Genomic DNA, 68065 nt, shown 5'->3' on the forward strand with positions numbered 1-68065 from the left:
CTCACCAGGAACAAGTCCAACTTACTGCCGGCAACGCAGACCAGACTCTCACTCCTCCGGTAGAAAGACTGAACGGCCCTTTGTGAGGAGCCATTAACCCCATACTCCCGGACTACCCCCCATTGCTTCTGGGAACACGGTCATAAGCCTTTTCCAGATCCACAAAACTCATATGGACTGGTTGGGCAAACTCCCATGCCCCCTCCAGCACCCTAGCGAGGGTGAAGAGCTGATCCACAGTTCCACGGCCGGGACGAAAACCGCACTGCTCCTCCTCAATCTGAGGTTCGACCATTGCCCTGACCCTCCTCTCCAGGACCCTGGCGTAGACCTTTCCTGGGAGGCTGAGGAGTGTGACCCCCTGATAATTGGAACACACCCTCTGGTCCCCTTTCTTAAAGATAGTATTCCTTCTTCAGCCCAATTATCTCCCCATTTGACATCAGCAGCCTCCCGTCCCCACTGTAAACAGTGTGGGCAAGTTAGAAGTTGGAGTCCCATTCGGACTCAATGTCCCCCATTGCCCCTGGGTTGTGGTCAAAGCTCTGCTGGAGGTGGGAGTTGATGATCATTCTGACAGGTTCTTCCGCCAGGCATTCCCAAAAAAAACCCTCACTACTTGTTTGGGCCTGCCAGGTCTGTGTGGCGTCTTCCCCTGCCACCTGATCCAACTCACCACCAGATGGTGATCAGTTGACAGGTCAGCTCCTCTCTTCACCCAAGTGTCCAGAACATGCGGTCGCAGGTCAGATGATACGACTATAAAATCGATCACAGTCCAGCGACCTACGATGTCCTGGTGCCACGTGCACCTGTGGGTATCCTCATGTTCGAACATGGTGTAAGTCATGGACAGACTGCGACTTGCACAGAAGTCCAATCACTGCCAACCACTTGCTTTCAGGTCAGGCCTGCCATTCCTCCCAATCACACCCTTCCATACTAAAAGTTTACGTATGCCGAAAAGCTGAAAAGTGCCTAAGCAAAAAAAACAACAACAAAAAAAAAAGAGTCAGATTTATACAACCGTGCGTATGCACACCTGCACGCACTTTCCCTTTATAAATCACAGTCCAGCCGGAAAGCAGGATTTGATTCATGTCCCTCCCTCTCCACACTTACAATTCACCATGTATGGTCATGCAAATTACCTCATGATTGTTTTTTGCATATAAATAGGCATTCATGCTCAATCATGGCATCAACCAGACGAAAGAGGAACTTTTCACAGACGGAGATGGAGGTGCTTGTTGATGAGGTGGCGGCGAGACAGGAAACTTTATTCGGCGGCCATTCAAGTGGAATTACCAACAAACGAAAAGCCACTGAAAGCCACGGCGGTAAGCGCAGCTGACACGGAGCGCAGCTGACACGGAGCGCAGCATCCCCGAAATAAAAAAGAAGTGGTCCGATCTGAAGGAGGAGGCAAAAAAAGGGGGGGCTTTGCACCGCCGGAGAGTGGCGGCCACAGGTGGGGAGCAGAAAACACACGTGTGACACTAGTGTTTTAACAAACGGATCTGTTATCCACCGCCGCTTATAGGGTGGAAGTTAGTAAATCAACATTGTAAAAACACAAACAAAAAAGGATCTAGTCACATTTATCTTTTAACAAAATATGATAAATGCATGTGGAATTTGTTCTCTTGCACATGTAGTCTACATTTGTAAACTAGGCTATAAAAAATCTGAATCTGCTAAATCGAAATATTCAAAGTGAAAACTATTGGTTACATTTCAAATTAAATGTTGTGAATAGAAATCCTAAGTATAACTACATCGAAATGTTAAATCTAAGGGCACCCAATAGCTGCGATGTGGTTTAATGAATGAAAAGTGTAGCACTTCTTAATCATGCTTGCAAGGTTCATTTTCTGTGATGTTGCCGGTACCCTTTGTGACTTTTGACTGAGCAGAAAAAGTATTATTTTTACATTTTTATATGCGCTCTTTCCATTAACCAGTTGTTCTCACCTTGTCACAATTTTCTCCAAAATGTGCATAAGCAAAGTCTGTAGTTTGCTTAAAGTCACGCACATTCCTACGCTTTTTTTTTTTTTTTAATAAATCCCAACTCTTGCGTAAAGTTGCGTACGCCCTTCCAAGCCCGGTTTTGTGCGAAAAGCAAGCTTTATAAATGAGGCACCAGGTCAGAGAGGGCGAGTGGAATAAAGGAGGGTTCATGATCAGTATGACTCAAAACACGATTTAGACAGATTTATGCCATACTGTTTGTATATCATGTTTCTTTTGTAAAATTAAAAAAGAGAGAAATCAGGCAGCGCCTACCTCTCCTTTAATGGTTCATCTGTAATTGAAGTCCTGCAATTGTAGACCCATGACACTGCATTTTAAAGTGTAGTTTTGTTTTCACATGACAATGCAATGTCAGTGCACTTAAAATAATTTTAATGGCATCCGAATTTTAAAATATAACCAACTGATATGCTTATTTGAAAGTTGACAAGCATGATTATGAATGTATTTGTATTGGATTACTACCTCGTAAGTTAATTCATTGAGCAGATGTTTTATCATATTTTTTTGTATGTTTAAATGTTTGTCACCTTTCACCTCACTTGTGGAGATGACTGCAACACCCTTTCTTGTGAAAGTTAGCACTGTTTTGTTGACGAAGAAACTTGCCCAACTCTCTATCTGCATAACAATGAGTGGTTGACTGCCACCCATCCATTTTCTGCTGCTTATCCTGTTAAGGGTCACAGGGGGGCTGGAGCCTATCCCAGCAGCTTTCGTGTGAGAGGCGGGGTACACCCTGGACAGGTTGCCAGTCCATCACATGGCTAACACGTATAGACCATATGACAGTTCACAGTCACAGCCACATCTACGGTCAATTAAGAGAATCCAATTAGCCTAGTCCCCTCTTGCATGTCTTTGGACTGTGGGAGGAAGCTGGAGTACCTGGAACCTTCTCGTCTCACAGCGATAACGGTTTTTCTGTGTGGAGTTTGCATGTTCTCCCTGTGTGCGTGGGTTCTCTCAGGTACACTGGCTTCCTCCCACAGACCAAAGACATGCAAGAAGGGACTAGGCTATTTGAATACTCTAAATTGACTGAAGGTGTGGCTGTGAGAGTGAATGATGGTCTGTTTATACAGTATGTGTTGCCCCTGCGATGGACTGGTGGCCTGTCCAGGGTGTGCACCACCCCTCGCCCCAATGCTGCTGGGATAGGCTCCAGCCCCCCATGACCCTTAACAGGATAAGCTGTAGAAAATGGAGGGATGGATGGATGGTTGACTGCATTTTTATATTTTGGTGAATTTTCTTTTTTAGGCTTAACCTGGATACGTTCAAGTTGGGATAGGCATAGATTAATAATGTACAGCACTTGTGTAACATTTGAGGATCCAGTTTGACTTGGCTGAGAGTCTGACTGTGACAGTGCTTATGCACCAAAAAGCACTTCAGAATATTCAGCTTTCATACAGACCCTGAGAGGAGTCCAGCATAGGGTTCATGCAGAGGACCTTATTGTCCTATTGGGATATGTGGACAATGACAAAAAATTGGAGGGATGTGAGAGGGAGAAATTGCCTCCCTGATCCGGACTTGAGTGGTGTTTTGTTATTGGAAATTATCGACATGATCTTTCGTATACTTTGTTGGAATCACTCATGTCAAACAACTCATCTGTGTGAGTGTCAGAAGACTCCCTGCCAGTATCCTCTGATTCATCAAATGCAATAGTCATTGTTCCAACAAATGGAGGGAAGAGAACCCATGCTGAACGAGAATAAGCAAAAGAGTTGTTTAGTTATCAAATATCACACACAAATATATGGTGCAGTTAAACTGGTTTTGTTGTAGGACGTAATGATGATGATGGATGTAATTGCTAATTTGCTTTCTTTTAGATGGTTAGAGATGCTCTCTCGGCTAAACTGGGTGGACAGATTACTTTGGATGAACATGATAAAATGAGAAAATTGATGGATAGTATAAGGAGACAGCTGGTAAACCTTCTTGTGGCCGACATGGTTTAAATTCATGGGTAAGACTTCAGTGTTCATAGTTATACTTTAAACAGCACACTTATTTTAGGACATTGCATATTAGAAAAGCAACTTAGTTTTTTATCATGTTTTAGCCATTTAACATTTCTTTCTTTCTTAGGAGAAAATAAATAACTCTTTCAGGAGGAGCCCACCTGTCTCTGTGTGAAGTAAATGTGCTTTGGGAATCATCTCGCTATTTTCCAACCTCGGAGATCCATACTCAGACAATGGATATCTAAGTTTGAAAATGAAAAGCTTGTATATCAATTTATGGAGTAGTAATATGGTCTGAACTTACTCTACAATTTAATGTTTTTCATATTACAGGAACATTTCTATGACCCACAGTGTGGATCTGGGTACTTAGCCTTGAGGATAAAGACTGCTCAGTCCCGGAGATCTTCTTCAGCACACCCTAGCAGGATAGTCCAAAGAGAAAGAGGGAAGTTCTCTGCACGGATAAGCAACTGCTTGATGAGTACTGTCATGAAGCAATATCCTTTATGAAGCATTCAACTGATGAATCTGCAATCAAAGCGAACATGAGGGCTACTTTTCACTACTGCCAAACACTGGTTCAGGATCAGCTGTGCTTTTTGACAGTCTTGAATGTCTTCCCACGATTCCTCAACATCACTGTCTTGGTAAGAAAGACAACTTATTTTTATTAAGTGCATTGTCACTCAAACTATTGACTTTTAAGTTGCATAAGTATAAAGATGTGTTTTCTTCTGTAGATTGACCAAGACTTCATCATGATGTTTGGAGAGGAAGTGTTGGGCAGATTTTTGGCAAATTGCCTACTTTTTTCAAACCTAGGATCCTGACAGACAGCAAAATACCGAGTTTTAATGAACACATTGAAGACCTCTGTGCAGCAAGACTCAGGTGGGTCTGGTTAATTTGGCGCATTTTCATTAAGGTATATCAATTATGTACGTTGTGAATGTGTCTGATATTTCTCCTATTTTTCCCTTTGGCTGGGACAGTTACCTGTCAAGCATTCTACTGTTGGTTCACTTGCTTCCCCCTACCTCCGAAGGCCACGAGTGGTAAAATCAGCACATGCCAAGTTGAAGACCATATTGTGAGATATTTGCAGGTATGCAAATAGTAATGTATTTATGCAGTTATTGATCCTAGTTCTTGCATTGGAGCACAATCTTTTATTGGCTTAGTTACTTGAATGGAGAGGTGCTAAATTTCATGATTCTTATTTACTTTTTTTTTTTTTTGAAGATGGCAGCCACTGTTGAAACTTTCCTTGCTGTTGTTGTGCCGGGACAGCCCTTCCTCCTGTGTGTCATTGGAAAGAAGAACAGCATCCAAAGATATTACGTCATCATTGACCACAAGGCCATTCCTTGCGGGGCACAGACATCCTTGGCAGCTTTTGATGAGCTCTTTAAAACACACTTTATCTTCAGTGTCAACTACCATGAATCCCTCTATACATTCATCCAAACCACCGGTTTGATGTTTGCAGGGATGAAACAACACAAATTTACAGTGAGGTCCCTGTAATGGATAAATTTGTGTATACACTCATTCTGGGAAATCTTAAATCTGTTCAAGAACACTGAATTGTGTGAAAGTTTCTTGCAAGCCAAGAATCATGAAGAAGGAGTTTATAAAGACATATGTGATGGCTCATACTTCAAGAGTAATGTTTTTTTTTTCCCAGAACAAACATGCTCTACAGATACAACTCTATTTTGAGACAGTAAATACCTTAGATTCAAAAACTTGCATTTACTTTATATTGAGGAACCCTCCCCCAAAATATAACTCTGTGTTGATGAATATACATGTTGTGGCACTCTTTCACTCACAAGACCTGAAGACTTATGGATTTCCTGACATCCTAAAGCCTCTTGTGGATGATTTCAAAATACTTGAAACACAAGGAATTGAGGTATCTTACTCAGACTTGCCTTTGCTTGGTTCAGTTATACAAGTAACAGGTGACAACCTATGTTTACATGGGCTATTTGGTTTTGTCAAGTCCTTCAGTGCTACATATTTTTGTAGATTTTGTTTGACAAGTAAGGTTGAGTCACAGTCTGTTTACTGAAGACCTTGGCATAATTTTTCATGCAAAAGAATTGCATGCAGAATACTGTACAGCTCTACAAGAAAATCCAATGTTGGACTCAATATTTGGTGACAAAATGACATGCTTGCTCAACACATTGCATTTTTTCCATACCTGAGAACTATGCAGTTTACATAACCATATCACCAGGAGACTATAACCCAATACAAACACTTAGTAAGTGCACTGAACAAATCAATGATTGAATGTGCCAGAATTTTCTTCAACTGAACAAAGATAAAACTGAAGTAATCATTTAGATTAGTAGAAGAAGAGTGATTAAAAGTCTGTGCTCAGCTTCAATCGGTTATGTTAAAAAGGACAAACCAAACCAGAAATCTTGGTGTAGTCATGGACGCAGACCTGAATCTTAACAGCCACATAAAGACAATTACAAAGTCAGCCTACTATCACCTGAAGAACATATCAAGGGTTAAAGGACTGATGTCCCCACAGGATATGGAAAAGCTTGTCCATGCGTTTATCTTCAGTCGACTCAACTACTGTAACGGTGTCTTCACAGGTCTCCCTAAAAAATCCATCAGACGGCTCCAACTGATTCAGAATGCTGCTGCTCGAATCCTCACTAAGACCAGGAAAGTAGATCATATCACTCCAGTTCTCAGGTCTTTACACTGGCTTCCTGACTGCCAAAGAATTGATTTTAAAATACTACTGCTGGTTTATAAAGCACTGAATGGTTTAGGACCAAAATACATTTCTGATCTGCTGGTACCTTATGAACCATCCAGACCTCTCAGGTCATCAGGAACAGGTCTGCTCTCTGTCCCCAGAGTCAGAACCAAATGCGGAGAAGCAGCATTTAGTTTCTACGCTCCACATATCTGAAACAAACTCCCAGAAAACTGTAGGTCTGCTGAAACTCTCAGTTCTTTTAAATCACAGCTGAAAACCCATATGTTTGCCGTGGCCTATTATTAAATCAAACTAGAGGCCTCTGATCAGTATCTCACACTGCAACGTATATCTGCCTGTTTAGCTTTCTATCTCTAACTTTACTTTAGCTGCAATGTAACTCTTCTATTGTGTTGAATGTCTTTCTCTGTCTTTACTTTCTCTAATTATGTTGAATGTCTTTTTATGCTTGTTTTATGTAAAGCACTTTGAATTGCCCTGTTACTGAAATGTGCTATACAAATAAACTTGCCTTGCCTTGCCTTACAGTTGATATAATGCACAATTAACTTGAAGGTGTTGTACAGTATGAACTCAAACTTATCTTTCAATACCTTGTCAACTATAAGTATCTGTCTTTGGAATCATCGTCACAGAGGATCCAAAGTTTCAACTATGGTGATATTGAGAGAAAAATCGGCCAAATGGGTTGAAAATGGATGACGTTAGCAAGGATCTTGGACTAAATGCAATTCAGTCATGGTATCTTGTGAGAAATGCTCCTTATTTTTGGTGATGTATTGGAAAGAAATAACCGTTACTGGAATCTGCTCCTCCTCTTTATTCAATATTGTGTTTTCACCTATTGTAACTAACGGTATGACACACTATTTGAAGCACTTGATTAAGGCCTACCACAAGCTATTTAAATTTGTTTTCATAGAAAAGATTGATTCCAAAGCATCATTTCATGCTACTTTATGACAAACAATTTTCTAATGAGATGTGTGAAAAAACATACATTGCGCCACATTGTCATATTGTGTGACTTGAGTTTTGGTTATTGCAAAGCCAATGCTGTTTTTAATGTGATGTGCTTGTTAGAAATACAGGTTGATTCAAAACTGCAACTTGTGTGGTTTTCTTTGGCTGGGTGTGCTCTATTTTATAATATCTAAATATATATATTATCTGTTCCCACCGTCACATATGTGCTTGCTCATGGGAATTGTTGGGTCTCTTCTAGCTAAATTAATTTAAATATTGTCCAACCATACTCTACTTGTAAAGAGCCATGAGATAACTTGAACTACTGTGATTTGGTGCTATACAAATAAAACTGACTTGACGCGAATTCAAAAGTAATACAGCATAGAGCTAAGAATAAGATTCACACATGAATCATACATGCTTACTGAACTCTTGAATCACCTCCTTTTCAATCCATTCTTTCTTTTCCTTTTTATGTGTCATGACAATCCCAGCCACCCCTCCGTTGTCTGCTTTATACTCTGTCAAGCCCGAGCCTCGTCTTCCCTTTGTTGCCATAGAAACCAGCTGCCATGGAAATGTACAAGTGAGTGGATTTTCTGGGCACTTCCATGCTGCACTGTGAGACAGCTGCCAAAAACAAAGAAAAATGGAAAGACGTGGGTGCGAGGATGTGTGAACTGAGACTGAAGCCAAGTTGTTTTACCCTGATGAGGTATGAGTGGGTGTCAGACCCTAATAAATCGGCTGTTGAAACATAAGTAATAGCAATGGATTTTTTCATCATGCCACCACAGTGACAAAGTCAGAGAGTAATGTAAACATTGTACATTAAAAAAGTGTTTCAGTATGTCAGTGAGACACTTGGACTTTTTCTCCCAACTTTATTTAAAAAAAAAAAAAACACAAGAAAATGGGGGAACATCAGAGCACTAAATCCAGTGGGGCATTAAATGTGACCAGGAAACTTGCACCATTCAAAGAAAAATTTAATATATTTGTCTTGATTAGACTTTGACTGCTGAAACTGACTTACCTTCTTTAAGTAAAGCAAGCTTCCTATACTCATACCTGTCATCCTAACAAGTCTAATTAAAACAATGACTTTGATAAACTTTACATTGCTTTCATTTTGTACTCATTAAACATCAACCAGCTGTTTTTTTCCCTGAAGATGTGAATGTACCATGATGAAATAAGGTGTAGAGGACAGGCCAAGAGAGAAGACTTGATCAATGGCACAGCCCTCAATTGGCAAACACAGGTGTTTGTTTAGATGAAAGAGCCTTCACTAGTGTGCTGAATGTGCAACTTTCAAAAATGGCAGCACTTGTTAGAGGATGTGGCAAACAGTGCAATGAGACGGGAGCGACATTTCAGAGAGCAGGAGGACTTGCTCCACAATTCTGACGAGTGGCTGATGAGCCGGTTCCGGCTACCGTGGGCCATTCTCCTGCAAATTTGTGAGGAACTGCGACCAGCGCTCCAGCACAGAACCACTTCTTGGCCACTGGCTCCTTCCAGCGGGAGATACCTCCTTCCGGGGTGAGCCAGTCGACCCTCAGCCGGGCCATGCCCTGGGTGGTGGACCTGATCATCTACATTAAATTCCCTTACGGTGCAGTTGAACAGGCCAATAATTAAAGCACAATTTGCAGCAATAGGTGGATTCTCTTATGTAATCGGAGCCAATGACTGCACTCATGTTGCCATAGAGCCGTCCCATGAGGAATATGCTTACATTCATCTTAAGGGTTCCCTCTCCATCAATGTGCAGATCAGCGATGCACAGAGGCTGGAGAGATGGACACCAATCCCGGCCAGGCAGCCGTCCTCGCACACCAGAATTTCATTTCCACAATGTGAATGGGTAAGAAGCAATTATACAATTCATGAAGCCAGATTAATTTATTTTGTCCACCAAACGTTCCAGAACATCAGGTGGTCGAGCCGCTCATTGATCCCCGTTATTCCCCTAATGTCGTCCTGCGATTGCAGGACTGCCTGTGTGAGGCCTCTTCACCTGGTGGGCTCGAGGACCGCTGCTTGTTGGCCTGGAGCTGGGGGACGGGCTGGCCCAAATGCCACTGGTCCTGGCTGATGACTGAGCCCGCGGACGGGCTGGTGTGGAAGCTGGCAGGGGTGCTGCACGTTGGCAGCATGGCTGATGGATACATTTCTATTAAACATATTGGTTTATTTAAATGGCTGATTCTGTGTATTTGTTGCATTTCCATCTGTGGCAAAGCATGTTGAAATGTTGTGTAAGAAATGGAGTTGCCACTTACCCTCCAGGCTCTCGGAGTCAGCAAGGGTGGCGGTGACAATCCCATCCCACAGAGGTGCCACCCATGACTACCACCACCCGCTGCTCAAATTCCCAAATGCCCCTCTGCACCTGTCTGGCCGGCACTCATCCGGAGGGCAGCTGTACGCTACTTGACCTCCACCTTGAGGTCCTGTTAGTGCCATTTTCCATAGTGTTTAAATTTAGATTTAAGCCAATTGATTGTAGTCATTACATTTAGTGATTGCGCAGTGTTGAATTTATTCATATGTTCAGCTTGTATTGTTTAGGAAGTTAGAATTGCAGACATGCATTAGAAATGGAGAGGAAATCTTTCAGAGCACTAGCAGTAGTGCAAGGTTATGATGTAGTGATGCTCGCGCAGGTTTAGTGAGGGAAACTATGCTTTGTATCAGAAGGGATTAGAAGGCAACTTTAGCTAATAGGTCCGACCACTTTTTTTTTAAATCTCCGCAGGGGTGCGTTGCTCCAAATCCACCGCGTTAACACTCTTGCACCCCTTATCCCACTCAAGTTTTTTTTTTTTTTTTTGTACTGACACCACTGGACAGGCTGACAAACAAAATCTGCTGTCTCTCCTCCACCGCAGTGAACCTCTTTTTCTTTGGCATTGTTTTGCGAGTGCGGACAGCGGAGACCCGATTTAAATAAATTAGCATATTTATAGGTGGGCGTTACGGGGGAGGGTCCGGTCACTCCGACATCTGCGCTCAATTCCACGCTGATTGGGATGTATCAAGGAAACGTGCGTGGATTCCGGCGCTTGCACAGATTGATACATCCAGTTTTTTTTCCTGCATGCGCAACTTTCGGGATTCTTGCGTCTGCCGTTTTTTATGAGATCCAGGGAGTATTGATACATGAGACCCCTGGTGAAGACTCCAGTCAATTTGTCAGCGCACACACTTTGAGTACCTTACCAGGTACTCTGTCAGGGCCAGCCACTTTCCTGGGGTTTGCTGTCCTCAGCACACATCTCACTTCATGCTCCTGGAGCATCAGTGTGTCTGTGCTGAAGGGAGGTGGGAGTGGAGTGGCTGCTGAGGGCCTGTCCATCGCAAAGAAGCAGTTGAGTTCAACCAGCAAGGCATCAGTCCCAGCCTAGTCCTAGTCCTATGTTATATTGACTGTTTATATAACTGTCTCACCTATTGCTTAGTCAGAAAGCCTGAAAATGTTTCTACACTTTTCAACCACTGTGTGGGGGATGAAATGAACTTGTACTGTCAAATTTCACTGGCCTGACGGCCTTCATACATTGGTTCTTGCACTGCAGGCTGCTGTTTTTTTTATGAAGAAATGTGTTTAAACCGATCCAAATGTGTTAAGTACTTGACAGTGATCTTAGGACTGAACCACTAAGAAGATTTTCTCTCACAGAAATGAAAAAAGTGTAGTATTTACAAAGCAAGCAGGAAGAGCTAAAATGGATTTTTCCTTTCATAAATTTAGTCTTTCATCCTTGTTGTTCATCCTTTATGTTCTTTTTGAGAGTTTCAGACACCTTCAAGCTGTCCTTTCAAATCATATAAATCATCTAGATGACTGTTATGGCTCCCTGTTTAAACATGTAAGAAGATTTGCTGTTAGAACTACACTCGCCCTATTTGCTAATGGTCTCTCATTCGTGAAATCCAGAAATGACAGAAAGCCTCATCAGCAGCTCACAAGCTTCAGTACACATTATGCAATCTTACGCGTCTATTTAGGGCATCTTCAGAGGGACCAGATCATCAATAATGAACGCCTTTCCCCTATTTCACAGTAGGTTTGTTTAATCTTAAACACATGATATAAAGGAGGAGAGTGGCACCATGTATACTGAGAACTGTTGTATCATCCACAGTTACCTCATTGATTCACACATTGGTAAACACAGCTGCACATGACAGATGCAACTTGTCCCACTTTTTATATCTCTATCATATCAGAGAGATAAAAAAACAAAAGTGTTGACATGGGAAATGTAGCTTGATCTGATTGCTAACACCTTATTTCCACATAAAGATGACTGGAATATGTAATTTCATATAATAAACAGTGCTGGGCAATATTACTTAGTAGAGTAATAAGTTACTGATTACTTAGAATCAAGAATAATAATATTACTTTACTTTTACATATTACTCCCCCCCCCCACCTGCGAAAAGATAGACAACACCACAATAGATTTAGTCAGCTCCTTTTTGAACTGAATCCAATTTAATGGAATAATAAAGTCAATAATGATAAAGTGAATAATTGCAACCTGAACAACTGCAACAAAAAAAAAAATTGCAAGCCACGGAGAAAAACATTTTCTCCGTGGCTTTCATAAATGCATTCCAAGTGTATAACAGCATTTGCAGGCCCCAAACATCTGTACGTGGCAAAGAAGAGTGGGTCATCCCAGCTAAAGAAGTCATTACTGACAATATAACATCACAGATTTCCAACATCAGAATAAAGCTACACCAGATAAAGTTGTCCTTTCACACATGCAGTCCACAACAGAGTCAGATGTGTTTTCAACTTTTTTAACATCAACATTTTCATTTTAAAGGAACACACACATACACCCAAGTTTTGAGAAACACAATTCTAATCCTGTCCGACAGCACACACCTGCATGCACAATTTTTTTTTTAGATAGGAGTAAACCCAAGTTCCACTGCGAGAAGAGGAGGAGTAACATTTCTATTTTATTTTTCCCGTGTCATATTCATTGTCAAACACTTTTATAAGGAAGTGAAAGGTCAAAACACCCCCAGAGTGTAGTATATTGGGCTGAATCTTTGGTAGTTGTAGTAACAACATCATGGACAGTGACAGTTTCTCTTTTGAATTTTAGTTGCAGTCTGTTTTTCAAACTCATCAAAAACTTAATGCATCCATTTGTTGCTGAAATGACATTTGTGTATGTTATGCAGAGGCTGATCCATGGTTCCACGGCCAGAATGAAAACCACATTGCTCCTACTCAATCTGAGGTAGGACTATCGCCCTGATCCTCCTCTCCAGTACCCTGGCATAGACCTTCGGGGGAGGCTGAGGAGTGTGTTCCTCCGATAGTTTGGAACAACACCTTCTGATCCCCTTTCTTAAAGATCGGGGCAGACCCTCACTATTTGTTTGGGTCAGTGCAGCATCTTCCTTTGCAACCTGATCCAACTCACCATCAACCTGATCAGTTGACAGTTCAGCTCCTCTCTATAAAATCAATCACAGACCTAAGACCTAGGTTGTCAAGGTGCCACAAACACTGATGATAATCCTTATATTTGAACATGGTGTTAGTTATGGACAAACTGCGACTCACACAGAAGTCCAATAACTGAACACCATTCAGTGTGACCTGGAGGGGCCTGAACTGAACCTGTCATTGCCCACGTGAATGTTGAATTCCCCCAGGAGGACAATAGAGTCCCCAGGAGGGCCGCCATCCAGCACCCTTCCCAGGGACTCCAAAAAGGTTGGGTTCTCTGAACTGTGCATACACACCAACAACAGTCAGGACACATTCCCTGACCCGAAGGCGCAGGGAAGCAACCCTTTTGTCCACAGGGGTGAACCCCAACGTACAGGCAGAGAGTCTGGGGGCTATGAAAAAGCCCACCCCGGCACTCCACCTCTAACCTGGAGCAACTCCAGCAAAGGAGGGAGTCCAGCCCCTCTTGAGGACTCTGGTTCTAGAACCGCAGCTATGTGTTGAGGTGAGACTGACTGCATCTAGCAGATAACACTCAACCTCTTCCACCAACTGCAGCTCCTTCCCTGCCAGAGAGGTGACATTCCATGCCCCAAAAGCCAGCTTCCTTCCAAATGCAATTATCACATTTATGTTATATTCCTATCAATACCAAGCCAATAAATACAGCCGTCTACTGATTAAAATTTATTAAAGCATGAACTGTGGTGGGTAGGAAGAGTTCATATAACTCAGGATCAAAGCTGGAACAATTATTTTCCAAGTTCTGGGGACCCATTAATTAATAAGAAACAGGAGGCCTGTGAGAGTTCTGGCAGTCAAATCCTGATTTTGTCGCTGTGCCACCTGTAAGGCTTCGCCTGTAGCTTCTTCGGCTCCCTTCCAGTCTAGCCAAAAACTCCATCCTCCTTCACTGCATTAGCACTCGGACATTTTCCAATCTGTGCCGAGTTTGTATGCTTTGCAAAAGAGACATCATTGCAATGCACACGCTAACGTTCGACTCAGCAACATCCGTGTTGTCATTTGTTTACATCTCAGTGTTCCAGTGCACCTTTTTAACTGAAATGATGATGTTGTCAGCGCGATGACGTATGAGAGAGAAAAACATAGGCACACAGCCCTCACAGCGGGAGTTCAGACCCGGGTCTTCTGGAAGCTTGAATGCGCCCTAATGCCAAGCAAACGCAGGTCCAAAAACCTGCGTTGTCATGTGTTTTTCATTGTGAAAAGGGTATTAGTGTATCTCTGCTGTCCCACTCAATCAGATTTGGTGTACCCTCACTTATCACAACTCTAAGCAAACATGAAAGGCAGTTCAGGTCAGGGCGCTGTCTCCCCCATTTATTACTAATTGAGCCTATGATCTCTGCAATTCTCTGAGCAAAGTTGTCTTCCAAAGCAGTCCAGGTGCATGCTCTAGGGATAAATTCTTAAAGTTTTTAAATTGTAATTTCAGGTGAGTTTTGAAAAACATAATTTGTTATTGTTTCAATGCACAGGATTGTGATCAATCGTTAACACCTGCAGTTTGAATCCACGCACGTTATTATTTGTTTTGATGAATATTCTTCTGAATGCTTCTCTTAAATGGATGAGCTGTCATTGGTTGTAAGACATGTTGCATAGACATACACGCTAAAAAATATAATGATGGATTATGCATGTTAAATGTTTGTGCCAAATGTGCTACAGAATACATCTGAATTTATGACTGACTCCTGAATGACTCAGATTTAGTGAGAGAAATGCTTTTATCATTCAGAGGTCCTAGCTGTTTTAAAAGGCTACAAGACTGCCTAGTGGTTGTATAAACATTCAGAAAAGGGGATTTGCAAATTATCACAGTAAAAATGACATTTGACCTTTTGATAGAAAATATCATTTTCACTTCATTTTAAACTTATTGGGTATTTGTCTGACATTGTGTCATCATCAGGGAGTGAACGATTGAGTTATAGCCCATATGGCCAGGCCCAGAGCATCCCCATGAATTTTACTTAGTAGGGAGAGCTTGATTTTGGGATGATTTGGCAATGGGGCTACAAGCTTGGTGGCCCTGTTGGGCCCTTGGTCTGTTGTCACTGGGGATGGTGAGCATGAACTCTCCGGTAATCAGAAGCTGGGAGCGGATACAGCATTCTTCTAATCTCCAGTGGCAGGGAATGAGTTACAAAGAAATGTCCCTGTAGCGGTTAAACTTAAGATGTTGTCAGAGATGTGATCCCCTGCAAGCATGAACAGCTAAGCCAATTAGCAATTGTAAGTGTCATTAAAATAAAATGACCATTAGATGTGGAAACAAAACAAACACAGTCATTGCATACTTAAAAGAAATAACTCTTGCTAATGTGATTTATTTTACAACTGGAATTTAACTTGCCATTTAAGCATTAATGCCATCATTTCACCTCCATTGCCATCAGACAAAATATCTGTGGAGCCCACAGTCACAGTGCCTTTAGAATTTGGAGGTCAAAGGTCAGTCAGATCTTGCTTGAGGGAAAGTGTATGTTCGTGCCAAATGTAATGAAAAATGCTTTTTTTAATGAATCAGAGGTGCCTGTCTTAAAAAAGCACCACTCTTGTCAAAAATGTAAACAGGCATTTCTTGGACGAAAAAAGAAACATACAGACAACATATTGGGAGTCCATGAAGAGAATTTTTTTGCTTCAGTTCTTTTAAAATCATGCATTATTATACAATACATATGCAGAATGTCACAACACAGGCTTTACATACTGTGCAATAGGAATCACTAAATATAAAATTTGACATCATACATTTTATGAATAGTATAGTCATAGGGAACTTCTGGTACTACTTCCATTACTTGAGCCCAAGTGGATATTTGTGTCAAATGTAAAAAATATCCTCTTGAGGTGTTTATCAGATATCAAATCCCATATATAAGATGGATGTACAGACAAATAAGCAGCTGTCATGGATGTGACGACATAAAAATGAGTGCATGGTGTCAGGGTTTGTTATTCATTCAGCAATGTAAATTGAGACCTGCTGTTCTGCTGGATAATTGAGTCTAAAACCAACAAAATTGATTTTTTTTGCAAAAAAGTTGTTAACTGGGGAGGGCCCTAGCTGAGAGGACTGTTCTTGAATTGTCAGCAATGATAAGTTATGTTTAAATGCTTTCACTCTTTCAAAAAATGCCTTCCATTCCTTCCATATATCCTCCTTTGCCTTCCAAAACAGAAGATTACCCACTTTATAAAGAAAAGAAAAATGTCAGTTTGTCAATCTCTACAATATCTCATTTACATTTCCCATTGTCATCAACAAATGGACACCTCTGAATGAAAATCTTTTCTTTAGTCCCATTATCATTGTTAAACATTGCTGAAAGTATACTGACTGCGGTTGGCATACCAGATTTCATATTTATCTCTTTGCAGTGAAGATAACTTCAGCATACTACCCAACTTTTCAGTGACATGAAAGGATCAATGACACAGAAATTTCTTCAGCCAGTGGCTACAATTCTACAATTTCATTTAGCAGATGCTTTTGTCCAAAGCGACGTACAACACAAGCAGGCTAAATCCTTAAATCAACCAATTAACCAAAGGAAGAGTTTACTGAGCAAAATTCCCTCTAAGCTGTCAGTTACCCCCGAATAGACTATCACAACATTTAAAGTAGCCACATTTCTATTCTCATGCCCTTCTGCAAAGTGTCCCTGGAAGAAAAAAAATCCACCTGTCTGAGAGACAGATTATTAACGGACAGTGAAAAGGAAAGAGGAAATAGTGGAAGGCACATGATGACAAGACGAGATGGCGTGTGTTGGATTGCAGGGTAACATTGAAAGAACCCTTGAACCACCCCTCACTACAACATTTCACCCTGCTCTTCACTTCCCACTTATCTTCCCACTCTCATGTCCACCATCCCCCAATCCTCTGTGTGACTCCTGGCTGATTTGAGGCATTGCATGAGCACCCACTAGCAGTCCCAAGAGTCACAAACATTATCCCAAGGTGACATGAATGATATCCTTGTCCTTCACCCGAGGATACAAGAGGAGAGGGACAGGGAAAGAGGAGGGAGAAGACAGGAGAGGAAATGAAAGTAGAGAGGAAACAAGGAGAGAGGGGGAAATTACATGGTTGACGAATAGAACAGGGGCACAGAGAAAGATAAAACATTGGGTACAGGTGAGAGTGAAACATTGGATTAATGAGGGTGAGGGGAAATAAAACAAGAACAGGGAGTGAGGGAGAAGGAGATAAAAGGTAGTTCTCTAAATGTGTTGTGAGGTGTCACTGTTGTGTTATGTGTTCCCTTGGGTAATCCTGTATCCCTGTTGTTTAACCCAGGAAGGACAAAGTAGTTAGACTTTTTTTCTTGCACACTGTGCATGTAACATCTTTGTTTTATAGTGAAAAATGTGTCTCTTTCACTGTTTTTGGTCGGAAGACTGAATAAGGACCCCGCAGCAGCTGTGCAGTGGTAATTTTTATATTTTCAAAAGCAATAGAGCCCGCCAGCCTCAACCACAATCCGAACTCCAGTGTCCCATGTGACTCCAACATGGGTCGGGTTACATCTTGGGTGCCGTGACCCCAACAGTGGCACTTCAAGACCTCGAAGATGAGCAAACCTGGTGGCAGCACCCACCGACCATGCCCCTGTAGTAAACTGTGCCATCATCTGAGTGTACCTTGTATTGAACTGAGTTACTACTCCCTGTACAGCGATGTAACCTGAATATTCACCTTCCCAGAAATATCCTTTAAAAGTGAAAATTATTTTGTTGTTTTCATTTGAGAACTTTTAATTCTAGAAAAAAAGAGAAAAATCTTACAGCTATTTTGATGATAAATGAGTATCTTTGATGTGAAACATTTCCATTAGGATCATCTGTTAGGCATGAAATGTGGCCAGTTTATCTCACTCATACTCTGGGTTGAACATAAGGCTATGTAGTGACGATTTTGTCAAACCGGGACTCTAGATAGGACTCAGACGCAGAGAATGGGTGAACAATAAGTTTTATTGGAGTCACCGGTGACCTCAGGGGGCTCAGGGGTAGAGTGGCCGTCTAGCAACCAAAGGGTCGCTGGTTCGATTCCCGACCCTGGTGACCATGTCAAAGTGTCCTTGAGCAAGATACTGAACCCATAATTGCTCCTGATGAGTAGGTTGGCTGCCTTGCATGGCAGCCTCCAACATCAATGGGTGAATGAGATGACACTGTAAAGCACTTTGAGGACCGCTAAGGTAGAAAAGCGCTATATAAAATTGAGTCCATTTACCATTCAGACAGAGTGACAAACAAATGGCTGTGAAAAGACCAGACACTTAACTCTGAAACCTACGAAAGAGAACACTCCAGGAGGAGAAAAAAGCTCTAAACAGAAACAAACAAGGAAACACAAAATGCTCCGTAAGGAGGAAAACCTGACTAAATAAAGGATAATCTATAAATTCGTGAATCACTACAAACTAAGTATGAATATCAACTAGGGCAAGAATTACATAACAAAAATTCACTCTTTACAAGGGAAAGCAAAAGGACTATTAACCCTAAACTAATGCAAAAACTACAAACAAAAAAATCACTCTTCTCGAGGTACTTACGGCTTACTACAATGGACACTATGGCTATGGGCATGAACAAGGGGCTCGGATGCAGGTCAATGACGAAGACACTCTGGCACAAGACAAGGGGAACATAGACTTAGGGCAATCAGACAGACACATGAGGAAGGGCAAATGACCTGAAACTAGAGGAGAGTTATTTTTCAAAATAAAATAGGAAATGACAGGACAAAACAACCTCACCCCCATGAGATTTGAGTTTAATGCAAGTTTGATGATGTGATTTGGGGTTATGAGGTGATAATTGCATCACACATTTTGTTTTGGCTATTACATTCTCCCAGAAATAACAGCTATACTTACTCACATTTGAGCTTATGACAAGTAATTTACACATACACACTCAAATACATTTTATTCTGCTGTAAATCAAAGATAGAATAGTGACAATGATGAATGACTATGAAGACTCTTCATTTAAACAGAGCCCCTCTGCAGCAACATCAAGTCCCCAACCTTGGGCCTGTAACAAGTCACAGCTATGACTCTCCAAAAGAGGACACAAGCTCACCTCTCATATGAAGGAGCAACGGCCAGCACAAAGCTAGCCACTCAGCCCTTCAGTTTCACTTGCCCACAGCTGCAGTACCACACTGCGGTCCAGCTGTGTACGACCTCAGGACTAGGCTCACAGCACAACCCACCGCCCCCAGTGCTATCCCCCTATTCTGATCTCCATGATGCTTCACCTCAAGTGTCCACACTACCAGCCTCTGTAACCCCTGTACAGATGACCATGGCATCTACCCTTTAAATCCAGGCAAGCATGTACAGGCCCACAGGCATCCTGCCACCTCAAAGTCTCTATGCTGCCTCTAGAATATGTACTGCTATACACTTTAGCAGACAGATAAACTCCTTCTGAACATCACCACTCTGAAGACAGTTGCCTATTGTCCACAGGTTTATTGATGTAGAGAAGAGTAAAACTATAACACACAAAACGCATAATGAATACAAATGGAATTGCTTTCTTTCTTATGATTGCACCAACACACAGTGTAAATATACTCCTAATAAAGTCCTAATGAACGAAAGTGACTGTTCTCCACCATCACCTTATTACTTAGCTGCTTAAGTCCCTTTATTCATTTTAACCACTGTATTTTAACATATTATCACCATCAATAGGAATTTCAACAACAATCATAGAGAAATGATCGACAGCAGAAATAGAGTCCTAAACTCTCCCCACAAAGTAAGCAAAAATAAACGTCATCATAAAAATAATCATCTGCGCTCATTTCCAACATAAATGTGCTTTAATACATACCCACGATGCTATCAAAGGGTGTAAGATGCAAACAAATTCAACAGGACGAAGCTGCCAGAAAAAAACGACATCTCTGACGAATGTTTTCCTTCACTTCCAGTCCATGAGCAGAAAGCTGAGATCGCTAAACTTAGGTGTACGTCCTTTCAAAATAAACTTTTCAAAATAAAAGTCAGCACAATGATTCATTGTGGTAATGTAACAGTCTCCCATGTCTCAGCCTAGAGACACACATCGTGCAGCAGCCATGAACTATCAAGTTATCTCCCCTTATCCAATGCAAGTTAATCAGCCAAGCCCCCTGGTCTCCAACAGCTATTCCAATCCCTCACCTGTGTCCCAACCCTCCATGCCAAGTTTCCCAACACCACAAACCACTGGCATTATGGATAACACCTCTGCAGCCATACAGACCTCCCAAGGTTCAGACTATGAACACGCACCCCTATTGTATGTGTCACAAGCTGTGCCCACCTCTCTGAATATGACACATATAGCTTTTGACTACACATCTGTTTACCACATCCATGCTCCACTACATCTGCACACACCCGCTTCAGGCCCCCAAATCAGCATGTATCCCAATCCTCTCCCGCAACCAACACACTCGCCTCCATCTTCCAACCAGCACATTCATGCACCACTAAATGCCCCAGTCAAATTCACAGTCACCTCAAGCCTCCCACTGGCTAGACTAGCTGTCTGCCTGCTCTTATGCTATAGCACTGGAGGCAACATTGCACTGTGGAGAAGAAAGCCAGAGAGGTGGCAAACCTTTCCCTGACAGTAAACCCATCCAGCAGTTTTTAAGAGTTCTTAATGATATATAGGTGTATATAAGGATTGCACCAATGAAACCCCGGGTTCTGAGCTTCTGTGAGCTGCAAGCTGAGCTCAGAAATCTGACAAAAGAAACAGAAGTTCAACTCTGTGTCCTCGAAAAAAGCTTTGGCTAAGACACAATCAGACAAATCGATCTCCTTACAAAAAGGTGGGTATGCACTATATGTGATATTTAGGGGCACCACACGGGGGAGGGGGGCCAAAGTGATGGTAAAAAATTAATAAAATAAAATTTGTATTTTCTTTATGTATCTGCTGTTGTGCGTTTTTGAATAGTTTCTGCATTTCTTGGAGGACTAACATGCTAAAGAAGGGCGCCCCATCTCATAAGATTCCATCATAGAATTTTGACATCGTGAGCACTGAGGTTGCATCCATGATGCCAAGATGGATAAAGGAAAAAAGTTGTCGGGGGCACAAAACAGAAAAAGGAGAGAAAAGGAGATGGCTTGTGAAGGGATGCGACAAAAGCTGAACAAGTGGATAGGGAAAGGCAACACGTAGGTTTGACGTCTATGTTTGGAGGCTTGCAAATGTTCATGTTAACAGACGGTTCTCAGATTAGCTAGTGTTTGCTAACACTAACAACTGAAGTGGGGTTTACGGCTAACATGAATGCAAACCAATGTTGCTGAAAGCTACTTTTAGATTTTGATTAAACCCTATGTTACCAATCACACCAAAATGCTCGACACGTTCAAATTTTATTAAGATAAAACAACTGGTAAACATATAAGGTAGCATGCACAATAAATTGGAAAACTTAGTTTACCATGGAATTAATAGATATTGTACTGCCATTTGTGTTCATGTCAGCTGTGCTGTGCTGTCAGACCGACCGAGGCTATTGTTACTGTTGGTGACATGGAAGCTGTAATTAGACTACAGGGTCACATCTCTTTAAAAGGTCTGTGCTAAGTGACTCTCAATATTTGTACTTTCTAAATCCAAAATTTGACTGTAATTTAAACAGCAGCACAGCCTTACACTGCATACTAATTTTTGTTTTTGTTTGTTGTCTACCTGATGCTGTCAGTAGGCTGATTTAAGAATTGAATTCTGCTGCTATATTTAACAGTTAGTTCATTTTATTCAGGTGTGATTAATATAATAAGGATTATATAATAAGGAAAAACTAATATGGAAGATCTATTACATTATCTATGTTTGACAATATGTAGAAGTGGGGAAGAACACAGGCAAGGAGTGTCAGAGAGAGACATAAGGTCAGCAATGGCATCAAGTAGAAATGAAACCAGTGATGGCATCAGGTCGGAGTTCTATTAGTTAGACCACAAAAAATAAATGTCCAGTATTGTTTGAACTAAAGTTCTGTTGACCAGCCTATTCACTGTTTCCTTTTTGGGGAAAATAGTGCAGACAAAGATGGAGAGCCACCTATCACTACGGAGAAATTGGAAGATCAGAGAGGTGAAGGCTTTTATCAACTTTAGCAAGGTGGCGGCAAGATGGCAACGCACACAGTTGCAGCAGCTAAGTGCTCATTCATTTGGTGTATGGTATGGTTCTCTGGATGGGTGTTGCTTTGTATCCTGAGTTATTCTTGTCAGGCAAATAACATCTATGGCCAGCACGAGCACCTCAAACTCTGAGTTTGCCACCAGCAGCAAACTGTTACAGCCGAGTTCATCCGCCTAAACAAAATACCGGAGGACATTGCACGGTGCCCGAGCTGCCCATCGATTACTATCCCCACCGGGTGAAGATGAAGGTGGCGCAGGGAGAGCAAGCAAAAGCAGGGCTGCAGGACCGCCGCACTGACGAGGCTATGGAGGCAGCCATTATAACCTCCGCTTCCCAGCCTGTTCCTCACAAATGCCACATCCCTCATCAACAAGATGTATGAGCTGAGGTTACTGATCGCAGTGAAACGGAAACCTGGCTTCACCCACGGATACCGGACACCGCCATTGAGCTAACTGGCTACAACGCACAGCGACACGACAGGACAGAGAACTCCGGTAAGAGCAGAGGAGGGGGGGCGTGTGTGTACGTGAATAACAGCTGGTGCACTAACACAGTGACTGTAGATAGCCACTGCTCCCCAAACCTGGAGTTTGTGACTGTTAAATGCCGGCCGCACTACCTCCCCTGAGAGTTCACTGTTGTCATGTTTACATACTGCCCGAAGCAGATGCTAAAGCAGCTAACAGCCAACTCCACAGCAGCATTAGCAATAAACAGAGCAGATACCCTGAGGCAGTACACATCCTAGCTGGGGACTTCAATCATGCGGACCTTAAAGCAGTACTCCCCAAATTTCACCAGCACGTTAAGTGTGCCACAAGAGGAGATACACTGGACAAGGTCTACTCCAGCATTAAACTGGATTACAGGGCTAAACAATCACCCCACCTGGCCCAGTCTGACCACATGTCCATGCTTCGACAAAACCAACTGGGATGTTTTTGCACATAAAGACATTGAGATGTGCACTGACAGTGTACTGTGTTATATCAAACACAGCACAGACACTTTGACTGTGGACAAACAGTTCCGTGTACACCCAAAGAGGAAGCCCTGGATGACGGGTGGAGGAACCCCGCGTTCAAGTCTTGGGACCAGGCCCTGTACTGCACAGTGCGGGCCGACCTCACGAGAGGCATCTGGGAAGCCAAGACAGCATACAGGAAGAGGATTGAGCAGCATCTGGAGAGTCGCAATAGGAGGACAGACAGACAGACTACTTTATTAATCCCTTTTGGACGTTCTGCCAGGAAAATTGCACTCTCCTCAACATACATTCACAGCACTGTTACCATAGAATAGGCAAGTGTGGCATGGAGTTCAACAACTTACCAACTACAGGGCCAACTTGGGTGTTGCTGAGAGCTCAACATTCTATTTGCCCGCCTTGAGGTGGAACTACCTGAGGTGACCTCACTACAAACCACGGTCCACGGCAGCTTCTCCCTCACAGAGCATGAGGTGAGAGGCACACTGCGGGCTGTGAACCCAAGGAAGGCAGCGGGACCTGATGGCATCTCTGAACATGTGCTGAGGGAATGCGCAGACCAGCTGGCTGGAATCTTCACAAGGATTTTCAACCAGTCCCTCGCCCAATCAGCTGTCCCACCCTGCCTAAAGGCCTCCATCACTGTCCCTCTGCCCAACAAAGCTCACATCTTGAGCCTCAGTGACTACCAGCCAGTCGCTCTCACCCAAGTGGTGATGAAATGCTTTGAAAAGCTGGTCAGGGGTCTCATCTCATCACTCTTGCCAAAAAGGTTTGACCCCCACCAGTTTACTTACAGGGCTAATAGATCAATAGAGGATGCCATGGCCATAGCCCTACATGCTGCATTTTCCCACCTGGAGCAGCAGGTAAGCTATGCACACATTCTCTTTGTTGACTATAGCTCTCCCTTTAACACCATCCTCCCCCACAAACTGTTCAACAAACTCCTGGTCCTGGTCATTAAACAACCCACCTGCATGTGGATTAACAGCTTTCTGACTGGTCGCTCACAGATGGTGAGAGTGGGCCATCATATATCTACAGCTATCAGCATCAACACCGGCTCCCCCCCAGGGATGCGTGCTGAGTTCCCTGAGCTACACCCTCTATACACAAAACTGCACTCCTGTTCACAACAGGAATATCTACATGAAGTTTGCAGATGACACCACGGTGGTTTGGCTCATCACCACAGTTTTATGTATGGCGCTTTTTAATTTCGTTGTGCATTTTACGTGTCACAATAACAATAAATTGTATCTAAGATGAGATGGAAGAGAATGCAGAGGAACAAAGAGGTGAAGAGGAGAGAACTGAGACCAGGCCTTACTCAGAAGATCCATCTGACTGGTCACCACCACATCAGATTGGGGACTCATTTAGGCAGTGTTGAGAATAGCCCACAGAGAAAAAGATCAGACAAGAGCAGAAGACGTTTTTGTAAAGCACACTGTTTTCGCTTAATGTCCAATGGAGAAAAAGTGTAGTGTACTCTATTCCAAAAGTGTGAATAAGATGTATTACTTTCCATGTAAGCTCTTTGGTGGAGCTAGAGTTGCTGACACACACTTTGTGGTGTGATACAATAACTGGCAGAGTCTTTAAAAAATGATTACGCACCATGGAACCAGTTGTTATCACTGTGACCGCTCATCTTTTGTGGAAAGAATTAGCATCTTGCTTACACCTTTGTCAAACTATTGACAGTACCTTGCAAAAAGCCATAGAGGCTGAAAAGACACACTGGAGAAGTGTGTTAAACAAGAGTGATCAACAGCATAGTCTTCCTTGCAGAGAAGAAATTGCCACTAAGGGGGAAGAATGCTAAGTTGAGAGATCCTAAAAATGGAAATTTTCTGTATGTCCTTGAGATCATAGCATGATATGACGTCACACGAGCAAAAAGGTAGCCTCTAAAGAAATGACAGGAAATCTGTCCTGGTGCACTTAAAATGAATGTTTAGATTCAATGTCAGACTGTGTACTTGGTCAAATTTGTGCCCTGGTCAAAGCCTCCAAGTAGGAGGAGGATTATACACCTGACATTTCAAAGCAGGAGCAGGCATCAATGAAAATCCATTATGTTCATACTGTTGTGCGCTGAAGAGCGAATTGGTCAAAAATAATGACAATTAAATAAATGACTAATTAATATTAAATATTAATTATTCGGGGCACCACCCTGATGAGTTCAGGGAAACTAAAATACGCCCAAACTTGTAACAGTTATCAGTCTCGAACAGAGTTTATCTACTAAACAGTCATATTCTGTAACATTAAGTACCTAGGGACAGCTCTGATGTTTGAAGGATGAGATCCGAGCACTGGCTATTGCTTAGACACGTGACCACAAGTTCGTACACAAAAGACACTACAACTTCTCTTACAATAAAAATATATTTATTAACACAATGCATCAATCAGTAACACGTTGGTATAACGGTTTATCTAACGAAAAGACACAAGTGATGAAATGTGTGTGTGTGTTTAAACGTGTGAGTGAGGGAGTGTGTGTGTGTATATGGAGTCTGGTTGCCTAGCAACCAGTTAGCGTCGCAGCGGGGCTAGCAGCTAGGCTAGTTAGCTGAGGCTAGCTAGCCGCTAGTTAGCACCGTGGAGGTATAAGCGTGGAGTGTTAATTACTAAGCTGAGCGACGGTTATTAATAACTAACACCAATAAATACCGTATAATGTTATGTAATATCTGCTAATTACAGGACTTCCGTCACATAAACAGAACATTCGTCGACGTTATACAAACACAACTAAGCTATTTCTCTGCCCAGAAAATGCCTAGTTAAGGGAATCCTTACTTGACCCAGTGGAGCGGTAATGGATTCGATCTCCGTTGATCCAGCTCGGTTCGGCTCGACTCGGAGGGCAGCAGAGCAGCGGCGGGGCAGCCTGCAGGGTCTGCTGGAGTTTCTGGTGGAAAGGCGAAGAAGCTGGAATGAGCTTTCTTACACCAGGGACCAGTTCACGTGGATTGCATGACTCGACAGTGGCTTCTCTGGACAAGTAGACAGGAGGGAGAGAGGTGTCCTTTGCGGAGTCTCTGTCGTCGCTGCACTGCCAACTCGAGGTCCGAAGAGAACCGGAGAGGTTGAACCTTCTGAAGAAGCTGGAAATAACCGAAGAGAGTGAACCTTCTCCGCGCTGAAGTTTATATGTGGACAGTGGCAGATGATGTCACTTCCCGTTGGATGGTACTGGCTCTCAGCCAATAGCAGTGCATCAGGCGAACTTCCGGTCAAGCGAGCACGAGTTCTTAAAGGGGGGGTCAATGGCCAGAGTGATCACCCTTTTTATGACCCTTTGTTCAAGAACATGTGATAACTCAAATGCAGGCTTTGAAAAGGGGTATTAGGCCTCACAGGCCGAAAGCCCTTTCTTCAGATGGATTAATTGTCACATCTCTGAATTAATCTCTTGACCTGGTTGAGTTGGCACAACAATACAGACAACAAAAAAATGAAACTTGAAGTGACTTTTTGTTGGCTTCACAGTCATGAAGGACACAACTGCAAAAGGCCTCACAGAAACATTGACTGGGGTGCTGGGGTTGGAGTTGGCGAATTGTAGGGGGCAGAGCTGCGAGTCAAATATGACAGGTACAGTGGGGCAAGAAGGTATTTAGTCAGCCACCAATTGAACAAGTTCACCCACTTAAAAAGATGAGAGTGGCCTGGAATTGTCATCATAGGTACACCTCAACTGAGAAACAAAATGAGAAAAAAAATCCTGAAAATCAAATGCCTGATTTTTAAATAATTTATTTGCAAATTATGGTGGAAAATAAGTATTTGTTCAATAACAAAAGTTCATCTCAATACTTTGTTGTATACCCTTTGTTGGCAATGACATAGGTCAAACATTTTCTGTAAGTCTTCACAAGGTTTTCACACACTGTTGCTGGTATTTTGGCCCATTCCTCCATGCAGATCTCCTCCAGAGATCTCCTTCTCCAGAGCTCTTTTCGGGCTGTCGCTGGGCAACACAGACTTTCAACTCCCTCCAAAGATTTTCTGTGGGGTTGAGATCTGGGGCCTCATTTATCAACGCGGTTTACGCAAGAAAAACTTGCGTACACCAGGAACGACGCTCACATTCAGATGTATCAACACGAAAAGTCCGTTGATTCTTGTGCTGTTTCACGGCAACTCTGGAGGTGCTGTAGAAGTTGGCGGAAAGCCGATTCTTGCGTTAACTGCAAAAGAGATTTCATGGAGATGATTCCAGCAGTGGCCATGATGAACAGGTACCTGAGACTCATTTTAGGTGCATGGTTTTAAAAGAAATCATTGACACTAATTCTGGAGTTGTCTGACAGATTTTGCAACCTTCAACTTGTGTCTGAAAAGTTTTAAGTTCATCTTTAAAATGGAACACATTCCAAAAGCTGAGTTGGAGGAATTACTGACAAGCTATGCCCTGGCTACCAATGATGTTTCAAGGGATATCATTCAGTAAACGGCTCACTGGGAAAACATCCTTAAGTGTCATGAAAAGGCTCTGGATAAATTTCCTCCTACAGGAGAATTTGATTTTGTTTTTCCAAATCTAACAGTAGCCCTGAAAGTATTCCTGAAAATGCCTGTAACGGTTGCTTCTTTGATGCAACATTGTTCCATAAGCTCCATTATTGTTCAAGTTCAAGTTCAGTTTTATTTTCACATGTAATTTGCAATATAGTGAGATTCTTGTTCAAGTTGCAAGGGTTAAAACTTCACAATAAACGCTTATGATTTAAGGCACATACATGATGATAAACAGCATTTTTTTCTATTTATTAGGGCCTGAGCCCGGAGGTACTCCAGGGCAAAGACCCTGTTATGTTTGCTCGACACACTCGGCACTTAAAAAGTTAATTTGACCCCCTAAACATGCTCAAAAACACACCAAATTTGGTCCACATATCGGCTGCGGCAAAAAATTTGATAATTAAACAAAAAAGCAGCACTCTACTCAATAGCGCCACCTACATAAATAAAAAAACACTCCACGGCCTGAAGGAATGTCCTACAGACATGGGACCAACACCATTTTATTCGTTTCGCCATGACAAATCATACACAGACACCCCTGACCTAACTGTAACAGGACCTCCACAATTTGGAGTCGAATGTCTAATTTTGGACAATTTTGCGCCCCAAACAAACGCTATCTCCTCCTAGGGCATTCATGGTATTGCTTCCAAAACTTAATACATGACTCTCCAAACTCTGCTGATCAAAAGTTGCTAAAGGTTTTTTTATATAGTGCAAACGGTTTGGATTTTATAAGCCCTCAAAGAGGGGGAGACACTTTTTACACTTTTCACCTTACAATGGAAACTAATGGGGCACCTGTCTGCTCTCGTGGTACATACTCTCAAACACTCGCTTCTCACATGTAAACTAAAACTCCCACAGCTTCAAAATACAAACCACTGTATTCCTGACAAAAATCCCAACAAAAATATGATATTATGCTCCACTTTTGCCCAACATACTCAGAGCTATTTCATTTTGACACACTAAAAATGTCAAAATCCTCCTCTGCTCTGCACTCTGACACAGACAGCAGAGTGCAGCGGGGGGAGGGGTTCTTAAAGGGCCAGCTCTCAGTTCTGCACTCACACTCTGCATCAGACTCAGGCTTCTATCTCCTAAACTACAAGGCCCAGGGATTTACCAATTACACCGTTGGACTGGGGCCACCGTTTGGCACGCAGATGCTTAGGCCCTAACAACGCTGCTTGCAGCTTTAATCATCACAATTCTTGCTTTTGTTTTTTTTGGGGGGGGGGGGGGAATTGTTTCTGCATACCCCCCTGACACTGGATAGATGCATCCCTATCCTTTGGCTCATATGTGTTAGCCTCTGTACTGAGGTTCTGAACCGCACCTAATTACGCAGGAGGGAAACAGAACCAGGGGAGGAGCTATGTCCCAGCAACAGGGGGGAACAGAGGTCAACATTTCGAGAGCTGGAATTACTTTAGTTGGGGTACACCTTGGACAGGTCGCCAGTCCATCGCAGGGCCAACACATACAGACAACCATTCACACTCACAGCTACGCCTATGGTCAATTTACATGTGTTTGGACGGTGGTAAGAAGCTGGAGTACCCGGAGAGAACCCACACAGGCACAGGGCGAAAATGCAAACTCCACACAGAAAGACCCCATGCCCGAGCCAGGGCTGGAACCCAGAACCGTCTTGCTGTGAGGCAGCAGTGCTAACCACTGCACTACCACCCAACTTCAAACATCTGGAGGCCATGACTAATTTTACTCCTAGAGCAACATTTCTCACACTCCAAATCATTAGGGTGGTATTATTCACACCTGGAGGCCTCCTCCTCCTCGAGACTTATCGTGAGCGTGTTGTGTCATTTCCTGCCTGGAATACTGTCGCTGTGTTGTGTTCAACTCTCTCAATCCTCCCTCAGGTGTACTGCTAATTTAATCACTTTAAGCACCACTGTATACTACATATTGGTGTACATGTCGGCTCTGTTGCTTGCAGCCCCGCTGTGAAGTCGACATTAGTCATTGGCAGCTCTGTTCTCCACACCGTGAAAGTAGAGACTCCAGCGAGCATAAGGTACATCCCAGGGGCCAGAGCGGGCGACGTTGAGGCTAATCTAAAGCTACTGGCAAAACGTAAGGTTAAATACAGTAAGATTGTAATACATGTCGGCACTAATGACACCCGGCTTCGCCAGTTGGAATTAACTAAAGTTAACATGGCTTCGGTGTGCAACTACTTTAAAACAATGTCGGACTCCGTAGTTTTCTCTGGCCCGCTGCCCAGTTTAGCAAGTGACGACATGTTTAGCCCCATGCGTTCATTCCATTGCTGGATGTCTAGGTGGTGTTTAGATAACAACGTGGCTTACATAGACAATCGGAGCTCCTTCTGGGGAAAGCCTGGTTTGATTCGGAGAGATGGCGTCCATCCTACTTTGGATGGTGCATCTCTCTTATCTAGGAACTGTGAGAAAATGAGCTTTTGATCATGTTCTGTTCATATGTCACCATTATATCAGGAGTTAATTATGTATAAGTACATGACGTGATTGTTTGTATTAAGTTGTGCAGGCTGCTAGTTGCCCCCGAACTGTCAAGGCTGAATGACGAAAACAACAGGACAAGACGACCTGACTGTGCAGGAGGCTGGAGTACTAATCAAGAAGTTTGATATGCATGAGTGTAAAATTACGTATGCAAAAAGGTGTGGCTTCAAGCATATATTCACTGTCTGTTAATAGCTTACTCAGACTCTCTGCTGCACTCTCAAGGTGCATGTAATGGGGTCTCCAGATATATCTGTGTCTGCTTTGTTGTGTGAAATAAAGTGTTGATTTGTCAAAAGCAGACGACTCCGGTTGATCTCTTCTCATCAATGGACCCGGTGAAGTCGGCGAACTTCAACAATTTGGGGGCTCGTCCGGGATGAGAGTGAGGTCTTAATTTGGCTGTTTTGACTGAGCACAAAGGACACCACGAACTCTGGTCGACCAACAGAAAACGGTAAGCAGAAACCTGTTACAACAAATTCTGCACATTTGAGAATTTTACCAAATTAAGAGTTAACAGTGTCCTAGTGCTAAGTTCCAAATTATGGAGTCTATGGTGAAGAATGAAAAGAGTGAATAAGAGTTGATATTGTCCTTGGTTTGGCAACCCCACTATTCTCTGACGAGGGAATAGGGCCTTGGGTCAAAGTCCTATCAGGTGCTGGGTTGGAGTCCTGGGGAATTCAGGACCCCCGAATTCTATTACATTTTATATTGTGTGGTCAAAGTGGACCAGGAAATTTTAAGTCTCTCCGAGGGAAAGAGTGATTTGTGTGTCTCAAACATTACGTCTCTGTTTCACGGAAACCTAGCGGTGTTAACGAAGTGAACAGAACCTCACAAGACAATATTGTTTGACTGGGTCAGTTGCTCGGGTGAACTCCATACAAACTGATTGGCACATCTCACCGTTAGGCAGGGACAGATGGACGGAGAAGTTGATAGAGAGATTGTTGATGTTTGGGGCCCAAGGACTCAATGGAGGCCGCTGGGGCAGCAAATGAAAAATATTTTGGTTGTAATTGGGAACGTAGGTTCAGATAAAGACAGAAAAGGCAAGAAGTGAGGTAAAGAGAAGGATAGAGGAAGTGTTAATAGAAAGCAGAGCAGGGAAAGAGGACCGGATGGCATTTGGTAAGTTGTTGTGGAAGAAGGAGAAAGAGAACAGGGAAAAGAGAGATGAGGTTAAAAAGATGGGTGACCAGGCAGGGCTATTGGAAAGGAACAGTGGAGGAAAGAAGAGAAAAGACATGAGGAAGAGAGAAGGGTGTAGTATGGTCTGGCTATGTTTTGTCAGGGAGCGGAACTTGCAAATTGAAAAACCCTCCCCACCAAGGATGAAGGAGGAAGACGGTGAGAGAAGAAGGACCTCATAACACTCAACGAGATAGAGCTCACGAGTGAGGCATCAGGACCCGCTATCACAAAATCCAAAACACGGCCACCACATAGTACATCTAACATGACACTGCACAGCCACAAACAAGTGCCAACACAATACCCCTTGCTGCAAATGGGAGAGGGCAGAGGTGACAAATACAAACCTATTGCGTTAGGTGATGTGCAATCAATCGTTGATAAAATGCCTCCACCAGCAGAGGGAGGCGGACTCTGGTTGACAAAATTAGATATGTTAACCGCTGGACAGAAACTAGCACTCTGTGATTTCAGAGCTGTAGCATCCCGCAGCATGTCCCGACATGACTTGAAAGACATTGAACTAGACGCTGACACTAGTGAAGACCCTAATGACATGCCACTAACAATAGTAATAGACCCCTTAGGGCAAACTATTAGGAGCAAATTTCCACTCCCCAACACGGCCGTCATTCCTAAACTAACCTGGACTTCGTCCCAGCATCCTCGAGAATCTCGAACTCAGTCTAAAGATGAGGGGACCAGACACACCGGGTGCCACCCCGGGAAGACTGGGGTTCAACAGGAATGGTTTCGCAAAGCTGTGTTGGATGGAGTGCCTGAATCGGTAAGAGAAAACATGATGAGTAACCCTGACTTACCAGGAAGTGATTCTAACATATGGGAAAAGCATCTTGTGCACCACCTGCAGAGAGCCAAAGATGAGGCGAACAAAGAAGAAAACTCAGTAAGAGATCTTCAAACACAATTACTGAAGCTGCAGCTGGGAGAGGCGAGACAAAAGGTAAATGAGAAAAAGAAAAAAGAAACTCTGATGCATAAACAAATGATGTCTAGCAGTTTGCAGAAAATGGTTGGGGAACTGTGTCCCGGCTGCCCCCCTGAACCAGAGACACCAGATCCATTCCTAGTACCCCTGTGGACCCCCCAACCGAGACCACATGGTCCATCAAGGGGACCAGCTGCCCAATGGCGAGCTCAGAACTCGTGGGAAGGATACAGGGGAGGAACTCGAGGTGGAAGGGGCTGGGCGAGAGGTGGAGGAGGCCGTGGGAGACTGCCTCGGGGACAGCAGGCGGGAGGTGAGTGCTACATGTGTGGACAACTTGGACACTGGGCAAGAGAATGTCACATGCAGGGACCTGCACCACGTGGGCATGGCGGACCACCCAGAGGAATGAGGACCCCAGATCCTCAGGCCGCACCGGTCCAGGATGGACAATATCCCCTGATAGGAGGGGATGAGTGGGAGGAGCCCGGCACCTATCAACAACAGTCACACACCCCACAGAGAAACCCAGATGACATAGGTAAGGCAGATCCTATGTTGTCTCTAAGGGTGTTGGATGATGACCTGTCATTTTTGGTTGACACGGGAGCCACACTCTCAACTCTAAACTCTGAACCACCACAAGAGACTATCTCCTTGAGAAACAGTGAACATCGTGGGCTTCTCTGGGATTGGACAGAAACTGCCGGTCACAATACCACTGAAAATCCAATTAGGTAAACAGACTCTTTTGCATCCATTTGTTGTCTCTCCTGGTGTACCTGTTAACCTGTTGGGGTGAGATCTTCTCATCAAACTAGGAGCCTCCATCCTGTGCAGTCCGGATGGACTCACCGTGACTCTACCAGATGGAACATGCCTCTGATGTAATCCTAACACCCACGGAGCAGGGCAGTACCTTCTTAAGCCACTGGAGGACGAGCTGGTGGACATACTCTATTGGGGTATGTTACAGCCTGAACCCCCCTATGTAATAGCCTCCTGTCTGCCTACCTGCAGTGGAAACCCTGGATCTCCCAACTCGAGCCCTACGTCCCTCCGCCTGACCCACCTCATGTTACCGTCTTCTACGACCGAATATGTAATGAGTGGTATCAGGAAGAATTTGAAGCACACCTGGAAGGTAAACAATGGCAAATCACATCACAAAATATTTATGCTGGTCCAGAGGGTGTAGCCGCAGCCACAATCCTCTCCAAGGAACAGATGATATGGTATCGTATGCAGGATGAAGCAGTTCCACACGTTTCCCTCTCATTACATCCTAACCATCAAGCTAAAGATCTTGGCCCGATGGTCAAAAAAGCCACAGCAGCCACTGATTGGATAACGACTCAGATACCTGCTGTCTCGTTCTCACCCACCTGCAAAACCTACTGCATTAACCTAAAAGTAACAGACACAGTTGCACTACAACATGATCACGTTCCCAGAAACCACGGTAGGGAAAAGATGGACCACCCCTCAGTGGAAGAGATGCTAACTACCCTCCCTGAGGAATTATGGTCCCAAGGGCCCACGGATGTTGGGCTCACTGATTGTCAACCTGTTACATTTTCAGTGGTAGACACCACTCCCTTATGGATCAGACAATACCCCCACAAACCAGAAGCAGAAGCAGGTATAGCTGACACTATTGCAGGTCTCATCAAATCCGAGGTATTAGAACCATCCACCTCCGCATGGAACACTCCCATACTCCCGGCCAAAAAACAAGAGACAGGTAAATATCGCATGGCACATTATCTAAGAGCTATAAATGAAATTCTGACCACAGTCACCATTCCTGTGCCCAACCCCTATGTGGCACTCACTAATTTGGGACCGCACCAACCATGGTTCACATGCATTGATTTGGCTAACGCTTTTTTCTGCTTACCACAAGCAGACGAATGCAGAGACATTTTCTCCTTTACCTACAGAGGACAACAGTGGCGATACACCAGGGTACCACAAGGATTTGCGCTGTCTCCAGGACTATTCAATCAGGTACTAAAACAAGCCCTGGATGGTTGTCCGCTTCCTCCGGACACCACTCTAATCCAGTATGTAGATGATCTTCTCATTGCAGCACCGACACCAGCAGCGTGCCTGGCCGCAACAAAGGCTGTCCTCATCCGATTGGCTGGACGCGGTTTTAAGGTCAGTAAAAACAAACTCCAAGCGGTCAGGACGCAAGTTGCCTTTTTGGGCAGAGTACTCTCGCAAAAAGGAGCTGGCATGTCGCCTGCACATAGATCTACCTTACTGCATCACCCAAAGCCCATGACTGTAAAGGAAATGTTGTCGTTTCTCGGTCTGACTGGGTACAGTCACAATTACATTCCTGAATATACGGGCACGACACAGGCTCTCCGTAACTTGATTAAAGAGCATGGCATGCGTAACCTCAATGCTAAGCTAAATTGGACCAAAGACACCGAGTCAGTCTTCATACAACTCAAACAGAAACTAGCACAGGCCGCAGACCTGGCCCGACCTGACTACCAGTCTCCATTTTTCCTAGACGTTTCTGAAACAGAAGGAGTGGTTAACGGTGTTCTGTTTCAGAAAAAAGGGGGAGAAAGGAGCATACTCATGTACATCAACATAATGCTAGACTCAATGGAAAAACGACACCCAAAATGCACACAACATGCAGCAGGGGTAGCAAAACTGATTCAAAAAACAGCCCACATAGTGATGGGGTACTCACATCACATAGCATGATAGCATATGTCAACTCCCAGACATTCACCCTGACGTCACTAAGGCAAAAGAGACTCTGTAAAATACTGGAAGCACCAAACATCACATTCACCCATGAAGGAATCAACATGGCGGATTGGATGGGAACCGGACCACCGCATGAGTGTGAACACGAAGCACAAAAGGATGAAAAGGTATGACCAGATCGGAAAGCTCAACCATTAACAGATGCTGAAGAGATGTTCACAGACGGATGTTGCTACAAAGATGAAAAAGGTGGACTGAAAGCAGGATACGCGGTGGTGAAGAAGGAAGGACCCAACTGGGTGACAATAGAGGCCCGGCAACTAGAAGAACAGCAATCCACACAAAAAGCAGAGGTAATGGCTCTCATGGCAGCTCTCAAACTAGGAGAAGGAAAACGAATAAACATCTATATGGACTCTGCCTTTGCCGCCGGAGCAGCACATGTGGAACTGGGACAATGGATCAGAGCAGGATACATCACGGCAGGTAACAAACCCATTAAACACCAGCGGGAAATGAGAGAATTAGCAGAAGCTCTGCAACTTCCCCAGGAGGTGGCTATCATAAAGTGCAAAGGTCATGACAATGCCATTACAGAAGTAGCAACAGGGAACCGAGAAGCAGATGCGGCAGCAAAAAGAGCGACAGGTTATCTGCCCCAACTACAAATGGTGAGTACGAAGAAGAACTACAAATCTCTCCACAGGTCACGCTGATTGATATCAGCCGATGTCAAAAGGGGGCCTCACCACAGGAAAAGACAACATGGAAACAGAGAGGAGGACTTGAAACTGAGGGGCTCTGGCGAGGGCCTGATGGACGGCTAATACTGCCCCCTGGAATCAGAGAGCGGGCACTGGAAGAAGCACACGGAATCGGTCATGTGGGAACGGCTCAGATGACTCAAAATCTGAAAGAATGGTGGCATCCGTTTTTATCAGACATAATAAAGAATTGGGTAAAAAGCTGTTCCATATGTTCCCTGTACAACTCTAAGCCAACCATTAAACCTGAGACAGGTATGTTTCCGCTGGAGACCAGGCCAGGCAGGGAGATTGTGATAGAATACACGGACATGGGGACGACGGTCAGAGGGTACAGGTATGTGTTGATGTGTGTGGATGTGTTTTCAGGATGGCCAGAGGCGTGGCCAACAAAGAAGGAGAATAGCAAGTCAGTGGTGAAGTTTTTAATTAATCAATACATTCCTCGGCACGGGTTCCCACAGAAAATTAGATCAGATAATGGGACACATTTGAAAAAGCAACATCTACAACTGGTGGAGGCAATGTTGGGGTTGAAGCACTTGTTTGGCACCGTGTATCACCCTCAATCACAAGGTAAGGTGGAAAGAATGAACCAAACCATCAAACAAAGATTGGCTAAAATCTGTGCACTGACAAAATTAAATTGGTTGGATGCTCTCCCGTTGGCTCTAATGACAGTTCGATGCTCTGTTAATCAGGGAACAGGTTTCACCCCATTTGAACTCTCCACAGGAAGGCACTTCCCAGGACCAGGAGCAGGCTTCCACCAGTGGAGCTGGAATTCGAAAGAGGGCACAAAGCATATTTTACTGAACTCCAAGCTCTCATTTCAGATTTCTCCAAACAAGTCCAGGACAAAAGACAGGCGAAGGTCGAGGGCATCCTCCCCACTGCTGACTGGGTCCTGCTGAAGGTCATCAAGCGGAAGTGGGCGGAACCCAGGTGGACCGGTCCATGCCAGGTGACTGAGAGGACGTCCCATGCGGTGCGGCTCAGAGGGAAAGGAGACACATGGTACCATTGGAGCCAGTGCGCAACGGCAGAGGAACCAGGCAGATCGGTCCAGGAGATCCACACAGACCTTCAAAGACGGTGCACTGACTCGGCTGAGTCAGAATCAAACCCTGACCTCAACAAAGGGGCAAAATAATCCCCGGTCAGTGGCAAGGTCACAGGGTAGTCGACCCCTGTGACTGAAGAAAGAAGATACCACCCAGAACGGCTGACAACATAGATGATGGACAATTGATTCTGCTTATCATCCTGTCTGGTCGTATGTTTTACTTTTCTTGCAGCTATGCTCAAGTTAGCCCTCACAGGCAACACTGTGTTTTAACTGCTTTAAGCTGAATCAAGTGTATTAAAAGTTTCTTTGAATTTCTCCACTAATTGACGAGCCAGAAGATCCTGAGGAGGAAACTGATTTTCAACATTACCAATTGGAGTGATCTCCTAAAGGAGATCAAAAGGGGGAATTGTGAGAAAATGAGCTTTTGATCATGTTCTGTTCATATGTCACCATTATATCAGGAGTTGATTATGTATAAGTACATGACGTGATTGTTTGTATTAAGTTGTGCAGGCTGCTAGTTGCCCCCGAACTGTCAAGGCTGAATGACGAAAACAACAGGACAAGACGACCTGACTGTGCAGGAGGCTGGAGTACTAATCAAGAAGTTTGATATGAATGAGTGTAAAATTACGTATGCAAAAAGGTGTGGCTTCAAGCATATATTCACTGTCTGTTAATATCTTACTCAGACTCTCTGCTGCACTCTCAAGGTGCATGTAGTGGGGTCTCCAGATATATCTGTGTCTGCTTTGTTGTGTGAAATAAAGTGTTGATTTGTCAAAAGCAGACGACTCCGGTTGATCTCTTCTCATCAACGGACCCGGTGAAGTCGGCGAACTTCAACAGAACATAGGCCAATTTATTAGCCATACTAATCCCTGACAAGCACCCAGAGTTCAGACCAGCAGGCAGAGCTGCAGTTTAACACGCCCCTCTGCTGGTTCCGTCGTGTTGTCACCCACCCAGCCTATAGAAACTGTGTCTGCCTCGAGGCTGTATAAGCCTACACCCAAATCTGGAGCAGTAATTTATAGCAATTTAGTTACAATTAAAACCACTGCTCCAGCAAACCAACCCAGTAAAATGATTAAATGTGGTTTGCTAAACATTCGATCTCTCCCATCCAAGTCTCCCCTTGTGAACGATTTAATCACAAATTATCAAATTGGTGTATTAGCACTTACTGAAACCTGGGTGCAGCAAGATGAATATGTTAGTTTAAATGAATCTTCCCCTCCTGGTTATATGAACTACCATGTACCTCGTACCACTGGCAGAGGAGGAGGAGTAGCTGCAATTTATCAGTCAAATTTGCTTATTAACCTTCGACCTAATAGTTCATTTAACTCATTTGAGAGCCTGACTGTCAGCTTTTCCCACCCAGACTGGAAAGAGGAGAAACCACTCTTACTTGCAGTTGTGTATCGTCCTCCTGCACCTTATTCTGAGTTCTTAGAAGAATTCCCTGACTTTCTGTCAAACTTGGCATTGAATTCAGACAAAGTCATAGTGGGTGACTTTAACATCCATGTGGACGTTGATGATGATTGTCTGGCCACTGCGTTTAAGTCGCTTCTTGATTCAGTTGGCTTCTGTCAGAGGGTAAACAAACCCACTCACACTTTTAATCACATCCTTGATTTAGTACTCACTTATGGAACAGAAGCTGACCGCATCACAGTTCTTCCTCAAAACCCCATCTTGTCTGATCACTCCTTAATTACATTTGAATTTACCCTAACAAATTATATCCTACCTGGGAAAACGTCCCACTTCAGTAGATGTCTATCTGACACTGCTGTTTCTAGATTTAAGGAGCTTATTCCAGCAGAACTTGCTGCCACATCTTGTAGTAATATAATGGGCAGTTATGCTGGTTTCACCCCCTCGCAGATAGACTATCTTGTGGACAGCACCACAGCAGCACTCCTTGGGACACTTGATGCCGTAGCTCCCCTGAAAAAGACGGTTATCAACCAAAAAAGAATAGTTCCCTGGTACAGCCCAGAGCTGCGTGCCTTAAAACAGAAGACCAGACAACTGGAAAGGAAGACACATTCCAGCCAGCACGAGGAAGTTTGCCAAGCCTGGAAAGAGAGTTTATTAATATATAAAAAAGAACTCCGTAATGCTAGAAGCTCTTACTACTCATCCCTAATAGAAAAGAATAAGAACAACCCCAGGTTCCTCTTCAACACCGTGGGCAGGCTCACCAAGAACCATAGTGCTGTTGAGCCATACATCCCCCCCAACTCTCAGCAGTAACGACTTTCTATCTTTCTTTACTGAAAAGATTGTGAATATTAGAACAAAAATTGCCAGTAATGGAGGACAGACTACAGTCCCCATAGAAGCGCCTCCCAGACTTGGTGCATACTTGGACAGCTTCTCCCCCATCGACCTGTAAGAATTAACTTCTGCAGTCACTTCCTCCAAGTCAGCCACTTGTCCGCTGGATCCCATCCCAACAAGCCTACTTAAGGATGCCTTCCCTCTAGTCAAAACGTCCATATTAAATCAAATTAATCTTTCCTTAGTCACAGGTTACGTGCCACAGGCCTTTAAGGTGGCTGTCATCAACCCTTTACTTAAAAACCTTCTCTTGACCCAGATGTGTTAGCCAACTATAGGCCTATATTCAACCTCACCTACATCTCCAAGATCCTTGAGAAGGTTGTCCTGGAGCAGCAACATGAACATCTGCACAGCAGCAAGCTCTTTGAAGCCTTCCAGTCTGGATTCAGGGAACACCATAGCACTGAAACAGCACTGGTCAGAGTCTCTAATGATCCTCTCATAGCTTCAGACAGAGGTCTTGTCTCTGTACTTGTCCTTTTGGACCTCAGTGCTGCATTTGACACGATCGACCACAGCATCCTGCTTCAGAGACTAGACCATGATATTGGGATTAAAGGAACTGCCCTAAAATGGTTTAAGTCATACTTATCAGATAGGTTTCAGTTTGTTCATATTAGTAATGACTATTCAGAGTACAGCAGAGTTACATATGGTGTACCACAGGGTTCAGTTCTGGGACCGATTCTCTTCACTCTTTACATGCTCCCATTTGGCGACATAATACGGAAGCACTCGATCAACTTCCACTGTTATGCAGACGACACACAACTTTACTTGTCGATGGAGCCAGATGACACAAGCCAGTTTACTAATCTGCAAGACTGCCTAAAAGACATTAAATCCTGGATGTCTTCTAACTTCTTAATGCTAAATTCAGATAAAACTGAGGTCATCGTGTTTGGACCTAAACACCTCAGGGACACACTCTTGAATTGGATCACTACTCTAGATGGCATCACCTTGACCCCGAGTACAACTGCAAGGAACCTTGGGGTCAGTTTTGACCAGGACCTTTCCTTCAGCTCCCACATAAAGCATGTGACTAGGACCGCCTTCTTCCATCTGCAAAGTATCGCTAAGATTAGGAACATCCTTTCCCAGAGTGATGCTGAGAAACTGGTGCATGCATTTATCACTTCTCGGCTGGACTACTGCAACTCTCTCTTGTCAGGATGTCCTAAATACTCCCTAAAGAGTCTCCAGCTGGTCCAGAACGCTGCAGCGAGGGTTTTGACGGGAGTTAAGAAGAGAGAACACATCTCTCCCACTTTAGCTTCTCTCCACTGGCTTCCTGTAGGATCTAGAATCGACTTCAAAATTGTTCTGCTGACTTATAAGGCTCTCAATGATAAAGCCCCATCCTATTTGAAAGAGCTCATTAGTCCCTACTGTCCCACCAGAGCACTCCGCTCCCAGAATGCAGGTCTTTTAGTGATTCTCAGTATCTCTAAAAACAGACTGGGAGGTAGAGCCTTTAGTTACCAGGCTCCTCTACTGTGGAACCAGCTCTCTCCATGGGTCAGAGAGGCAGACACTTTAACTACGTTTAAGTCCAGGCTTAAGACTTTCCTCTATGACAGAGCCTTCAGTTAGGACTGGTTCAGGTAGCTCTGAACCATTGATAGCTATGCTGCTACAGGCTTAGACTGCTGGGGGACACATCAGGTTACATGGAGCCCTCTCCTCTCCTCTCCCCTCCTCTCCTACCTGCACATTTTGGAACTGTCATTACCATTACTTGTTGCACTTTGTATTTTGGCCTTGGTGTCTTGCAGTCTCTCTGTGTTTCCACAGATCCACCAGAGCTCCATCTCTCTGCTCCAACCGCCGCCTGGGTGAGGGATCCCTCCTCTTTTGCTCACCCTGGGGTTTCTCAGATTTTTCCCTGTTAAAAAGGGTTTTCTATGGAGTTTTTTCTCAGTCGATGTGAGGGTCTAAGGGCAGTGGATGTTGTTATGATGCCATGTAAAGCCCTTTGAGACAAACTGTTTGTGAAAACGGGCTCTACAAACAAAATTGCCTTGCCTTCCTTTGCCTTGCAACATGAGTGCAGTCATTAGAGAATTAGACATTAGAGAATCCTGCTATTGCTGCAAATTGTGCTTTAATATTGACAAATAATGTCAGTTACCAAACACCAACACAGGGTGTCGCCAACGGACCAAAGTGCAATTAACGCAAGAATCGGCTTTCCGCCAACTTCTACGGCACCTCCAGAGTTGGCGTGAAACAGCACAAGAATCGATTAATTTCTTGCGTTGATACATCTGAACGTGAGCGTCGATCCTGGCGTATGCAAGTTTTTCTTGTGTAAACCGCGTTGATACGTGAGGCCCCTGAAGAGAAGGGCTTGAAGCTAAAATCTCCAAATGCCAACTTGTGAGAAAGGAAGTGCAGTATTTAGGTCACCTGGTGCTGCCGAGGGGATCCACATGGACCCAAATAAGATCAGCAGAGTTAAGGCCTGGGTGAGACCCCCAAACTACAAGGAAGTGCTGCAATTCCTGGGGTTCACTAGATATTACAGGCTGTATGTGAGCATATGAAATGGGAGAAACTGAGCTATACAATGTTATTAGATGCAAATATGTGCATCGAATGCATCGTTTTACAACTAGCCTGATAAAAGACTGCAAATAATAAGTTTCCTCATTTGTTTCCTCCAGTATTTCACTCGTGCTTGTCAATCGCATTATAGAAAAGAAAAACATATCTTCAAAGAACAACAGATCTTATCAGATATCTTAAGGGAGCTTCGCGTGTACTATCCTTCCATCCATTGTCTTCCGCTTATTCCTGTTAAGGGTTGCGGGGGGGCTGGAACCTATCCCAGCTGCTACGGGTGAGAGGTGGGGTACACTCTGAACAGGTCGCCAGTCCATCGCAGGGCCAACATATAGAGACAAACAGACTCACACTCACATTCATACCTACGGTCAATTTAAAGTATCTGTAACCCACCTGTAAGGTACGCTGACACTGGACCAGTATGTCCTAGGCTCTAGGGAGTGGTAATGATTAGTTCAAACACCTCAATGAGTAACCAAGACACAAAATGAAGTTAAAGCACATTAGTATATTAACACATGAAAATACAAATATTTCACTGCCGGCATTAAGTTTGTTTGTTTTTTCTTTTTGAACTGTCTCTTTAACTGGGTGCACCCTTAAAAATAAATTGTCTCTCCAGAAGGAAAAAATAAAAAATGAAATCTCGAATCCAATGTCCTTCGAAGTCCCTTATCACAGTCCTACCACACTGAAAGCAGGACAGACGGTGAATGAGAGGATGTCTCAATCCAGGTGCTCAACATGGGTGGCTCGCCATTCCTCTCGTCAGAGGAAGAATCAATCCAAGTCTAAGTCCAAGGGTATCCAAAAACCCAGCCTGCATAACATACATGACTGATATAATATATACAATACATCACATTTTTTTCTCTTACAACATTGAATAATGTGTGGAAAAATGTATATTAATATCGTCCCGGTTACAACACTGCCATCTGCTGGCTCCATACAGGCAACAACACGGTTATGCAGTTCACCGAATCAACCTAAATCCCATTAGTCTCATAACCCATGAAATTCAACCAAATATTTTCTCTGTCTACACATTTAAATAATTTAAACATACTCTTAGCTTAATTCTTAACTTTTAACTACAACTCTGCCGTTAAACATTAAAAGGAAATGCTAACAATCAGAAGAGGCCAACTCACGGAGAGTGCGCTAATATGCTAATATGGCTAATGCCACGTGCGGCTGCATGTTAATTACTCACCGAGTAAAGCAAGGGGAAAAAAATAAAAATAACATCGAAGTCTGGATCTCAAAGTTGCTCAGAGCTGGCTAGACTCCTACTGGCTCGAACAGTAATCTTTTTTTCTGTAAATGTTGTTTTATCAGGTACTGTCATCAACTACGTTTCTCAGTGTCTCCGTTTGTCTCCCGTATCCAATTCTCCTCAACCACACTACATCGCGTCACCCTCACCCAAGTGAAAAGGGGCGGGACATGCGCGGTTTTACACGAATGCAATTTGCGAATACTCTGTAGACCAGTAAACCTATTTGTTATTGAATTTCCAACACACTAAGCAAGATTAGACCTCGGAAATAAAAGTAACAGTAATATTATTCTTTTTAGCAAAGAAATGACAAAGAATAAAAATAAATATTTTAATTAAATAAAAGGAACTGTCAATGAACAGAATTGGATTTAATAACTAAAGCTAGTAACTATTGGTTTCCCTATGGGTTACATATCCAATTAGCCTAGTCCCTAGTTTCATGTCTTTGGATGGTGGGAAGAAGCCGGAGTACCCGGGGACAACCCACGCAGGCACGGGGAGAACATGCAGACTCCACACAGAAAGATCCTGTGTCCGAGCTAGGACTCAAACCCGGAACCTTCTTGCTGTGAGGTAGCGTGTACTGCTAAATGCATAAAAGCCAGAGAAAAATAAATAGACTTGTGAGCTGGTGGCGGTGAGAATTTTTTTCTTTTCTTCTTTTTGTTTCTTCTTTTCTTTGTTTTTTTTCTAACTTAAGAAAAAAATTTAAAACGTACTATTGTTGGACTTCCGGCTGTGCAATGTAGAGGTCAGATGCAGACTGAGGTAGCTCTCCCAGATTGAAACCTTTTTACCCACTAACTCAACTCGAAAACTAACCAGTTAGTGATTTAAGAGGTAATACAGAGGGAATAGCACAGATAGGGACAGAAAAGGGGGAAAAAAAATGCCCAAGAGAAAAGTCGCTACAAGCAGGTGGAGTTAGCTACGGCGCTAACGAGATAATGACAGCGATATGGGAGGTAAAAGCTGAGCTTAAGTCAGATCAAAAGTCCAGCCCTCTAGAAGTCAGGGAAATGAATGGCAAGCTCGACAATTTGGCAACCAACTAGCAGGGCCTGTCCGACTGTGTGGAGGAGGCCGAGGGACATGTGTCTGACTTGGAGAGCTGACGTGTGGCTGACTTGGAGAGCTGCACTATGGATATCGCGGGAGTGATAACCGGCATAGAGCAGCAGCAAGCAGCCCTACAGCTTGAATTGACAGATCTGGAATCTTGTTCCAGATTAAATAACATCTGAGTATTCGGGATACCAGAGGAGGCAGAGGGTGAATCCATGCCAATATTCTTTGAAGAGTTTCTCCGGAAAGAACTCCAACTCCCGCAAGACCTGGACCTGCAAATCCAGCATGCGCACCGGTTGTTGGGGCCAAAGCCATGACCCGTCGTCGCACCGAGAGCCATCATCCTAAACTTCCAAGAAGGAAGTTTTAGGATTCAAAATGAAGGAAATGGTGCTGAAAGACACTTGGAAGAAAGGGAAAATTATGCATTGTAATCGACCTGTATATTTCCACCATGATTTTGTTGCTGTCAGTCCCCCTCCCTGTTCCCTAATCCACCTTGTTACTGTAGTGCCACCTATGTACAAATCATAGTCAAACACAGCCTGTCAAAAAATTCTAAATAGTCTAGGTACAGGTGTGGTTGTACGACTGTAATAATATATTACATCAATGGCTTATACCTGCATAAGCCAGCACACATCTACTAGCTCAAGGAAATGGAGTGAATTTGGAAGGAAGGTTTTGATTCGATACTTTATCACACCCCATATCAAGTCTTAACAAACTTGGCTTTGAGGTTCCTAGAGCCTTCCAAGTGATGTTATTCGGCTTGATTCGTGGAGAAATAATTCATAAAAAGATAGCTACCTTTTTAAAATATTGATTATTTCAGGTAAAAAAAAAAGCCATCACAAGGAATTGGTTGAAAAGGGACCCAGGGTTAGCGTTAGCCCAGTTTCAGTCCAGGATGAAGACACCCTCTCTACCTTGAAGAGCAGACTTAAGACCTACCTTCCTTTTTGATAAAGGCTTATAGCTTATAGTTAGGGCTGACTTGGGCTAGCCCTTAGATATGCTGCTATAAGCGTAGACTTTTGAGGGATTTCCAATTGTGCACTGGGCTTCTCTCTCCACCTTTCTGTCCTCCCTGTCCCTGTATTCTCTCCCTGTATTTTTTAAAAATATGAGTATGCATTAAATAATTATGACATGCTTAATTTAATCAATTCTAAAATGTATTAAGTGTCATTCGTTGATAAATACGAACATGGTTGAGTAGCCTCAGCACCTGTGTGTTAGTGTGTCTCTGACACTGACGAGCATGGAATCAATATAATGTGTTTTGTTTTTTCAGAATAAAGACATCAACTGGAGGTGTGATTGTGTGCTGAGCTGTCTGAGCATTTACCTCAATGAAGACCTGGACACACTGGTTAAAGAATACGTGGTCAGTATGTCAGCCTTCTGTCCTTTTTGCCACCAACAGTTCATCATTGAGTCCAATGGGTTCTTTGTTTAGAATGAGAAATTCCCACAAGGCAAATAGTGGTAGTGCTGTCGCTTTGTAGGAAGGAAATCCACCTGATCAAGAGGAGCCTGAGAATAAAGTGGGCCAGATCCTGGCACCTAAATACCCCCACTGTCCCAGGGATGACAATTCTCGCCCAAATAACAAGGTGAGGACACCGATGTTTCATGGTTATTTTGAACCAGCAGTTTTGACTTCATTGACAATATGTTTTGGAAGTGTTTATTAAGAAATGCCTTTGAGATAATGTCAGTTCATTTTGATTCTTGGTTCTGATCAGCTGGATTCTCCTGTGTTTGTTTGTGGATGTATCACGAATGCATGTAGTGGACTGTCTGCTTACGAACTCAAGTGCCTTGACAACATCATACAGAAGGAAGCCTTCTTGTCGTCTTTGAAGATATGGCAAGTACGTGGACATGTTAATCAGAACCCTAACCAATACAAGACTGATCAGCTGTTCTCCATTTCACCCTCTCTCACCCTCTCACACTTTGTGTGTCTCCCCCTTATTTCCTCTCAGTCTCTCTTTTGCTCTTCCTCCTGCTCTTTCACTATTGTCCCCTACTGTCCTGCTCTCTCTCCTTCTGTCTCTCTTTCTTTCTCTAATACTCACTAGATATCTCCAACCAGTGTAACTTCACACATACTGTACATTGAGCATGGGATTTTAAAAAGGTGTGAAATTTGGTCTTAATGGGTTATTCTTAGTTTTTTTTCTACAATATAGTTAACAAAGGAAATATCATTTCTGTCTTCCGCCATTAACATACCTTGTAGTATATTTAGGATTGCTGTCCATGGAGAGAAACAATGGGATAATTCTTGTTTTTCTCTGTCAAAAGGCAGCTGAGGAGCTGAAGCAGTCACTAAAGCCAAAGCTGGATGTCAAGAGGTAAGTCATAAAGCAGTGTAGTTGGAAGCATCAGTTGTTTTTGCTGTTGGGCTGAATTTATTGAGTAGAAGGGGACGTTTCCCAACAGGTGAGGGGTAAAGTGAGAGAGAAGGTTTAGATAGGGAAAGGTTGGTCCCTTTCTCTTGAATCATTTCAACTTTTCAATGCTTCCCAGCACCTCCCCTGTTGATTACATCACAAGGTCAAGTTTTGCCAGTAGGTAGCAAAAAACTGGGCAAAACACAATGTGAGTCAGTTTTAGACTTAAAAGGCTTGATGCACTACTTCCTGACTGGAAGACTGTATCTTTATCATGTACCATACTATTATTTTAAGTGATTTATCAGGTGCACGCTGGGTGTGCCCAGGCTCAGCTCAAACATGTGAGAACAAGACTACTACTTTAATGGGTCATGGTCAGATTTTTAATTGTTGTCACCTTGGCAGAAAATTTCACAATATTCAAGAGTAGTATTGCACAGATGAATCACTTAAGCATACAGTATATACAGGAAATAAAGATCTTCCTGTCAGGAAGTAGTGAAGCTTGTGCATCAAGTCTATTATTCCAGTGAGGAGGGTAAGAAGGAGAGAGAGAGAGGGAGAGGATGGCATCAGTGAGAAGGTTTGGAGAGGGCTTACCCCTGAGAGCTGAGGAGAGAGAGGAGGTGAGTAGAGATGGTGGAGGTTAAAAGAGAGGGAGAGGGAGTTGGAGAGGGTTGCCAATCCATTTTCCTTGCATCAATGAAGAGTTTCTTATTTGGCTCTTTACAGCTACTGCTTACATGTTTACATTACTGAACTCTGTACAAAATCAGTGGGGTGCCTTGTTCTGTATTTCTATATCGATGTGTTTTTAGTAGGTGTTTTGTTAACTGCATTTTTTTTTGGCAGGTCAAAGGCTTCATCGGGAATCTCTGCAGTCACCCCGAAAATCCCTCCGTCATAAAGAAATGCAGAACCTTACCCTCAATGGAGGATCAACCCATAAACATGTGACAACAAGACAATTACTTTAAAGGATAAATGTCACGTATTTAATTGTTTTTGCCACCTTGCAATGGCAGCTTTGCACTTTGCTGAGCTGGATTATTTCTGACATTTTAGACAGATTTATTGGACTCATTTACGTTGTTTCATCATGTCATGCTTTTTTTACTATTGAAAATTCTACAAGACTTTTGCTTTTTTTTTTTTTTTTTTACAGTTTTGTCATTCCCATGTGGAACCAGCAAGGACTGAGGTTAACAGTGCTCTGGATGGAGAAAAAAGTAGGATGGGGGGGGGGGGTGTAGGATGGAGAGGAATGAGATGGATTAGGAAGATGGAAGTTTTTTATGCACATTAACATTGAAGAAACAGTTCAAAGTGGACCACAAGGATATATCTTGGACTGTGATATTGAGAGGCTTTAATGTTAATAAATCTGTCAAATCAACAAGGTGGTCTGATGGTTCTTGTGCATCATTGAGATTTTTTTATACTGAATGGGAAAGAATTGCATAAATGCGATGCATTTTGAATAATTTGGTAAGCATAAATAACATGTAATTCAAACAAATAAATGTTATACTAATAGAGGAACACAAAAACAACCCCAGGTTCCTCTTCAGTACTGTAGCCAGACTGACAGAGAGCCACAGCTCTACTGAACCAAGCATTCCTGTTTCCCTGAGCAGCAAAGATTTCATGGATTTCTTTAATGACAAAATTGTCCTTATTAGAGAGAAAATTCACCTCCTCCTGCCATCAGCTGACAACATGGCACCTATAGCCTCAGAAGCCTTAAAGGCTGCTGGAAGACCAGACGTACACTTTGACAGTTTTTCTACCGTTAGCCTTGATGAGCTCAGTTCAATCATTTCCTCCTCTAAACCATCCACCTGTCTTCTAGACCCCATCCCAACCAAGCTACTTAAGGACTCTCTACCCCTCGTTAGCACCTCCCTCTTAGATATGATCAATGTGTCGCTGTTATCTAGATACGTCCCACAGTCCTTTAAAGTGGCAGTAATTCGACCCCTTCTCAAAAAAGCAACCCTGGATCCATAAGTTTTGGCCAACTACAGACCAATATCAAATCTTCCTTTTCTCTCCAAAATTCTGGAGAAAGCAGTTGCTAATCAGCTGTGTGACTTTCTCCACAGCAACAGCCTATTAGAAGATTTCCAGTCAGGGTTCAGGATTCATCATAGCACAGAAACAGCACTCGTCAGAGTTACCAATGACCTCCTGCTAGCATCAGATGAGGGACTGGTCTCTGTGCTGGTCCTATTGGATCTTAGTGCAGCTTTTGATACCATTGATCACCATATCCTTCTTCGGAGACCGGAACATGTCATTGGCATTAAAGGAACTGCACTTAACTGGTTCAGGTCCTATTTACTAGGTCGATCTCAGTTTGTACTCACTAATGATAAACCCTCTGAAACCACTGCAGTCACTTATGGTGTTCCACAAGGCTCTGTGCTTGGACCAATCCTCTTCACCCTTTATCTGCTTCCTCTTGGTCACATTATTAGGAAACACTCAATTAATTTTCACTGTTATGCTGACGACACATAGCTGTACTTATCAATGCATCCTCATGAAATGAATCAGCTGACTAAACTGGAGGCCTGTCTAAAGGAGATGAAAACTTGGATGACCCTTAATTTCCTTTTATTAAACTCCAATAAAACTGAAGTCATTCTCCTGGGCCCAAAACATCTTAGAGACACCCTATCTAATGAGATAGGTACCCTGGAAGGAATTACCTTGGCCCCCAGCACGACCGTAAGGAACCTAGGACTTCTCTTCGATCAGGATATGTCCTTTAACTCCCACATTAAGCAAATTTCTAGGACTTCTTTCTTTCATTTACGAAACATTGCTAGGATCAGACACATCCTGTCTCAAAAGGATGCAGAAAAACTAGTCCATGCCTTTGTCACTTCCAGGCTGGATCCCTGCAATTCTCTCCTATCAGGCTGCACCAGTAAGTCCCTAAAAACTCTCCAGCTGGTCCAAAATGCTGCTGCCCGCATGTTGACGAGAACTAGTAGAAGAGACCATGTCTCTCCTGTACTGGCCTCTCTGCATTGGCTCCCTGTCAAATTCAGAATAGAATTCAAAATTCTCCTTCTAACATACAAAGTCCTCAACAGTCAGGCACCTTCATATTTGACAAAGCTCATAGTCCCCGATTATCCAGCTAGAACCCTTCGCTCCCAGGATGCAGGGTTACTGGTGGTTCCTAGAGTTTCTAAAAGTAGAATGGGAGCCAGAGCCTTCAGCTATCAGGCTCCGCTCCTGTGGAACCGGCTCCCAGTTACGGTCCGGGATGCAGGCACCCTCTTGACCTTTACGATCAGACTTAAGACCTTCCTTTTTGATCAGGCTTATAGTTGGGCTGCTTAGGCTGGCCCTTAGATATGCTGCTTTAGGCTTAGACTGCCGGGGGATCTCCAATGGTGCACTGGGCTTCTCCCGACTCCTCTCTGTCCTCCTATATTTTTCATACATAAATCATACTCATACATATTACTAACTCGTCTTTTTCTCCGGAGCCTTCGGGCTCCCCTCATCCCAGATCCCGGGTGCTGCTGGAGGAGGCTGCAGACCTGAAGAGGCTCAAGCTGCCACCCGTAGCTCCACCTGCTCACGTCCCCGTCTATCCATCAGTCTCTTCCTTTTCTCTCTCTCTTCATGTCTGTCCCACTCTTTCCTTCTGCATAAATGTCTTCCTCCATTATCTGTCTTTGTCTCTGCCCCACTCTCCTGCTCTCTTGAATATGCATCATGTAAGGTTTATTTGGTAGGTTTGTGCCCTGTGGAACAGGCTACTGAGGTGACAAGGAAGGTGGTTGAGCCAGACACATAGGACACTGGGGAGCAGGCTAGTGAAGTGATCAGAGAGGAGGATGAGTCAGATACAGCAGAGGACTGGCAGGTGGAGAACACAGAGAAAAATGTGGAGAAAGCTTTCTTTGGGACAATCAAGGGATATTTTGAACACAGGAATGGAGAAAATGAACATGTAGTCAGGACAAGCCAATGATGGAGGGGAGAAAAATAGTACTGCTGGGGGCACAGACTCACCACCTGGAACCAGTGCTCCAAGGAGGAATTTGGAATGGAATCACCGTCCCCCAAAGAAACTGTCTCATGAGTCACAAGTTGTGGTATCAGAGGGGGATCAGTGGGATATAGAAAGGGGACAGAAGCTGTGCCCTAGATCTAAAGCAAGAAGAGTAGCATGACACGTAGTATAACACAGCTAGTGCACCCACCTTAAAAGGCAAGGCAAGACAAGGCAAGGCAATTTTATTTGTATAGCCTGTTTTCACAAACAGTTTGTCTCAAAGGGCTTCACATGGCATCATAACAACATCCTCTGCCCTTAGACCCTCACATCGACTGAGGAAAAACTCCATTGAAAACCCTTTTAACAGGGAAAAATCTGAGAAACCTCAGGGTGAGCTACAGAGGAGGGATCCCTCACCCAGGACGGACAGACGTGCAGTAGATGTTGTTACAGACAAGAAAACAGTTTACAATGCAAAATGTGGAAACACAGAAATGTTAATAACAGCTGAAGAAGGAAGCATCTGGAAGGGGAGGCAGGGAGAGCAAGCCAGCTTGATGGGGGACTGGATGGCAGACTGGTTCATGGAAGGGGAGCGCAGGCCGGTGTAACAGTAGGGAATAAGGGGGGGGGCGATGCAGGCGGCGGTTGGGGCTCTGGTGGATCTGTGGAAACACAGAGAGACTGCGAGACACCAAGGCCAAACTACAAAGTGCAACAAGTAGTGGTAATGACAGTTCCAAAAATGTGCAGGGAGGAGAGGAGGAGAGAGGAGAGGAGAGGGGAGAAGGGCTCCATGTAACCTGATGTGTCCCCCAGCAGTCTAAGCCTATAGCAGCATAGCTATCAATGGTTCAGAGCTACCTGAACCAGTCCTAACTGAAGGCTCTGTCATAGAGGAAAGTCTTAAGCCTGGACTTAAACATAGTTAAAGTGTCTGCCTCTCTGACCCATGGAGAGAGCTGGTTCCATAGTAGAGGAGCCCGGTAACTAAAGGCTCTATCTCCCAGTCTGTTTTATTGATACTGGGAATCACTAAAAGACCTGCATTCTGGGAGCGGAGTGCTCTGGTCGGACAGTAGGGACTAATGAGCTCTTTCAAATAGGATGGAGCTTTATCATTGAGAGCCTTATAAGTCAGCAGAAGGATTTTGAGGTTGATTCTAGATCCTACAGGAAGCCAGTGGAGAGAAGCTAAAGTGGGAGAGATGTGTTCTCTCTTCTTAACTCCCGTCAAAACCCTCGCTGCAGTGTTCTGGACCAGCTGGAGACTCCTTAGGGAGTATTTAGGACATCCTGACAGGAGAGAGTTGCAGTAGTCCAGCCGAGAAGTGATAAATGCATGCACCAGTTTCTCAGCATCACTCTGGGAAAGGATATTCCTAATCTTAGTACTACTTCGCAGATGGAAGAAGGCGGTCCTAGTCACATGCTTTATGTGGGAGCTGAAGGAAAGGTCCTGGTCAAAAATGACCCCAAGGTTCCTTGCAGTTGTACTCGGAGTTAGGGTGATGCCATCTAGAGTAGAGATCCGATTCAAGAGTGTGTCCCTGAGGTGTTTAGGTCCAAAAATGATTACCTCAGTTTTATCTGAATTTAGTTTTAAGAAGTTAGAGGACATCCAGTATTTAATGTCTTTCAGGCAGTCTTGCAGATGAGTCAGCTGGCTTGTGTCGTCTGGCTCCATCGACAAGTAAAAGTGTGTGTCATCTGCATAACAGTGGAAGTTGATCGAGTGCTTCCGTATTATGTCACCTAATGGGAGCATGTAAAGAGTGAAGAGAATCGGTCCTAAAACTGAACCCTGTGGTACACCATATGTAACTCTGCTGTACTCTGAATAGTCATTATTAACATGAACAAACTGAAACCTGTCAGATAAGTAGGACTTAAACCATTTTAGGGCAGTTCCTTTAATTCCAATGTCATGGTCTAAAAAAAGGGGCACATGTAAACATTTTCACATCACACATCATGCCACACTGTCATTTATTCTTTATGTTATTGTGACTGTTCCTATGGTCTATGTTTAGTGATTTAGTGGGAGGTCATCAATTAAAGAAGGGGTGGATGTAAGGTAGTTCTCTAAATATGTTGTTAGGTGTCGCTGTTGCACTGTGCGTTCCCTTGGGTATTCCTAGATCCCCAAGTTTGTCCCTGGTAAGACACTAGTCTAAGGTTTTTTGTTTGTTTGTTTGGGGGGGGGGGTTTGGACACCATGCGGGTGCCGTCTTTGTTTTTTGGTGGAAACTGTGGCTGCATCCAAAATTCCATACTTCCACCCTATTGAGTATGCAAAAACAGTATGTGAGATTTTTTAGTGTGTCCAGAACATCAGTAGTATGCATCATCCATACTTATTCCAGAGTAATGTCTTAGTATGGATTGATGGACACTAGCTTAGCAGAAATTTTCCACAGTGCAATGCAGCGGTGTTTTTGGTAAGTGCTGTGCAGGCGTCAGTCCGACAATGATGTAATATTATTTTGTTATCGCTTGACAAGGCAAAGAGTAGGCTATAGGTATACAGTTTCTTATAAATGGTAATGCTTAGTATGATACTTTGATTGACTATTACTGCAAAATAGGTACAGACTCAGCCAAGTCCCCAGTTGCATGTCTTTGGATGGTGAGAAGAAGCTGGAGTACCTGGAGAGAACCCACGCAGGCACTGGGAGAACATGCAAACTCCACACAGAAAGATCCCATGCCTGAACCGGGACTTGAATCCAGAACCTTCTTGCTGTGAGGCGACAGCGCTAACCACTGCACCAGCTAACCACTGCACCACCATGCCACCTAAGTATATTTCAATGTACTGCAAATATGTATACAGTGTATAGTGTGGCATTTCAGACTCACCGTGTCTCTCTTTTGCTGTTGTTTTTTGGTCAGAGGACTGAATAAGGGCCCAGCAGTGGGTGTGCAACAATATTTTTTACATCTTTTGTGAGAATAAAGCCCACTGGCCTCAGCGACAATCGGAACTCCAGTGTCCCCTGTTTCATCCCTCCACAAGGCACTCCATCGCATCCAATACAATGCAGAGTCCAGGTGTATTTAGTGGGACTCCTGCACAGGTCAGGTTACAGAGACAACTAGACTTGAGGAAATGAGGGTAAAATGAGATGAAAGAGGCAGTAGAAAAGAAAAACACATATGGGAGGAATTAAGAAATTATTACTTTATTTTACTGACATTAAGGCCTGGATATGATGTCAAAGCTGAGCATGTCTTAACATCCGTTGCTACTAGAGCTAACACCAGAGCTATTAGCAGAGCTGGTGCATGACAAAAAAACAGGCACTGGACATGGGAGGAGACTGAATTTAATTTCTGTGTGGGGTGAGCCTCATTATCAGAGGCAATTTCAAGCAATGGTCCACAACCACACTGTTTGGGAAGCCATTTACAAAGACCTCGTGCTCCGGTGCCGGACAGTCCAGGACTTTGGAGACTGGACAAAAATCAAAGAACGGCTAGACGACCTAAAAAAAAAATAGGGAGTTCCTTAAAGGTGGCCAATCACACCAACAAACACTAAGATGCAGATTTGCGTGGGACGAGTATCATCGGAACGTATGTGCTTGGCGAAATATGGTAGGTAATTTGTGGTGGAATTTTTACTTTGAGAATTATAGACATGGCGCATTCACACAGGATTAAGATCATAGGCATCCTCCACAATTATTACAAATCCCTAGAGGTCCCCAGGTAATACTAATCCTATGCGTATACAGCTATAGTAAAAATTAGCATGCCAAGCAAACATACATGTTAAACATAACATTTAATTATCATGGGATGACCAAATATCCACTTTTATAAGGTTTCCACAGCCATTTTACGTCAAAATTGTTATTTTATTTTGTTATCTTATCTTTTATCTCATGGCCTCAAAACAGAAATAAAAAATTCTCTTTTTACATCTACTGTTATGGCCCCCAGCCATTAAAATCTCTTCTTAGTTTTGTTATTCTATTCTTAATTGGAGTGGGTGCCCCTCCCCTGTTGTCCTTCCATCTGTGCTTTTTGACAGGTCCCGCCTCCAACCTCCAGCCATTGGTCCTTCACAGCTGATGCAAATGACTACCAACAAGCTCGATCAGCTGTCAGCAAGACTCCTTCATATGTAGCGTTGTTTGGTCCACAATCCAGGGCTATCACTGAGAGTGTGACACTCCTCATTGCTTATCTCTGTGTGTTTTTTTTGCCTGGGCTGTGTAACATTGGAGAGTTGTAATTTGTGTTTGGTAGCCTGTGTTGAGCCTCAGCTCTGTTCATTAGCCTATGTTTGGACTCTTTTTGTTTGTAGCATGCCACTAGCTGTGTTTTGGCACTTTTTCTTTTGTCACTTTGTAAATAAGCACTTTTTGTATAGTACATTAAATTGGCACACATACTGAAGCAGTAGGGGTAAATCGCCATTTATTGTGATCTCCTGTTTTTGCTAGTCCAGGAAGTCAGGTTTGTTTTTGTAATCTTGTTTCTGTGTTTTTCTTTCAAGGGGGTAGATAGTTGGGTTGAAAAGGTAGCTTTATTTTGTTTATTATTTTGACCTTGATTTACCCTGAAGCGACCCTTTAATTTTGCCGCCTTGTTCATCGTTTAAATTATTATTTTTTAATAAACTATTGTCTGTGCTTTTTGCAAATGTCGGCCTTGTATTTGTTTATGTTCCTGCCTCTGTTCCCCTAGACTGGGTCGTAACACCCACAAAAATAAAATCTGTCAACACTTCAGGGCTCCATACTTCGCTGTGAGGCCAGCTTCTGAATGACCAATTTCTACAACAGCAACCTGTGTCTCCGATCTGTACCATCCCCAACATTTTTTCTTTTAAAAGTAGGCAAAGAATGTGCAGATGGATAGCTGTGGTAAAATTATAGTCAGGCAAATCTCAACTCCTCTGTAAGCGAAGGGCACGCAAGCATCCGAGCAGCTACAGTACCCCTGCTATCCATTACCAGGGCAAATATTGCATTAGGAAGCAAATGTAATGTTATTGTTCATATGTAACAATATTGTGTTCATTTTTTACTCAAAATACATTTACCGTAAATTCCGGACGATAGAGCACACCGTTATATAAGCCGCAGATGCTTATTTTAGGGAAAAAAATCAACTTTGTACACGTATAAGCCGCACCAGTAAATAAGCCGCGGTGCACGGCGGAAACACCTCAGCCGCCTGTTCTCGCGTGTTGACCCAGTCTTCCAGAGCGTTTTCAAGTCCGGGCCATCTGCTATTATGACCTCTGAAAGCTTTTGTCGTCTTTTTGCATTGGGTCAGTTCGTCATGTTGCCGCCTCCAGCGTCTCACCATCGATTTGTTTATACCAAACTTACGTGCTGCAGCTCTATTTCCATCTGCCACCGCCACATTGATTGCCTTTAACTTGAAAGCTGCATCACAAGCATTCCTTCTTCTGCTCTCCATCTTGAGGGTGAGTACAAATGACTGAAAATATCATGTGATGCTCTTTTTACACTGCACCGCGGCATGGACTGGACGCTCCAAGTACAGTACTTCGAGAAATTACCATAACATTTGGCTAGGAATTTCCCTAAGTACGGTACTTGGAGCTACCATCAGGAACAATAGGGAATTACTGCCTGCTGCCGCTGCCCGCCACACCCCAGGGTGAAGGTAAAATCCTCGTATAAGACGCACCGGAGCATAAGCCGCTGGGCATGAAGCGTCGAAAAAAAGTCGCGGCTTATAGTCCAGAATTTACGGTACACAAAAATGGAGCTTAATATTGCATGACATGCAACGACAAGGAAGAATTCTCAATGTAAAATTCTATGAGCTACAATAAATGTTCAACTTGAATTTTCTCCATCAGTGCCAAAAGTTGTTGAATTCTTAAATTATCAAAATAATTCTCAAAACAAATTCAAATAAAGTATAATATCTTAAAAAATTCAAAAAATTCAATAAAATCTTTAAAGCTCATATGACATCTGTATCTTACTGTTTCCTACCTTGTAGTTTATTTTATTTTTTTCATTCAAATGGAACAAATTCACATAAGAGCAGTATCAACAGCCATTTATTCATATGGAAATGTCTATGTAACTTTTTTTCTCATGGAGGCTAAAAATAGGTAAGAAAGGGAAGGTCTTTCCCCAGGCTCTTCTCCCTTGTTTAGCCATGAAACAGACACATGGCAACGTCAAAGGGGAGTGACTCACTTTGAACGTCTGCATACAAAATCAAATGCACTCACTTTATATGCCTAACCGTGAGCAGTGAAGTCCAGCAGCCTTACTATTATTACATCAGCCCAGGTGCTGATTCTTGTGCATGTGTCATTGCTCATTCACATTCTAGCAGAATGGACATGTGTGCTTGTATCCTGCAGATATGCAAAAAAGATAGGAGACTCCTGCCAGGAAAGGCAAAAAGGATTAGCTGTAACTAGAGAGGATTGAATGTCAGGTCTGTTGTTGCCTTTCAAGGACAAAAGGTTATGTATTCATAAGGATATGAATAATGTCAGGTTAGCTACTGTTGGCATTGAGGTATCATGGCGTACAGAACATCAGCACATGATCTCTCCATGCCCACCTACCTTATTTAAAACACACAAACACTAAGTCACTGAATTGAACTAAGAATATAAAACTGTTGAGCATCCTTTTGTGTTATATCAACTAACACCACTGTTGACAAAGTTTCACAAAACTTTTCATAATTCTTTCATAATTTCACAATTCTTACAATGCTTGTGATAATTAAAAGATCCTCTTCACAACCATGTTTTTTTGCTCTGGAAGTACTCCATTGCATTTGTATGCCGCAGCAACGTTAAAGTTTAACCACCGATATGTTAATTCAGAAATGTAAAGAAATTCTGATATGATAAATAAATATCTGATATGCAACCCATGTCTGATATATCCTTTGACTGTGACTTTGACCCTTTACCATCAAGGTCTTTTCATGACATCCTTGAGCCCCAGTGAACCATCCATCCATCCATTCATCCCTCTTCAACAGCTTATCTGAAATCAGGGGGTAACAAATCCAGCAGAGAAACCCATACTTCCCTTTCCCTGACAACATTAACCACCTATGACTGGGAAATCCAAAGGTATTCGTAGGCCAGCATGGAGATATTGTCCATCTAACTAGTCTGCTACACAGGCTCCTCCCAGCCTGATGTGCCTGGAACACCTCCCCAGGGAAGCATTTTATAAGATTTGGGGAGAGTTTTTTGTTTCAGTGGAAGTGTGTTGCACCAGCTGGAGTGCATAATATCACAGTTGTTGAAAGAGAGGCAGAGATTTCTTTGAACATTTTCTGTTCAAATCATCCTCACAACTAAAAATTTTTCACTCTACATGCTTAGCGTGCTAGTGATGTTAGTTTTTGCTTTTCGACTTTGGAGTCATGACCTGCACCCTGAACTTAGAATTACCATACCACCCTGAACCTAGAATAAGCGTTACTATTAGCATAATAATGCTAATTTTGAGTCATTATTACCATTAGTATTTGTAATTTCAGCCTCACAAAAAGAAATTATATGGAGGGCATTCCAATAATTTGCCTTGAAATGCTACCAATATGCCAATATAATCTGGATGTATAAGGTATCCTTAAGTGGCTTAACCAAAATAATCTTACCTCACTTCTGATCATTTAGCAACTGTAGAGATGAATAAGGGTGGATAAACATAAAAAGTGCTTTCAGCCTCCTAAGGGGAAAATAAATACAGATACCTTGAGATACTTCAGTAAGAAAGCAATGACATGCAATGCTTAACAAAAGTTACTCAACCTTAAATGGGTGAATAAAATACTTCAAGGCTACCTTAGCTCTGGCCAGTGAGCCACAACATTCCTAACTCTAAAACCAGTGACTGTACCTCATGAGAAGTAGCTTCTCAAACTTTTGACCTGATAGCCTGTTCCTCTCTAGAGATAGAATGAACCCCTACAGACAAAAGCATCTTTACCCTGGGACTCTGGACAGAATGGCTGCATTATGCTTGACAGATATTTTCTTCATCATGTAAATTGAGTCAGAGTATCCAACCTTTTGCTTCTGTTTTTTCAAGTACTCAGTTACTTCATTTCAGCAGTGGCATAGATGTCTTCATCCCCATCGAAAGAGAAGAACTCCTCCTCCTTGGTGTGATGGTCCCATCAGGGCCATGTTTAGTTTGGCTTGTGACTCTTTAGTTTTTGTTGGTGGCTGTTTTTGTTTCTTGTTTCTTCGCTTGTGTTGTGTTGCTACCTGTGTTTTAGTTAAGTAATGCTGACTTCTGCTGAAGCTAATGTGGCGACTGCCGAGAGTGTTGAAGCTGGCCTTGTGTCCGTGGCGTGGGATGTGTGGACTTCACGTTTCCCCCCTGCTTGCTCCTAACCCATGTAATGGGTTTCTCCTGACTTCCTGATGAACTTCCCTCTAGGTGGATTAAGGAGGACCATCAAAGCAAAGCGAATCTTTTTCTCATGGATAAAGTGACGTGAAGCCCCCCATTCCCCCTATTCTCCATGAACTGTGGACTATTTCACTGTGAAGTGAATTGACTTGTCCATCGTGGACTTGGACTTTGTGAGTATCTCAGAGGACTGTGACTATTACACACAAAAAAAAGAAAAAAAAGAAAAGGTATTTGAGGTTTTGAGTTGCCTGTGTTGTGCCTACTGTAGTGAGACATTTTCAGTGATTTTTTCCCCCATATTGCCATACTACTTGTGGTATTTTCTGTGTTTGCTACATGCGAAATTAATATGGCATGCTAGATGTACTTTGCAAGAGGTATTGTTATTTGACTTGAAAGTGGGAACAGTTAATTTACTTCTGCTCATAAACAGCATTAAAGTTAATTTCATAGAGTGTATCAACTCTGACTCTGACATGGACCTTACCTGTCTGGCTGGGTACACTGTCCCTCACCGTACCACTGCGGGCCTTGAAGAAAAAGCTCAGGATCTGCAGTCCGAGGTTGAAAGGCTACGTGAGTGTCTGCATGACTCCCTCGAAATACAGCGCAGCATACTCAAACAGTGGGAACAGCCTGAGAAAAGACAATCTGATAATCCTGAGGTCCATAAACCAAACCCAACCCCCATGGCCACCTCAACCCCATTCACTCCTGCTGTGACCAAGTCAAACCCCATATCATGTCCCAGTGCTTATGTTGGATACACTGAAACTTTTCTGCAGCCATTCTCTCAAGCTGAGCAGCAAATCTAGAGTGATCGCTACTGCATTGCATCATGCCAAACTCGAGCCCCCTGTGTTTCCTGCCGATGGCAGGGTGCCCCCTGAGGACTGGTTACAGGCTGTCAGCACCTACAGGTCCTCAATTAACCTTTCTGACAAACAGACGACATGGGCTGTCACGTTTTCTCGCAAAAGAGCCCAGCAAATGGTTTAAAGTTCTCAGTTCACATGTCATCATATGGGCCCAATTCTGCCAGCTCTTCAAAACAGTTTTTTTGCCATCTGACCTCCAACAACATGTCCTCAGAGGTATCCTGGACCATGTCCAAGCACTGCATGAGCCCCTCCCAACATTCATAGCTCAAATGCTCAGGGAGTTCAATAAACTACAGAGCCCACCACCTGTACAAGAGCAGATTTAACTGATATGTAAACATTCTCTGGAAAAATGCAGAGTTGCACTCTATAATGCCCCTATCGCCTCAGTTATGGACTTGTGTCTGCATGCTCACAAACTCCATGCAGTCCTTGGACTGAGTGGACACCAGTCTCCCCCAGCACATTTGAGAAGGAGCCTGAACACTGAGCCCCATTGTTATAAATGCTCTCGCCCTTGGTTCACATCTCACACTTGCCCAACTTGCAACACTGCATGTCAAGCACCACCGCCCCCTAAGCCACAGCCCATGCCAACCCCCCGTCCACAGCAACTGCATCTCCTGATGTAGGTGAGCCATGTGCTGAGGCACACAGTGCATCTTTTGATGGTGCACTTCACAAGAGGCAGTCGGGAAACTTCAGGGGAGGGAAGACATTTCGCAGAAGCAATCCTCCCTCCAGACACTAACTGAGCTTCACCTGCTCACCCCACCCCCACAGGAACAACATGTCCTGTGTCATGTGGAAGACACTGTCACCCAGGCTCCCAGGAATACTCCACTGAGAACTAAAGTGAACTTCAATGCTGTGCCTGTGGAAGCAACTTTGGATACAGGAGCTTCACTTTCTGTGGTGCGAGCAGACCTCATCTCTGTTAATGACTCTTATCCAAACAAAACACGTCAGTGGACAGGTCCAACACTGAGCCTTGCTAATGATGCCTCCTGTACTCCTGACGGTGTGACTTGGCTCCCTATTGGCTTCATGGAAAAACACTTCTACCAACATTTTGTCATAATCCTTAACCTGTCCTCCCCTTTATCCTAGGCCTGGATTTCATGATTTGAGCCTTCCTGACTATCCATGTCCCAAACAGAACTGTCTTAATTGATGGCATCCCTTGTCCTGTTGTGGACGAGGATGATGACTGTACAGATGAATCATTTGTTACAGGTGGAGCCATCATGTCACTAGAAGCCTCATGTCCAAGGAAGCCTTGAGGATGGACAGAAAACAGCCATGCTCAGTCTCCTCTCCCAGTTCGACGACATGCTTGATGGTCATCTGGGGCACACTCTAATGACTGAACACCTGATCGTCACAGGGGACGCTAAGCCCATAAACCTCCCTCCTTGTTGCACCTCACCAACAAAAAAAGAGTCATCGAGGAGCAGGTCGAGCAGATGTTGCAGGACGGCATCATCGAGCCATCCACGGGCTCGTGGGCTGCCCCTGTCGTTATCGTTAACAAGCCTGGCTCTGATCCAAGGTTCTGTGTGGACTTCAGAGGCGTCAACCATGTCACACAAAAAGACTCGTACCCCTTACCACGAATTGATTGACTTTTTGGCAACACTGGACTTGGCTCGAGGATACTGGCAGCTGGCAGTTGCAGAGGAGTCAAGACTAAAGACAGCCTTCATTTCACACTGTGGTCTCTTTCTAACACACCTGCCACATTTCAGAAACTAATGAATACTGTACCAGCTGGTCTTGTCTACAAAACGTGTGCTGTGTATCCCTCTATCTGATATTGTCGTTGCTTCCTTCACCTTTGAGCAGCACCTCATCAATCTGGAGGAGGTGCTCAAGAGACTCAAGGCTGTTGGCCTCTCACTGAAACTCACAAAGTGTCAGTTTTGTCTGAGTGAGTTCACGTTCCTCGGCATCACATGCGGCACCGCATCACTCCCTCTGGCATAAAACCTGATGGGGACAAAATAAAAGCTGTGATTGAGTTTCAAGCCGTGAAACCGTGAAACATGTCAGACAGTTCCTCAGACTCACTGGATATTACCGGCAGTTTGTCCCGAACTATGCTTGCCATGCGGAGCCCCTCCATGCACTCACAAGGAAGGACGCAGTCTTCTGCTGGGATGACAAAAATCAGGAATCCATGGACATTTTGAAAAAGTGTGTCACATCTGCACCAGTCTTGAGATTCCGTGACTTCACAAGCCCTTTTTTCATCCACACTGACGCATGTGACCTTGGGCTGGGAGCTGCATTGATGCAGAAAGACTCAGGGGCGAGAGATTGCTGTGGCTTATGCTAGCCGCTCGCTTCACAAAGCAGAAAAGCCATAGTCCACCCCTGAAAAAGAGTGTTTGACTGTGATTTGGGCTATTGAACATTTCCGACCTCATGTGAAGGGCCTTCATGTGACTATTTTCACAGACCATAACAGCCTCAGGTGGCTCATGTCCCGCCCAAACCCATCTGCCCGGCTGGCCCGCTGGTCGCTGTGACTCCAAGACTTTGACTTCTCAATAGTGCACAAACCTGGCACTCGCAAAACTGTGCCAGATGCTCTTTCTTGAAACCCACTGCCTCCGACCAATGACTCTCCCATTGATCTATTGCCTGACTATGCTGTTATTGGCAGTTTGGACCTCTGCACCCTGCCCCCTGCGCTCTTAACAAATCACTCACATTTGAGTCAGCTACAGAAGGATGACCCAGACATCAGCAAGCTTCTCAGGGATCTGGAGGCTGTTCCACATGCTGACTCTGACAAACACAATCCCCCGCAGTTTGTCGTTCATGACAGCCTGCTTTACTACTCGGACCCTGTCAGATGTGGTTTGCATCCTCTGAAAGAACTGAAGCTTTATGCCCCCACATCAATCTGTGGCACCTTGCTCTCGTATTATCATGTCCACCCCACTGCAGGTCATCTTGGTTTTTCAAAGACATTAGCAAGGCTGCGGTTGAGATTTTTTTGGCCAAAGATGGCAGCAGGTGTCAAGAGGTATGTCACATCCTGCTCAACCTGTCAGCTCACTAAACCAAGCCAGAAGGAACCAGCTGGTCTCATGGTTCCTATCTTGCCTCAAAAGCCCTGGGAGTATGCAGGAGTGGATTTCGTCAGCTCATTGCCCCGAACTGCATCTGGTAACGCCCACCTGCTGGTCTTTGTTGACTATTTCTCCAAGTGGATTGAGGTGTGTCCAGTTAAGGAGGCAACAGCGCAGGTGGCAGCAGGAAAGTTTGTCAGTGAGGTGTTTGCCAGACATGGTGCCCCAACCTACCTGATCTCTGACAGAGGCTCACCCTTTGTCAGTGAGTTGTTTGAACATGTTGTTTCCACCCTGGGGTCTGTGCACAAGCTCACCACTGTGTACCACCCACCCTTTGTCTCCTATTATTTGCTGTGTGGTCCAGGTTTTGACTTGACCGACATGAGAATACAGCTTAAAAATATATATATATATATATATAGAAAGGGGGCATTTCACCGTGCTTATTCATCTAATGTGTTTACTGGGTATTTCTCTGTTTTATTGTGTACTCTGTCCAATGATATGTATATCAGTAGGCTAGGCATTATGTCTTTTTTCTATGTGTAACAGCTAACTTTTACTAAGTTTATGTATAACTATGTATTAAGTGTAGCTTGGTTGTTTCTTCGGCTGTGTACGGCTGAGGACACCGTCATGAGCCCTGCCCTCCCCACCAGTGGGGAATTTGTAACAGCCAGAGTATTTCATGGAACACTACCAGTTTACGCCACACGGTGGCACTTCCTTTTGTTTGGCTGCTTAGTACTACAGAGTCACTCTTGTGAGTGTTGTAGACTATGCCTTGTGACCCGGCTTTATATGGTCGTTTATCTGTTAACAAATACACCATATGGAAATCTCAACACTGCCTCCTGCTTTGCAACTTTATTTTCCTGTTGGAGCTATGCTATTAGCATCTGTGGCCAAGTTTCCCTCCAACTCCACGTTACATCCTGAACAGTGACAATGTTGCCTGAACTTGGTGTCACAGGAGATATATATAAACATCATAGTTACCTTACATACTAAATTTAGAGCACAAAAATGTTAATTTCTCCCTGGAAACTATATTTGAAGATAAGCAAAACTGAATTTTTAAACCTGTGGTAGCATGTTTTGGCCAACAGGCAGCAGCTAGAATGACACATACTGTCATCACGTTTTTTGTTTGTTTTTTTTGTTTGTTTTTTTTAAAGTGGAGCATAATTCATTCTCCTTTTGCTTGTTTGTTGCACTTTATCTACTTACAAAAAAAATAAATATCTGGCTCATTAGCTGACAAATTCTACAAAGCTCAGCGTCTTTATGCACAAAAGGCAGGATACAGAGGATTAGCCATTTCTCTGAAAACAGCTGCGGATAAAAAAGACAACGTGTGAGCAGCGAGAGTGAACCAGTAAAGTTGCAAACAAACAATGAGCTGTCACTTACTGCAAAGCTCTGTAAAGCTGAGGGGAGTTGCAGAGCTGCTGATAATCTCCTGTGAGTTAATCACTTCAAGCGAGATCTCTCACAGACACACTGTCATGTAATACAGGATTATAATTTTGAAAAATAGGTTTGAACTATTTCAATTATGACAAAAAATATTATCAGCATTATAAGCTTATGATATGATATCCTAATTATCCCATACTTAGCCTCTGGTGAGAATTTCTCCCCCTTGTTGCTATGCTGTGTGATGAGAGAGCAGAAAGATAAACTGAATTCGGGTGTGGTTGAATAGTCACAGCTCAAGCACAATTCCTGCCTTCAATCAGTCCATTTTGCGCACTGAAATAAACAGTCATCCATTACTCTCAGTCTGTGTGGCGGCAGATCCAGCAGTAATACTTGGAAACCATGACGGTGGTCTTTCTGTCTGACCCTTGAGCACTAGGAATAATGATGATGATCTCTCAGAAAATATGATAAGTGACCATGACCCCTTTGTGATGCATTACATAATTTTTCAGGGTGGACTCCATGCAGAGAACATTTGAGAATGAAAGTACACGATTATGCGTTGAATACGTTGGTTGCTATAATGAGGAATAGAGACAGAAGCAAAAATGTTAGCCCAAGATGGAGTACTATCTGCTGTGTTGCTCTGGGTGAAAAAAGACTGAACTAAACATGGAAAGACAGACCTGCCAGTTTGCAGATTTTTGAATTCAGAGATTTTTTTGGTGAGCGCAAATTTTCAACATTACTGTGGCCCTGAAGGTCAATCCACAACAACATTTTAGTTAACGCAACAACATTTCACGAAACACAAAGACAAACATGACATTTCAGAAAAGGAGATTTCAGAAAAAACAAGAACATTGCAGAAAACACAACATTCCAGATTACAGATGTGATTGGACAGAGACCCTGTCAACAATTGTACATCATTTTTTCTTTCTGCTTTGTAGTTACACTCAACCTTTTTTATAGTCGGTCTGTGTTCTCAACACTGTGTGCATGAAATAAAACTGTTTGTGATTGGACTGAGCCTTAGCAATATGCAAATATGTTCATGATTTGATCAACCAGGCACTGATGTGGTTGGTTGATTTGCTGTCAGGAGACAGAAGACCCTGTGGGCAAAGGTTCATTGCACGATTACCAAGTATGTGTATGACTGTTTTGTGATATGTCATTGTGCATTCTGAAATGTTGTTATATTTTATGAAAGGTCACTGTGTTTTCTGAACTGTGATATTTTGTGAAATGTGTTTTTGGAAATATTGTTGTGTTTTGTGAAAGGTTGTTGTGCTTTTACCTTCAGGGCCACTGTACAATATGGTTCAAGAGCACCGCCATTGCTGTTGTTCAGCAGTTGACCAGATAGAATGTGACACTTGGTGATTCACACCAATGCAAAATAGAGATTCAGGGTCTCTCATCATACTACTCGCATTTGTGGCATGGTGGAATAATGCGTGGCACCTATCAAATCATCAAAATTATTGTAAAATAGTGAATGCAAAGTTAAGAAGCTGTTGTAAATGATGAAATGAAACTTTATAATTTACAAAACAACATCTACTGCTAGCTGACACTTAAAACACTTCTTATCGCCACCAAGAAATTATCTTAATTGACTTTTTGTTTGTATTGTTTCCTTGGTCCTCACACAAATTCTGCAATGTAGCATTTAATGTGATGTTAAGAGGTAACAATCATTTTCATGCTCATCTAAGATATTTTTAGAAAATCAGGATGAGTTTTCCTTATGACATCAGGACCTTTTGCGCCTTCTCCTCCCTCACCAGCAGTGATGACACCCCCTTCAACCAAAGCTCCACTGGCTCCCCATCCCCCAACAAATCCATTTCAAACTCCTTGTCAAATCAGATCACCCCCAGCAGCATTCATTCTCTTCTTATTATGTGAAGCATCTCTGAGTATTTTTCAACAGTGCTATGCAAACAAAACGTATTATGATAATGATGATCAGCATGATTGCCTGATTTAGAGATTTATTTTCCTGTTCATCTCAAAACAAACTATAGCTCATTAAATGAATAAGTTGCAGCAAATTCAAAAAAGATGGACTACAAAACATACACACACACACACACACACACACACACACACACACACACACTCAAAACAAAATACTGAAGAGAAATTATTTGTGGTCAAAGTGTATTATTTCCTTACACCAGGTGGCATTTCCTGCAAAATAAAACCTACAACTGTTGAGAGTAAAAACGTTAATAGTTGCTAAATCAGTCCTGGGACTATATGTCTGGGACATGTTGCATTGGCTCCTTTATTTTTAACTTTGGTGTGGCTACTAGGAGAAGATAATCCCAGTGTAACAACAGCAATATCTCATGTAAAAGAGGAACTGAGCTTTTCACACAAACAGAGGGAGGCCAGCAATTGGCTGTGAGACAGCCATCCCTGCTGCTGCTGGCCCATCAGTGACCTTGTGGAAGCCAGAGGGAGGTTGGGTATGTTCAGCTGCCCAACCACTGTTACCACTAGCAGACAGTAAATCACCTTCGTGTGTAGTTTAGGGAGCAGCAAGTGTGTTTTTTGACATATATTCAGCCTTCCCACCTGCATATAGCATTCATACTGATAGCGAAGAGGATTTACTGTGTGTTTAACACCAACACAGCAAAATTGAGCCACAGAGCACACTTTGGGTTTTCTGTGTTGTTTCCAAGGGCTGACATCTTTTCTGGAAAAATGGAGAAAAAAGTGTCTGAGGTGTTGCGCTCATTTTCAAATCTGACAAACAGCCTGAGGACTGCATGCACATCCATAGTAGAGTGACTGGCTGGCTGACTAGCTTAGTATCATCAAAGAGCAAATGATAAACTCACATTAGTTTGTTAGATTAAATGTTTCATTTGAAAATACATTAGCAGACAGATAAAATGCTAAATGAGATAAACCATGTTGTTGTTTATGATATTCATGAAATTTAGAAGTGATAGAAAGTGACCCTACAGTTTGCACTGTTAATGTACAGGCACAGTTACCATAATCTTTTTTTGGATTACTGCCATTGTCCAAGAGTGGCAAAGAAAGGATTTCTGGATGCCTCCAGAATGGGTAGTTGTTGCTATGCCTCTATACAACTGGATACAATCAGGATTTCTTCGAATTCAGGTTTTCCATTACATAAAATAACAACCAAGCCAGCAGAAAGCAGCGTCCCTGCTGAATGGAAGACTTTAAAGACCAAATAAAGAGCAAAAGAAAGTTAAAAAAAAACAGCCTGGACGATAACATGATAGCAATAATTATTGCAATAGAAATATTCTCAATATAAGTATGAAAGGAAA

General features: G+C 43.3%; 1 protein-coding gene and 1 pseudogene across 1 annotated transcript; both read left to right on the plus strand.

Moving 5' to 3' along the window:
- The first annotated feature begins 33073 nt into the window (after nucleotides 1-33073).
- On the plus strand, nucleotides 33074-36117 carry LOC147262246 (uncharacterized; annotated as a pseudogene).
- An 8079-nt stretch (nucleotides 36118-44196) lies between these two features.
- LOC147262247 (uncharacterized) lies at nucleotides 44197-48115 on the plus strand. Its single transcript, XM_086202356.1, has 6 exons — nucleotides 44197-44219; nucleotides 45817-45909; nucleotides 46031-46138; nucleotides 46318-46399; nucleotides 46836-46885; nucleotides 47780-48115. Exons 2-6 carry the CDS (start codon nucleotides 45875-45877, stop codon nucleotides 47832-47834), a joined length of 330 nt encoding a protein of 109 aa, XP_086058482.1. The 5' UTR covers nucleotides 44197-44219; nucleotides 45817-45874; the 3' UTR covers nucleotides 47835-48115.
- The last annotated feature ends 19950 nt before the right edge of the window (nucleotides 48116-68065 follow it).

Source organism: Aulostomus chinensis, chromosome 4, assembly GCF_037954235.1.
Source record: "Aulostomus chinensis isolate RoL2024-O1b breed Wild chromosome 4, RoL_Achi_v1.0, whole genome shotgun sequence".
In the NCBI taxonomy this organism is placed as follows: Eukaryota; Metazoa; Chordata; class Actinopteri; order Syngnathiformes; family Aulostomidae; genus Aulostomus; species Aulostomus chinensis.

Excerpts from the sequence above, each read along its gene's own strand:
- LOC147262247 (XM_086202356.1), top strand. The coding sequence starts at position 45,875 with ATGAAGACCTGGACACACTGGTTAAAGAATACGTG. Across the intron at positions 45,910-46,030 it reads CACTGGTTAAAGAATACGTG|GAAGGAAATCCACCTGATCA; the intron begins GTCAGTATGTCA and ends GTCGCTTTGTAG. Across the intron at positions 46,886-47,779 it reads CCAAAGCTGGATGTCAAGAG|GTCAAAGGCTTCATCGGGAA; the intron begins GTAAGTCATAAA and ends TTTTTTTGGCAG.